Consider the following 72,089-nt stretch of genomic DNA (forward strand, 5'->3'; position numbering starts at 1 on the left):
GGAGATACAACATTTATTGAAAACCTTAAGGTACCATATGTTGAGAATTAATGTATTAATTACTTATTAAATATGTTTTATTTATATTTTTTTATATATTGTTAAACATTTATTTTTTATATATTCTTAATCATTTAATGGATACTTAATGAATTAGTATCCATTAAATGATATTTAGAATACAAACCAAGAAAAAAAAATTAAAAAAGTAAATAAAAGATAACTAGATAAGTGTTTAACATTGAAACCAATATATAAAACATATAAATAAAAATTCTTACAAGTTTGGGCTATCTCTCACTTTTGGGGTTGGGTTATAACAGCATCCAAGTCGTATTACGAGTGTATCCTAGATGTATTGGCACTTTAAAAAAAAAAATTTGGGTATGTAACTTAGAGGTATCTGGTATATACAAGTACGATACGTATCATATACGGATATGTGAGCAAAAACAAAGTATCCATGTATCATAGATTGTAACAAGCAACAACAATGTAGGAAACAGNGGGGGGGGGTGGTGGGTGGGGAGGGATGATTTTTATGTTTTGTTTTGTTGAGAGGGATTTCAGCTTTTGGGTATGAGGGAAAATTAAGAGTTCAAAGAGAAATAATCTCTTCTTTTATAAATATACACATGGACGAAGTTGTACTAATTTTAGCAATTTTGTTTAATAAAATTACATCCCCCTTAACAATTTCATCAATTCTTTTAAGAATAATATTATAACCACGAACTTTTCTATAGTAACATTTTTTCAAAATATCAAGGTAGCAAATTTTTATTGGTTTAAACACTTTCATCACTTTTTACTTATTAATAACCACTTACCACATTAGTAATTTGTAAAAATTTTGTAGTTTTAGCATTTTCCACCTTTTCAAGGCCACAAAAAATTAATAGATTAAATCTAAAACAAAATATACAAGCTCAAAAAAATTAGTCCAACAATAAAAATTACCAATAATAAAGCTAAAACAAATTGAGTCCAATCAACCTATTTTATCCAAAACAAACAACATGGCCCTTTAAAAAGTTTTAAACAAAAATACTTTGTGGTTAAGTGGTAGAATCAAAGGCCAGAGCCGCCGCATACAGTAAGTAGCAGAGCTTTCTCCCCTAATTCTAAGTCCTGGCTTTTTCTTTTTTTTTTTTCTTTTATCTTTGTTAATTTTTCTGGTGCAATTTATTACCAGCCCCTACATTGGGAGAAATTCTTCAGTGCACTTGGAGGACCATGTCAGCAAACTAATAAATCTTCAACCTTCATATTTTAACTTCTGTAAAAAGGGTTTGATCTTATTCTCATCTTTTCTTTTTCTTTTTTCTTTTTTTGAGAAAGAATAAGATCTTATTCCAACACCTAAAGTTTTTCTTCCAACCTTGCGTTACATAACTTCTCTTAATGGCTAAATGTATAATTCTTCAAAATAATTTTTTCTATATTATTTTTTCTGCCAATAATGTAGGACAATAATTAGTTGGAAAAAAAAAATCTGTTACAAGCATATTTGTCAATATCATATGATACGCTACGATACATATCATGTACAAAAGTTTCATATCATAAGTACTCATAAATCGTATGATATAGTAATGCATATTATATGAATCGTACTATACCATAAAATCATACGTATTATACGATACATAGACATGTGCTTTAAAATAAGTTATTAGACTTGCTTTTAACATAAAATTATTATGTTACTTAATTTAGCCCAATAAAAAAAAACATATCCATAAGTTTTTTTTTTCTATCTTTCTTTTACAAAATTTGGACTACACTGTTATACTTCACTTTCATATTTGCAAATTTATTTTCTATACTATGAATAAGGTGTTAATTGACAATATAATTAATTTTATTTTTGTCATTATTGTTAAAATCTAAGAAGCTATAATGACATGATGAAATATTTTTTTTTAAATTATTAAAATAAAAGAATAAGAAAAGATAGTAAATGTTGATGATAATAAAGAAAGCCCAACCTAGTCAAACTCTTCCAAATTGTATTCTTTTCCAACATGAAATTAACATTTTTACTAATTGTGTAAATTGTACCATCCTGCTTTGCCACAAACTAATTTATACTAAATACTAATCTACAAAAAAAAAAAAAAAAAAATATCTCAAGGGTTTGTCAGCGAAGTCCAGATGCATTTTCTGGAATAGGGCTATATACATTTCTCAAACTATCAATTTGTTAAGCTGATTTTTGGGAACAGGGAAAATAAATAAAAAAACCAAAAGACCGATAAACCTGGAAAAGGAATAAAGGATTAAAGAGATGGCTAACTAGGAGTTTAGGATTACAGTTGAATTGAGGGGATATTTGCAAATTAGCATGATTTTGCCACACAATTTTGTTAGTGGTCACGTTCCAAATAACCAAGAAAAATAGGATCTCGAGTCTTTTAGACTCAAGTTTACTGTAGCAACTCGAGCCTAAAATACTTGAGTTCTATGTGCTGCAGAGTTAGGATGGATTTAAAATCCATGTGAAACTCAAGTTTTAGATACTTGAGTTCCATTTCTTCCTTTCTTTTTTCCCTTCATTCTCCCTGTTCTCTTCGACCACCATGGCCAAATCTCCATGGCTCTCCTTCTCCAATCACCAACACTACCTTAGGCAGTAGTCTCCCATTTAATCAATCTCTCTAACTGTCAAAACCCCAAACTCAACCCAGAAAACAACAAGACCAAGCAACAATACCAATAGAAACATCAAACCCAAGCTACCCTAGTGCCAAGATCAACAAACCAAGCTAAGGGAGCCACTTCGATGCTAAGATCATATGTTTGGGTTTGGGTTTTTGATCTAGTGCCAAGATATTATGAATCCGTGTGGTTTGGGTTCTTGCTCTGGTCCGAGATATTATGAATAACGGAACTTGAGTGTCTAAAACTCGAGTTCCATGTGGATTTTAAATCCACCTCAACTTTGCCAGCACATAGAACTCAAGTCGTTAAGGTTCAAGTTGTTATAGTGACTCGAGTGAGAGACTTGAAATGCTATTTTTCTGGATTGTTTTCAAAACATGACACAAACGAAATTATTACAAATTTAAGGCTAAATGCAAATAATAATATAATAATAATAATAAATAATCTTGAATTGAGCCTATATAGTATATAGTGGTGAATGCCTTACAAAAGGGAAAAAGAAAAGTGTTAAAGATGGGTTGGAACCGTAAAACTGGAATGCAAAAAATTTAAATGTTGATAAGAATTTTTTTTTTTTTTTTTTTTTTTTTTTTTGAGAACATGTTGATAAGATATTTAAGTCAAGTACTCCAACAGATCGATTAATCATGCTAACAGAAATGAAATTGGGCTGGTAAAAACTTGTTTTTTTTTTTTTGAAAACTTGGGCTTAAAATAGTTTGTTTTCTTTTTTAAGAAAAAAAATTAATTAGACTAAAGTTCAGTAAACAATTTAGATCGCATAAAATGAAAAAAAAAAAAAAAAAAAAGAATGTTAAGAAGTATAGAATTTTTTTTTTTTATAAAAAGTGACAGTCGTAATTTAGCCGCAAATTTAAAATATCATTTTATAAGAGTTGTCATTTACTAATTAAAAATATTTAGCCATTCTAAGAACTATTTTTGTTTAAATTACAAAATTCGTCTCTATTATAACCATGGTGCAGTTTGGTCAACTGCGTCTGGAGTCTGCGTTTTCCTCCTCTTTTTTTTTTTTTTTTTTGGCCGCTTTGTTTGACTTTGGAGACAAAAAATTGGTGCATGAACAGTGCGTGCACTGTTCACGCACTGTTTATGCACTGTTCATGTAATAAAAAATATTAAAAATGGTCCCACGATACTATTTTACACATTAAAAATTATTTTGCTACAGTGTTCTCAGTTTTCAGTTTTCAGTTTCAACAACAATAAGTTCAATCCAAACGACCCATATTTCAATGTAACTCTAACATTTCAATTGTGTCAATTTGGTCTCTAACCTTTTTCAATGCGTATCAATTTAGTCTCTACCGTTATCTTTTAATGAANCTGTTTATGCACTGTTCATGTAATAAAAAATATTAAAAATGGGTCCCACGATACTATTTACACATTTAAAAATTATTTTGCTACAGTGTTCTCAGTTTTCAGTTTTCAGTTTCAACAACAATAAGTTCAATCCAAACGGACCCCATATTTCAATGTAATCTCTAACATTTCAATTGTGTCAATTTGGTCTCTAACCTTTTTCAATGCGTATCAATTTAGTCTCTACCGTTATCTTTTAAGTGAAAAAAGTTAATCTGTCAAATAGAATAATAAGAAAAATTATTTTTCATGTCACATCATCTATCAATTGTACCACTAAAACTATTAAAAATAAAAACCCAAATTAAATTGAGACATGTCACAACTAACATCCCTAAGAGCATCTCCAACAAAGCTAAACACAAAATCCTCTCTACTATAGAGAGTAAACTCACAAAATAAGTCTTCAATGGACTCTTTATACCTAGAATTTTTTTTGGCTCATGAACAGTAGCTTATCAAGTCTGATGGGCTACTATTCATTCTTCAAATGTTTTTTTTTTCTATTATAATAATCAAGTATTGAATAAAAAAATTGTTGGAAGATGTGTAGTTATTAATAAATAAATAAATAATGAATGAATGAAGAAATAATATTTAAACGAGATAGAGAATGAAATAGAAAATCTATTAAAAAGTGTATTTAAAAAAGTGAGTAGCTAAAAGGTAAAAGTCACTGTTCATTCTTCAAACAGTACAAAAATTTGTCTAATCTACTGGAGATGCTCTAACCCCTAGCTCATCTCCATCTCTTTTCCCTCTTTCAGTCTCATCAAGCATTAAGCCTTGGTCGCACCTTAATTTCAACACAAAGAAACAAACTCTCTTTTCTTTTTCTTTTTCTCTCTTAATCAAATATCATAAGGGTATTATGTATATTCAAACTCACCATATTGCAGTCCATGCATTCTTCTCATCCTTTCACAGACCCACAAAAATGCCCATTTGGCCCATTCAACTCATTCACTCAAAAGAGGATCAAAAAGCCAGTAATCTCCTTAGAACTTGCTTAGAGGACAAAATCAGAGACCCAAAGCCAAACAAACTAATAACCCACCTCAAAAAACTCAAAACCATACTAGTCCCTTCGTTTCACTACAACTCATGTCCAGGTGCAAAAACACCGTTGGACTTAAATGTCAACATAGGCAAACATTTATTAACAAATACCCACATAGTTTGAGATTGGTTTGGTTGGTGGTGACTTACAAGAGAGAGGTTGAGAGAGGGCAAAGAGATGGAGATGAGATTTTCAGATTTTGGTTGGCACAAGAATTTAATTTGGGTTTTTCTTTTAAAAAGAAAAAAGGTAAAAGTCACTGTTCATTCTTCAAACAGTACAAAAATTTGTCTAATCTACTGGAGATGCTCTAACCCCTAGCTCATCTCCATCTCTTTTCCCTCTTTCAGTCTCATCAAGCATTAAGCCTTGGTCGCACCTTAATTTCAACACAAAGAAACAAACTCTCTTTTCTTTTTCTTTTTCTCTCTTAATCAAATATCATAAGGGTATTATGTATATTCAAACTCACCATATTGCAGTCCATGCATTCTTCTCATCCTTTCACAGACCCACAAAAATGCCCATTTGGCCCATTCAACTCATTCACTCAAAAGAGGATCAAAAAGCCAGTAATCTCCTTAGAACTTGCTTAGAGGACAAAATCAGAGACCCAAAGCCAAACAAACTAATAACCCACCTCAAAAAACTCAAAACCATACTAGTCCCTTCGTTTCACTACAACTCATGTCCAGGTGCAAAAACACCGTTGGACTTAAATGTCAACATAGGCAAACATTTATTAACAAATACCCACATAGTTTGAGATTGGTTTGGTTGGTGGTGACTTACAAGAGAGAGGTTGAGAGAGGGCAAAGAGATGGAGATGAGATTTTCAGATTTTGGTTGGCACAAGAATTTAATTTGGGTTTTTCTTTTAAAAAGAAAAAAGAAAAAAGTCACTGTTCATTCTTCAAACAGTACAAAAATTTGTCTAATCTACTGGAGATGCTCTAACCCCTAGCTCATCTCCATCTCTTTTCCCTCTTTCAGTCTCATCAAGCATTAAGCCTTGGTCGCACCTTAATTTCAACACAAAGAAACAAACTCTCTTTTCTTTTTCTTTTTCTCTCTTAATCAAATATCATAAGGGTATTATGTATATTCAAACTCACCATATTGCAGTCCATGCATTCTTCTCATCCTTTCACAGACCCACAAAAATGCCCATTTGGCCCATTCAACTCATTCACTCAAAAGAGGATCAAAAAGCCAGTAATCTCCTTAGAACTTGCTTAGAGGACAAAATCAGAGACCCAAAGCCAAACAAACTAATAACCCACCTCAAAAAACTCAAAACCATACTAGTCCCTTCGTTTCACTACAACTCATGTCCAGGTGCAAAAACACCGTTGGACTTAAATGTCAACATAGGCAAACATTTATTAACAAATACCCACATAGTTTGAGATTGGTTTGGTTGGTGGTGACTTACAAGAGAGAGGTTGAGAGAGGGCAAAGAGATGGAGATGAGATTTTCAGATTTTGGTTGGCACAAGAATTTAATTTGGGTTTTTCTTTTAAAAAGAAAAAAAAAAATGTGGCACTACAGTACAGATGATGTGGTATGAAAAATATTTTTGATGTTTGTTTGACATATCAACTTTTTTCATCCAACATTCTCAAAAAAGCTTTTTTCATTCAAGTGATAATAGCAGGGACTAAATTGACCCGCACTGATAAAATTAGAAACCAAATTAACACAATTAAAACATTAAAGACCAAATTAAAATATGATATAAAGTATAAGACTTACCTTGTAATTTATCCACTATTTTTTTATTCCTTTCCGGATTTGGTGGGGGATTTTGAGTGCCTCTCAAAACAGAGGTCTTCTCTCTGGGTCTTCAGTGAAGCCCTAGAGGTCAGAAACAAGTCTTGCCACCAGGAAAAATCTTCTCTCCGCAAGATGGTAGAACTCCTTTTTTTCAGATTGTCCTTTTTGGTTTGGAGTGGTCTTCGAAGGCAGAAGTCTATGGATGAGCTTACTGAGAGGTGTAAAGTTCTGCGTTGTCCGAAAGAGAAGGGAGTGAGGTTGACCTGTCTTCGCCGGTGATGAAAACGGAATACGTTCTAGCGGGCAAATTCTACACAAAACGCCGGGTGAATTTGGAATCGATGGCCAGAGTACTTAAATCGGTTTGGCGAACATAGAAGAATTTTGAGGTTTGTTATTTGGGTAACAATAAGGTCTTGTTCCATTTTATGAGTAAAGACGATTCGGATAGAGTTTTGTTGTTGAGTCCTTGATCTTTTGACAAATATCTCTTAATCCTCCATAATCTCAAGGCAGGGGAGGCAGTGAACAAACTCCAGTTTGACAGAGTATCTTTCTGGGTCCAGATTCATGGTTTGCCTACATTGAGCCAAACAAAAGAGGCTGGTATACACATTGGGGAGACTCTAGGATTAGTGGAGAAGGTGGATGTTGAGGAGAAAGGTTTTTGCCGAGGTGGTTACCTTCGTATCCGAGTTTCATTGGATATAACACTACCTTTGTGCAGAGGCCGCATGGTTTGAATGGGAGGGGCAGAAAAGTTATGGGTGGATTTCAGATATCAAAATTTTTTTGGATGTTTATCGACATTTATGATTTTTTTTTTTTATTGACTTTTATATTTCCTATAATATAGGGACGGAGCTAAGATTTTAAGCAAGCAGTGGCCAAAATATTTATAAAAAAAAAAAAAAACTCAAAATAGGCATCCACATAGTATCAAAAAATTATAAATACTCAAAATCGTTATTTTTAAGTACATTAAGATACAATCATTTACCAACAAAGACAAACAAAACAAAATAATATATTTTTTTAATACTAAGCTTGCTACGATTTTTGTTGTTGTTGTTGTTGTTGTTGTTGAAGTTAAATCATTCACATTAGTGATGCTAAAAGTTTTAGTTTTTAGCATCTCAAAAAACTACTTCATCTATTTTACCACCTCATTTTATAATACACCCAATATCAAATGTTCTATTTTTTTATAACTTCATTTAAAATAATATAAACAATTCATTAAAATAATAAAGGATGCAGGAGAATTTGAGTTTTTTATTTTTTATTTTTGAGTTTTTTAATTGAAAGAAGAGATATAATCTTAATAAAATATTATGTTTATTTTTAACAACTTGCTACAGTCAACTAGTATTTATACCAGTTTACTGTATTTGCAAAAAATTTAGCTTTAACTTCTCCAATAATACATGATTTTCTGGTTCGTTTGTGGTAAAATATTTTTTTTTTGGCTAAAATACAATTACTATTGTTAATATATATATATATATATATATATATAACATTCTTAGTGTTTTTCTTCCTTTTGTCTTGGTTCTTAAACTGAGAAGAACTGGATTATTTGCGGTCTTTGTCGAAGTTCCTCCCATTGGTATTCTTCATAAACTTCTTAAATTGCCTTGTAATGTAGGACTTCATCTTAGAATCTTCGTCATCGGAAGACTCATCTGTATCACTGCTCTTTGCCTTCAAGGCCATGCTCTTGCCTTTACAGGTTTTGCCAATCCTAGATAGTCCTAGCTCGTAGCTCTGCAAGTTTCCAACCAGCTCAGTCAAAAGAATTTTGTCAATGTCCTTTGATTCTTCTATTGCTGTAATCTTGGCATGGAATCTCTTAGGTAGAGATCTGAGCACCTTCCTTACAACCTTGGGTTCAGGGATGGTTTCCCCAAGATTGAAGGCTGAGTTCACTATGTCCTTTAGCTTGGCATAGAACTCATCAAACGACTCATCCTCCTCCATCTTAATTTCTTCAAAACTTGTAGCGAGCCTCTGAAACTTTGAATCTTTGACAGCCTTTGTTCCTTCATAGGTTGTCTGGAGGATGATCCAAGCCTCCTTAGCAGTTTCAGTTGAGGATATCTTCTTGAATTCCTCATTGGTGATTGCGCTAAATAGGGCATTTAACGCTCTGCTGTTGAAGTTAGCCGCCTTGATCTTTGCGTCATCCCAATCGGCTGGTTCTTCTTTTGGCTTGGTCCAGCCAATCTCTACAGCCTGCTACACCTTTTCATCTAAAGACTGCAAGAAAGCTCTCATGCGTACTTTCCAGTATGCATAGTTAGTGCCATCAAATAAATGAGGTATAATTAATGACTGTCCTTTATCCATGACAAGCAGGGGTCAATGGATTAACACATCAAAGATTAAACCTAATCAGAGTGTGCCCGCTTTGATACCACTTGATAAGCCACAATCTGAATGACCCTTGTGATTAAACCAATTAATTAATTAGCCAAATTATTAATTAATCAATTTATCATGCAATTGCGTGGAAGCACAAACAAATCACCAAATAATTAAATATGCAGTGGAAAATAAATGATAAGGTGATTTGTTTACGAATGGGGAAAAACCTCATGGCAGAAACCCCACCGAGTGATTTTTAGGTCACCACTCCCGAAACTCCACTATTATCAAATCAAGTGGTTACAAGTAAAGAAATTCTAAGTACCTTACCAACCTACAGTTGAACCCTTACCCCAATACCCAATTGGACTTGATCTGTAGCGACAGTTCCCACCTTTGATGCACGGCTCCTAAGTACGTGACTAACCAATGCGCGGATCCCAGTATGCGACTTCAGAACACCAACTTAAGGAAGAAAGGTTGGCTACAAAGCTCTTCAGTTCATCCTACATGATGAAGATCAGGAAGATGCTTGGTCACAAAACCGTATGGTGCAAATACACAGCAACTTCTTCAGAGAAGATGAACTAGGTCAAGAACTTCGTCTTTTGATCACAATTTGCTTGAACAGAGATTGCTCAATGAGTTTGCAACTTGTGTCATACTTGATGGCTCTTAAAACAATCCTTTTATATGTTTAGGGTTTGGAGAAAAGAAGGCCCAAAAACATATTCACGGATCCCCAGAAAATCAGATTAGAAAATCTGAATTTTTAAATCTCGACAGATAGCAAGTGTCGAGGTAGCTATCGAGCAGGTGTCGAGCTTTAATGAATTTGCACTTCAGCTTGCTTTTTCTTGGACAGACTTGATGATTTCAACACTTGACCTTGAAACGTTATTTCTTGAAGTATTAAAAACATCTAGAACTACCCAATTACAAGTAGAGTGCGTTTTGTCAAAGGATTAGCCAATTTACATAAATAAGTGACATATGTTCTTAACAAGTGAAAACACATATGTCCTAATAATACGCATAATTTCGAATTTTCTTTAGCCACACGAGGAGGAAACCTATTATACGTATATAGGGTGGATATTATTCATCGACATCTATCCCAACCGGTGGTTTATCGAATCATTGCAATCGAGAGGATCCAATTCTATCATGTTTCCAATTTATAAGTAAAATCTTTGTGAATTGGTTGGACTATTTTAAACAAAAGTGTATCTCGCAAGAATCAAATCAATCGTAGTTATGATTCTACTATGGAAAGAAATCTAAAAAAGGGTAGGTTACTGATGTTTTTCGTAACTATTAAAAATCAACGAAGTAATGTCCAAACCCAATGATTCAATGAAACGATAAACAATTCTAAAACCAATTAGTTAACAATTAAAAATTTTAGTTAATGGTCTTATAATAGCTATGCCAAGTTATTGCAGGAAACCCCAAGATATTATCAAAATGGCAGATGAACAAACATATAGAACACTAGTTCGAAATCGTCAATCATAAATGCAAAAGCCCTTCGATTTATTCCAACGGAAAAAATAATAGTTATGATTGATACAAGTAGTATAAAGGCTCATATTCTTTTGTTATTATGTGGCACATTTTGGATTGTGGATTGTAAAAATTATCTTGTATTCTAAGTGTTTCACATAACATTAATTCTTTCTTAGGGATCTTGTAAGGGAGTGGCCCATGCACTGACTAGATTTTGTATTGGGTTGGGTCCTCCTGGTACATCGTGGTTAGTTCTTGCCCGAATATTTTGTAGATAATTGGTCGATGCAGAGATTGGATTATATATAGGATTGGGTCCTCCTAGTACTTTATGGTTAATTCTTGCTCGGTTATTTTGTAGAGGATTAATACATGCACTGACTGGATTATGTATTGGATTGGGTCCTCCCAGTACATCATGGTTGATTCTTGCTTGAATATTTTGTAGAGAATCAGTCCATGCAGAGATTGAATTATGTATAGGATTCAGTCCTCCTGGTACTTTCTAGTTGATTCTTGCTCGGTTATTTTGTAAAGGACCGTTCTATGCATTGACTTTATTATGTATTGGATTGGGTCCTCCTGGTACATTAAGGTTGATTCTTGCCCAAATATTTTTTTAGAGAACCAAACCATTCAGAAATTGGATTATGTATAGGATTGGGTCGTCCTTGTACCTTCTGGTTGATTCTTGCATGCTTATTTTGCAGAGGATCGGTCCATGCACTAACTGGATTATGTATTGGATTAGGTCTTCCCGGTACATCATGGTTGATTCTTGCTTGAATATTTTGTAGAGTATCAGTCCATGCGGAGATTGGATTATGTATAGGACTGGGTCCTCCAGGTACTTTTTGGTTCATTCTTGTTGGATAATTTTTTGGAGGATCAGTCCATTATGATATTCTAGCACTTGACCTCACGAAGAAAAGCGAGAGGAAGAGAAATAACATGACAATGAACATCTTTCTAATTATCAAGTCAAACATTTTGTCAGTTCTAATTTAACAAAGTGGTTGTTGGATTAAAGTTCACACTACTATTGACAAACCTTATATATAAGCCCAAGTATTTGATAATAAAGGTAATATATTTTTATAGTAACCAAACTATATTTGGTCAAAACGTCCTTGGTATTCTCAATCATAAGGTATTTCCCTTTCGAATGACTTCTTTTTGGTGTTTTTCATGTTGAAATTTAATTACAAATCCTACGAAGTAGTCGCTAAAAATCAATTGTGATTTATGTACTAGGAAAAAATTTATTTCCTAGTGCATTTAAAAAAGTAATAAATAATTCTTTAATACTCTTGTGAAGGTTAAGACTACAATGAATAACTTGGTAAAACCTTTTACAAGGCATAATTTCAATGAATAATGCCTATTTCTTGTTCAATGAAGATTGACACATGACATTCATTAAAAGATGGGGTGGAAGGCTAGATTAATGAGTTATCAAACAATTCACCAACTGGAAAAATCTTATGTTGTCGCATAATAATCATGATTATATTGTAGTTGAACATATTTATGCTCGTAACAACAAAGGTAATCTCAATCACAAAGTGTTTTCCTTTCTAATCATTGTTTCTAGTAACTCTTTTATTCTCCTTTAGAATAGTGTTTTGTTAGTGTAAACGAATTCCTCTAAATCGAATTTTACCTATATCTTTAAATAAGATGATGTATATTCAGCTTATCATAATTTTCCATATACTCTCGAATTCGCCATCCTCTATCAGAAAATGACTTTCACCTTCCTAGTTACACCAATGAGAAACATTTTGTAGACACCTCGTTTTGTAACCAAGGATCCTCACGAGGTAAAAATCCTAAGTTTCCTTTAGGAAAGAGTAAATGTCATTCAAGCCTTTTCTAAAATGAATTACAAAAACATCAAATTTCACAACAATCAAAGTGATGCATTGGATGCAAAGATCAAAGGACCCCATCACAAAGATCAAACTTGTACGGTCAAAGTAAACCCTTGTAATTTAATGCCTAAACGATGTGAGTATGATAAATTAATTTTAATTCAAATATCCCACTAGTATATGTTTTAAGACAATAATTTAATTTCAATTGGACTTAGTGGTCTAATGGCTCCCTCCTAGGTACTAAGTGACTAGGTGTGAGCAATGTTTCCGATTTCTAAAAATTGGGTGGGTGGGGGTATGGTAGATTTAGGAATTTCTAACTAAGATCCACACACACACACACACACACAAAACAAGAATTTAATTAAAAGAATGAATGAATGTTTAGCGATAATTATGATTTTTAATTTAAAAAAAAAAAATTGAAACCATGGGTTGATCTGCAATTTGGCCAAGAACAATCAAATTTGTTTTTGGTTTTTTGGCCTTTTTTTCAAGTTAAATTGTCAATTCCTTTCCCAAATATCAACCCCATTAATTGCAACATGGGACCAAGACCAGCTTATCGACACTAAACTTGTCCAATTAAATTTTAATATCAATGAAATTCATGGAAAATATCAAATGTTGGCTTTCCAAATTAAATTGTGTACATGCAATCACACGATTAATATCAAATTGATTATAAACTTAACTAATTCGAATTTATTGTGAGAGGCTTCGCTCAATCGAAAATCCAGAAGAGCATTTTAACTGAAAATTTAGACAAACAAAAACAAACACAACATCTTTTAACTATGTGGTGACCCGATCCTTCCTTGGAAGGTTACTTAGGCCTCCACCCTTTGGATCTCCACCATGGGGATCCTCCATGTAGGTATAATCCATTACCCTAACTTGTTTTTCATGTTGCTATAATGTTAATTTAAGATTAAAGCATGCTAATGATTATTTAAATTCCTTGAATATGTTTGAATGTTCCTGATATTCTTAAATGTTCATATTGTTCTCACATGTTCTTGGTTGTTCATCACATGTTCATGCATAACACTAGCTTCAATCTTATAACCACATCAAAAATATGAAAAAAAATGTTTGTTTTATAATTCTCTCAAATTCTTGAATCTAGGATATCACCACCCATACACATTCACTAGAATTTATTTGTTTAGTCAAAATACAATGATTAATAAATGGAATTAGGGTTCATCACATGCACACATTAAAATCAACATGCAAATTGATTGATAACATATTGGATGATTTGATATGAATGTTGGCCACCATAATCTAGAAGACCGGTTTCACCGGGCAAGGTGGGTGCCTAACACCTTCCCATCTTCTAACATAGTCTCTGAGCTTAGATTAAGGGTTGATAGATTAATGCTTATCCATGTAGTTTTCAGTCTGTAGATTGTAACTAATAGACAAAGCCATGTACTTTATCTTAGATTGTATATGGGACCAAGGTCAAGTAATTTTCTATGATCAATGTACATTCATTCTTAAATCAATAAAATGATGAATTTTTCAATTTTGGTTTTTTTATTTATTCAAATAATTATGTGGCGACTCCATTGTAAAACCATTTATCTAGAGGGAAAAATATAATCAGTCGAACCTCCATTTTGAAAGGCAATAACTAGACTCCACCCATTCATGTTGGTTTGGCCCAACACCAAAACGGTTGGGGGCATGGTCTCTCATAGAAGCACATAAAATTTTAACAAAATCCTCTCACGTTAAAAAGATTTTATATATTATATATTTTTAGCTACTCTCCTTTCTTAAATGGTCAATACATCATCTGTAATGTGGCACTTGTCAAAGGAACTCATACAATTAAATCAACTAAGTTTCCAGAGTAATGAGAAACGATATAGGTATGTCTCATAAGAATGGAGATATAAGAACAAAGAACATAATTTATTTTTCTCCATCATACATTCACCTTGTTTTGCATGAAAAATTATTTACGACTAGTAATGATGCACCAAAATTGTCAGTGAGCTGATTGTCCTCGATCGCTCCAATGGGTACCTAAAAAACAAGAACCAAACAGAGAGCACTGGTGGGGTGCCGGCCAAAGACCCTACGAAGGTTGGGTTAGTGTATGAGAAATCTCTAAGAAATCTATAGTGAGAGAACTAATGATTTTTTGCGTACTTGGGAGAAGAAGAGGTTTGATGCTTATATAGTGATGAACAGTGAACCAAGATCTCGTGACTGTAAGGATATTTCCTTGTAGGGAAGATCTGGAATTAGCGTTCCAAGAGTTTAGGGTGTTTTTCCATATGGGAAAGATATGGGTGTGTAGTAGGGTCATTGGATGTGGCGTGCGTGATATTTCCATATGAGGATATATGCATGAAAACTATGTAAAGGATTGTGGGGCCCATTATTTCTAGCCATTGGCATGGCCATCCATTTGGTGCATGCTCATTTGTTTGAACCTTTCTCATAAGGAACCCAAGTAGCACTTATCACGATGGACCCGAGGCCTTTATTACGATGGGTTTATGGTTGGTAGGCCATGCAGCTCATCCGTCAGAATGGTGCGGTTAGGACTGTCAATCCCTGTAAGCATCTGGCTAGACGGAAAAAAGGTACCTCGTGCTCGACGGGGTAATTGGGACGGATGATGAACGAAAACTCCTGCTGGACGAAAATACCGTCATCAGCTGCCCCATACTCCGTGATCCGTTGGGGTTGCTAAAGGGTCGCAGAATACATGGAATATTCTCAACATTTCATTTTCTTTGTCCCAGTAATCTATGTCATAAATGAAGGGCAAAAAGGTCTTTGCAGTTTGAGGAATGACACTTGGCATCTTCTGATTGGTGGATATGAAGCTTTGCGTCATTTCGTTTTTCGTGCTCCCTTATTCTATAAATATGCCCATGCCCCTCTAATGTTTATTTTACTAAATATTTCACTCAGAGCTCCAGCTTTAGTTTTACCTGTCTGTCACCTATTTCTTGTCCATCATTTTGCTGCTTCGTCGATGTCAATTATCCTATCATCGTCTTTTCAAGGTAACGTCTTAATCGTACTTATTTTATTTTCTTTTCTTTAATCATCCTCCCTTGATCATCGGTCTAGTATTTAGTTTGCGTGTGAGTGACTGCCTAGTTTTTTATTCGTCGCTTATAGGTGAGAGAATGTTAGGTGGTAGTAAAGCGACAAGCGATCACGTCCCATCATTTTGTCTGGATGACGAAGATGTTCATTTGTCGAGAAATGACCCTACGACAGAGGATTGGATAGGTTCCTTGGAGAGGGAGCTGTCAGTTTACCTTTCAGGAGAAGAGATAGAGGGAGAAGAAGAACGAAAGGGAGAGGGAGAGCTAGACGAAGAGGAGGAGAACGGGGAAGATAAGGATGGAGAAGAGGAAGATGAAGAAGAAGTTGACAAGGGAGGAGATGGGGAGGCTGTGGCCCCAGGTTCATCGGGCAACGACTATAGGCCATTCATCCTTCCTAGTATATGGTTGATAAATGACTTCCTTTCAAAGATGTCAAAAAAGGTGTTTGGTAATTTGCGACCCCATTTCCAAATTTCGGATGATGTACCTATTAGGATGGTGGGTAAAAGGGAAAAGTGTTACTCCGGTCGGACCGTAGACGTCGGCTTCTACTAGGCCGTCTTTATTGCAAGGTTGAGGTTACCCCCTATGGAACTGCACTGACAGTTGCGGATCATCTAGGCGTATCCATCTGACAAATTTACCTTAATGCCTAGAGGATTTTCCTTGGGGCTGAGGTGCTGTGGGGACAGATGAGTGCAGGTCACCATTGCCTTACTCTCGACGAATTCTTTCTCTATTATAAACCTCAGCAAATTGTCGATTCAAAGGGTTTTTAGAACTTTGCCGTTTGTAAATCGATGCTAAAATTGGTGACGGACGTCCCCCACTCCAACCATGATTGGAAGAGCCAGTATTTTTTTGTTCAAGGCTCGAATTGGGTATGTAGGCCCGACGAGTGGGATAGTATAGGAGAGGAGTATGACAATACATAGGGTGTTTTGGACAAGTCTGGTGAGTCGTTGGTTATAGCATGATCCATTTATGTTTTATTTCTTCTCACTAACCCATCTTGTTTTCTTTTTCAACCCAGGTACGTTCGTTGATTAGTGAGGAGTTTGATTTCTTATATCGCATCCTTGCTATACCCCTTGCACAGAGAAGTTGGAAGAAGTTGGTTACCCTTGATAGGCTGCACGCTTTTTGTGGCAGACTAGTTCTAACGAATGAGGCAAGGAGGCTAGATGCTTAATATCGACGACGTAAGTGTTTGTTTCCCCTCTTTTTAATGGTCTATCCCTCATTAACTGATTCATCGGTGTTAACCTGTTGATTGGCCTTTTATATATATATATATAAGAGATGGACTTGGAGACAAAGAAAGGCTTGGAGGTGAAAAAGGCTGCAGCCTTTCAACTTAAAGTTGGTAGTTTGTCTGCCCCTGCTGCCAAGACAAGCCAAAAGAGGAAGAACTAAGGTGACAGGGAGCACCCATTAAAAAAGATAGTTAGTCAATCTATCGCTTCAAGTCCGATGGGTCCTCAGGGCACTCCTAACCGGGGGGGGGGAGGGGGGGTCCAATATCACACCTATTCCCAGATTCGAGTTCGTTCCGAAGGTCCCTCTTTTGGTAAGGGAAAAGCAGCACGCTGTCTAGACGGCTTACTCCATCGTCAAGGATGAAGGATGTCGATATTAACGAATGTTCTGATCATGAGATAGAGGCTCTGGGGGACTTCGGCCTCTTTGACTTGATGAAGGTGAGTTACTTTAAGTCATAATTTTATCCCGTCATGTATTGTAATCGTACTAATTGTCCCTTTTTATCAGGTTTCTGTGAAGATGCCAGCACTTTAAATTAGGTGTGCCACTAAGGAAGCCGTCGTCAAATGCTTGAGGAGTCGAGGAGGCGAACCAGCTGAAGAAGTATAAAGAGGGGATATGCACCCTCAATGGAGAAGTTAAGGCCCTGTTGGAGCAATTGAAAAAGCTTGATGGTGCTTCCTGCCGAGCTGAGGAGATGACAGAGGCCAATGCCACCTTGACGGCTGAGGTGACTTCCCTCCGAGAGAGCATGGATAAAGCCAAAGTTGACATTATTGAGGAGTACAAGGACTTGTAGCCGTTCTTCAACCTGCTGGGGTCATAGTACGGCAAAGGTTTTGAGGGCTTTAGAAAGCAAGCAGTCGTCCTTTTTCTGACGTGGAATTCTCCTCCATTCAGATCGACACTACAATCCCTACGACTTCCTGAGCGAATTATGAGATTGTAGATGTTGAGGATGGAGACGAGGATGCACCTGAGAAGGTCGTTGCTTTGCAGGTGATCGAAGGCAACAATCCGCCTTAACATGAAGGGACAACGGAAGAGATAGCTGATCCTGCCCCCACTACTTAAAGCTTTATGTTTACTTTTCTTTCTTTGTAATCCTTTCTTCTATTTTAAGAACAATTTGGGTGCCCTGTTTTGGCACATGTGACCTTTTTTCTTAAAGTGTTATTTGGAACATTCATTGCTTTCTTCTTTAATACCATTGCATGAATGTTTTTACTGCCATTGTCGTTCTTGTGCAAGACTTTTCTCCTTTCATTATCATCCGTTAGGGGTATTTGAGATATACATATTTTTTTACCTTCTACCCTTAGGAGTTTTTTAGGAATAGAAACCCTTCGATGTTCCGATCCGTCCATCCAGTAGGAGGGCACTTTTTTGCACCCATCAATGTCCTAGGTGATCCATCCATAAGGTACCTGTCAGTATCCTTGGGGATCTGTCCACCTTGCAGGTAGGACTTAGTAATTTTCGAACCAAGACACCCATTGGTGTCCTTGGTAATCCATCCACCCCTTAGGTAAGACTAATAATTTTTTGAACTGGGTACCAGTCAATATCCTTAGATATCCGTCCACCTCGTAGGAAGGACTTAGTAATGTTTTTTGAACTAAGGTACTTGTAGGGATCCGTCCACCCCAAGGTAGGACTTAGTAATGTTTTTGAACTAAGGTACCCGTCGATATCATTGGGGATTCGTCCACCCTGTAGGTAGGACTTAGGGACTTTTTAGAGCAAGGCACCCGTTGGTATCCTTGACGACCCGTCCACCCTGTAGGTAGGACTTAGGATTTTTTGTGACCAGATATCCGTCGATATCCTTGGTCATCCGTCCACCCCGTAGGTAGTACTTGTGGATATTTCATTGTAGACAATTTCTTAAAAGGTAAATCCTTAACAAAAAGATATAAATAATGTAGATAATGTGCCTGATGGTCCTCAGGGGTCTTACTTCAACAATCGAAAAAACTTACTATCCTACTTTAACAATATTAAAAGAGAAAAGCAATAACATAGTTTGTAGGTATTCATTAATGGTAATATCTCTGCAGGTGCTCGGTGTTCCACGAGTGATGGAGTCTTTGCCCATCGAGGGTCTCTACGTGGTAGGTCCCTTTTCTATGGCAGTCAACGATCCTATAGGGTTATTCCCAGTTAGGGCCTAACTTGACTTGTGTGGTGTCTTTGGTAGCTGTGGTCACCTTCCTTAGGACTAGGTCCCCGACCTAAAAGTGCCGAGGTTTGACCTTGGTTTTGTTAGCTCAACTAGTTGGCACTTCCTAGTGTTTTTATTGAAGAACTTTAGGATTCCAATCCCTTTTCCCATGTTGTAACTATCAAATTGTCAACCAAAAAAAAAAAAGAAATTATCCAATTATAAAGAGCCTAGACATACCTCAATACAATTGGTATATTCTTTCCTTTTGCCATCCTCTCTTTAATAGAGGCTACCCAATACCTCTTGAGTCCACCATCCTAGATTGACAATGTTGGGAGCATAGGACCATCAGTCTAGCTACTGCTTAATGAAATCAACCTTAATGAGGAAGCAAGCATCTGTTTTTTTTTTTTTTCCTTTTTTATAACCATGGGACCAAAATTGTTGAGAGGGAATTGTCAAGATTTATTTATTTTGGTAGAATTAATGTTTATTTATTATTATTATTTTTTTTTTCTATTAAGGGTTATTCAGAGCTCTTCAAGCTCCTGACCTGAGACCAAAATTATTGGGGAAACTGTCAAGAATATATTTTTTTTGAGGTAGAATTAATGGGTTTTTTTTTTTTTTTTTTCCTCTTAAGAGGGTGTCCAGTGCTCTTTGAGCATATGATTTTATCTTGAATGTGTTTAATCCCCTCATCCCCACACACAAAGTAATTCAAATGAAGACTTCTTAAGGGTAATCCTAAGATGCTGGTTAAAGGTTTTGAATTCAAGATTTCATGAGGTATTAAGAACCCCTGAGAATTACTATTATACCAAGTTAGTCAAGTAAAAAGCGAGTGAGTGAATGCCATATAATTCAATTTTATACCCTTTTTTCAAAGTTGGTCCCACCAATCTCTCACATGGTACTCATTTATTAACATATCTCAAAACAAGAGATACTTGCTTCTTAGCTTGATCCCAAGGTGGATGATTAAGCACTGCTTTCGAGAAGCAAATCAATGTGCTGATAAGCTAGCAAGGAAAGGAGTTGGCCAACAACAGGATTTTATTGTTTGTTAGGACATATGTGTTTCACTTGTTAAGAACATATGTCACTCTTTAATGTAATAGGCTAATCCTTTGACAAAACGCATTTTACTTGTAATTGAGTAGATCTAGGATGTGTTTAATACTTCAAGGAACATGTTGTTCAAGTCTAGTATTAAAGCCATGAAGATTGGACTAAGAAACAAGTGAAGAAAAGCTGTTCATTAAAGCTAGACAGATAGCTCGACAGCTGCTCGACACCTCTCGACAGCTAGGCTATCTATCGAGCTGATTGTTATCGCAATCTTGACACCTCTCGATAGCTAGGTGGATCGAACAAGAAAGCGTCTGTCTCCTCGACACTTGCTCAACACCTCCTCGATAGCTGTATCTTTCGAAGTTCAAATCTCGACACCTTCTTAACACCTGCTCGACACTTGCTATCTGTCGAGGTTATGGGAATTCAGATTTTTAAATCTAATTTTCGGCCTATGGTTTTGTATTTGTGTAGGGTTTTTTTTTCTCACAACCCTAGACCTATATAAGGCTTATTTTAGAGGCCGTCACATAAAAGAATACAAAGAGAACATATGCAAAAGGTGACCGATGACTTATTCTCTTTGAAAAAAGCTACTATGTCTTTTGCGCCTTAGGGTTTTTTACCAAGTGCTTCTTGATCTTCATTGTTGATGAAGTGAAGAATTTTGCAGCCAACAATCTTCTTCTAGTTGGTGATTAAGTCGCGTACTGGGATTCGCGCAATTTATTAGTTACGTACTGAGATTCGTGCATCAAATGGGTGCGTTCACATATTGAAGAGTTCAGAGGTTCTAAAGCTACTACGTCTTTTGCACCTTAGGGTTTTGTTACCAAGTGTTCTTGATCTTCATTGTTGATGAAGTGAAGAACTTTACAGCCAACAATCTTCTTCTAGTTGGTGATTAAGTCGCGTACTGGGATCCGCGCAATTGATTAGTCACGTACTGAGATTCATGCATCAAAAGGGTGGCATTCACATATTGAAGAGTTCAGAGGTTCTAAAGCGGTAGGAGGTTTCTGCTGTGAGTTTATCTACGGGATTGTAGAGTCTAGGGACAAAAGTTTTGTACTAGATCTGAAACTTCTTTTATTATAGTGGATTGCTTTTTGGGAAGGTTTCCCCCCAGGTTTTTTACTGTGAAACTAGTTTGTTTCATTGGTTTTCCTGGGTCATCATATCTTGTCTTATTTATTTTTTTCCGCTACATGATTTTCACATGATATTGATGTTTGTTTGTTTTGACAAGTTTTATTCATAATAAATCTAATTAACAACTTGGGCTTAAAACTTATTAATTCTATCAACCGGGGTCGAAATTTCCCAACATTGTTTTTGATGATCCCCTGAGGATCTAGCTATGCTTTTGTATTATGACGCCATTGGCATGTATTTTGAAAGGCTTTGGCTTGAACCTATTTAGTTTTCGTTAACACAATCCAGTATTTACCCCTCCCCCCCCCCCCCCCCCATATTCAAGTTACTACAATTTTACTAAAAAAAAAAAAAAAAAAACTTACAAATTAATTTGGTAATAAATATAAATGTGCCACTTGAATAAAATAATAAATGAGTATTTAAATTACTTTTTATAATTGATGATATATCAATTTATAAGACTTACGTAGTGAAATTTGTAGTGTGCAAACCAATGTCAATGCCCTTTTCCCACCCAATCAGTAGTCATCTTCAGGTTGCTACTAGCTATAGTAGCTACATATATTCAATATTTTTAAGCTAGTGAAAAAAAATCCAAAACGATGTCATTTCAAGGAAAAAAACAAAAGGTGTAAATCACAAGTAAAGGCAGAGCAACCGGCAGGTTAATTTGTCTCTATGATTGATTATAATATAATTCAAAATTATTACTACGCTGACACATCACCAGCCCTCAAATATGACCGTTACAGTCCTCAACGTTCCAAAATTCTAAAATTCAAAAAGTTAGCTCCTTTTTGGGTCCCTTTACTAAAACCAAAGCTTACCGTTGCCAACGTCCACTCACTACTACATGAAAACTCCGTGAATCTTGATCTCACCACCAAAACATTCAATGCTTCTTCTTCAGCTCTGCTTTGATCAATACAAAATCAATTCTTTCACACCCAAAATCAATTCTTTTTTACTCCTCTTCCTTTTTTAGTTCCTAATTCAATTCTTCTTTGTTTACTATTCTTGAATTTCTTGGTTCTTTGTTGGGTTTCTTTCTTTGATTTCAAGTTTTAATCTTTTTCTTCTTTCTTTTCTCAAATCTCAATCTCTCCTTGAGTTTGACAATTGGGCTTTTGAAAAAGGGCTGCCATGGCAACACTGGCACCAGGAATACTGATGAAGCTTTTGGATGGCATGAACACAGGGATGAAACCCACGAGTGAGCACAGAAACTCGCTTTTGCAGGTCACAGATATCGTTCCGGCTGATCTTGATGAGAAGAATCTTTGGCCAAGCCATGGATTTTACATTAAAGTCTCTGATTCTTCTCACTCAATCTATGTCAGTCTTCCTTCAGAACAAGATGATTTTGTTCTCAGCAATAAAATGCAGCTTGGGCAGTTCATCTATGTCGATAGATTGGAGCCTGGGTCTCCTGTTCCGGTCATAAAAGGCGCTAAACCAATCCCAGGCCGACACCCATTTGTGGGGACACCAGAACCGTTAATGGGTCTTAGAGAGAAAGGTGAACCAAGGTCCAGTTCAAAGCTCTCGGCTCAAACTCACAGAAGGGGTTCTTGGGGGACAGGAGGGACAGAGGGTGTCTCTGTTTCGTCTCCCATTGTTTTCAAGCCGGTTAATTTGGATTTCGATCAGTGTAGTACACCGGTGAAAGAGCGTGGTAGTAATAATTTTCCAATGTCTCCGATGATAAGAAGAGGGAGGGTTGGCAAGGATGGAAATTGTAGTGCCGGTGGGGGTATTAGGTGTTCATTTGGTGGTGGGCTATTGGCAAAGATGGTGGATAATAATAATAAGGGAGAAAGCCCTGCTGCTATGCTTAGGAAAAGCTGTGTAGCCCCTTCTTCTGCTTCGAAATTCCCAAGGAGTAGGAGCGTTTGTGAAAGAGAGCCTAAGATCCCAATAAGTCCCTTCAACTTAGCTGTAGGTACATTGTTCTCTTTGTTGTTTTGAATTTGAATTCTTCATAAAGCAAACATTATAACAGGATCAATTATGAATGTTTTTCTGTTATGTTTGTGTTATAGACACCTTTCGAGTGCCCAATTCTGTTGAAAAAATTGTTGTAGATTTTTACTTCCTGATTCAAATTATGTATTAGTTTTGTTATAAATTTGACATAAATGTATTTTTCTAGGAAAAGAAAAGTGCCACTCCTCCGCCGAGTACACGGAGTGCAAGAGTGGCAACTTCCCTCAATATGGGTGGAGATGCCCAGAACTCCAACTCAAACTCAAAGGTCACACCTCAATTACAATCTCAGTCTGATAATCCAGCTTCTGATATCAGCACCAGCACCAGTCTCCCCATGAATTTACCTGGAAAACTCGGCATATTGGGCAAGGTAAATTTCCTTCCTGAGTCATCCGTACCTACCTTAGAGCTTTTTTTGACTAAATTTTGTAGCTCCATATGCTTATTATTCAATGCTTTACAGGAAGCAGTGCAGCAGCGAGAAACAGCACAGAAAATTGCCCTTCAAGCACTAAGAGATGCTTCGGCTACTGAAACACTAGTTCGGTCTCTCAAGTAAGTATAAAAATCCTTCTGTTAACTTATTTCTGTAGTGAACTTCCTAGCTGAATTAGATTCTATTAATCTAACATACTGATGTGGTTTGCTGTAGGATGTTTTCCAACTTAAGCAAATCAGCTAAACCTGATGCTCCTGCGGCTTGTTTTGATCGGTTTCTGGAATTTCATCACCAAATTGTGCAAGCAGTGACTGATATGGTGTCCATTCAAGCAGCTACTTCGGCTTCTGAAATGGCTCAAAATCCAAATGCCAAAAAATCTGAAGAAGAGTCCCCTGTATTACACGAAAACATGCACAACTCAATGGACCAGAGCCGAAATTCAGAACTAAATTTATCCAAAAGGCGAACAGCATTATACAAATCCATTGCAGCCTTTCCTGAAAGAGGTGAGCAGAAGACAAGTATAGGAAAGGTCCTGAGATCAAATTTCAACCACAAGTCATCTTTGGATAGAAAACCGTCTAGCCCACTTGGAAAACTGCCACTTGAAGCTGCTGCTATAGGCGAAAACGATGAAAACAAGAAACCAGCCTCTTCCTACAGCAGCCTAAGCAATACAATCAAATTGGGGAAACAGGTTGAAACAGAAGCTGGAAACTGGTTTATGGACTTTTTGGAGAAGGCACTGGAAAAGGGCATGAAGAAAACAAAAGGAGCAGCAGATGGGGATATTAAGAAAGTTCCTCAGTCTCTCATACTGAAAGTTATTAATTGGGTGGAGGTAGAGCAATCTGATGGTAGTAAGCGTCCGGTTCATCCCAAAGCAGCACAGGTGGCCCGGAAGTTGAGGATCAAGATGAAGAATCCATGAATACAGAACATAAGCAGAGTCTATCAAATTTTTTCTTTTTATTGGCATTGTTTATGTCCCAACTATATGGAGATTCTGTTGCAGTTGTTGAATCTTTTGTGCATGCATGTACACGTATCGATCGAAGCATTTATTCATATATTCATTCATTTTCCTTTAACTAATATATCTTGCGTTGCCTAATTTCTGTTGTCATTGACCAAATTGTTAAGATAATCTTAAATAGTTGCTGCTGGTTATCAAAAAAAATTTTGAGCATTTGCAGCACTACAAAGACACTGTATATTAGCAACGCATAGACAAAAGAGCGAATCCATTGGTGTCAGATATTTATTTATAGTAGATTGCAAAGTTTCTGCAATTTAAGGGTGAAATACTGAAATGAGGGTAAATTCTGCTTTTGGGATGGGAAGACATGCCGAGTTTTCAGAACTCTCAAGTATGCAACTTGTGTGGGACCAAAGCAAGGTAGCAACTTGTGGCTGGGATAGATTGATTTATTGGTTAATTCTCACTCTGATATTATTGTGGACTCATACATGCATATTTTTTGGTACGTCTCAGTTATTTTATGTTCTACATGCTGACTTATGCAATGTATATTTATAAACTTGATTGATGGTCATCTTTCTAAACTTACGAATGTATATTTCCACTCTTTTCATTGTAAATATCTAATACAGATGAGTGTGGTATTGTTGTAGTAAAGAAAAGTTCTGAGGATTTTGAATGATGACTCAAATAACAGAACATCCTTGGAGTAGATGTCCATGTAGATACTGGGTTTGTCTTTGTAGCATCCCACATTTATCATTAATTTGTGTTCATGGATTGATTTAGTGAACCAAAATTTGTTGCTTTTTCAACATCTAATTTCTTTCTTTCTTTCATTTGAAGATATCTGCTTCCTCCTCATGCAATAATATAACGATTATTTTAAGCCTTAATGCATTTAAGGATGTGTTCACCTTGAAGGTTGAAGACCTAATGAGAGATTAGGGGGCCTGACTGACCACAGATCCCATGTAACAAATTGCTTCAACATTCTGTATACTCAGCTGCCTGCAACATCTCAATATTTTATAGTCATTCTGAGCCATCCTGAGCCCAGGGTTCTATACTTATATAACTTTGTAACTGAAGACATAGGAATTTAAACTATTAGTTGCCATTATCTACATTGCAAAAGTAGTGGTCTTATAGAGCATTTGAGAGCACCAGGAGCAGATGATATCATGATAGAAGCACTTCACATTCTACCAAACATTGAGAGCATCAAGAGCAGATGATACAAGATCTTACATTCTACCAAACATAATTCAGACATCTATGTCAGAAATTTTTTTTCCAAGATGATAACAGGTTTTTTTAACATTTAACATTTAACTTGGCAATACTTATGAGGACCTACTCCAAAGTCATTTAGACACTTACTAGCTATGCATGTGAAATGCTCTCTCTCCATAACAAAAATATATATAGGACCTGCATAACCTGTGCTTGCACGTTGAATTGATTGTTTCCTATGTGCTTCTATCCCTTCTAGCCTAGTTATTAACGTTGAGTTCCATTGCAACCAACCCCCAAGTCATTGATTGGAGTCTCATAACAAAGATAGCCAAAAAATTGCTCTTAAAATCAAGATGAAGATCAAATCTTGCCCCCACTGTCTTGCATCTGTTCTCATTATCGTTTTTTCTCTGACAGAGTAGCAGTCTTTTTTCCAGTTTAGGTATTTTTTTTTATAGCAAAAATTACCTTGCCCATGTAAAATGCCAGAACCATGATAAGTTGTTGAATGAATGCTGTTGCTGCAAATATTACTGCTGAGTACCATAAGTACGTGCTTGTTACTCATCGAGGGTGCTGTAGCCATGCAATAGAGCAACTCTGTTCATGCTCCTCTTGTAGTGCCTTTGAGTTAGTCATTTTTTCTTAAGTTATAGTGGGTGGCTGAGAGTAAAGTTAATTGAAGGGGCGACATAAATATTGTACATGTAATGTTTTTAGAATTAGTAAGATAACTCATCTTTAACTCATCATTCTATTTGTAGTCAGATCCTCTGTTTTTTAGTTCTTTAGCATCTTCCTGAAGTTGTTAAAGATGTGTTCAATATTTATGTGGTGTCTAAGATGAGTTTCAAATTATCACATTAAAGCACACACGTGAATAATTTACTTTGTCTTTCACATTTTTTGACTTGCATGGTGAATCTGTTTAGCAATTTGGAAGCTAACTTCTTTAAATCTGGCACTCATCAATCAAGCTGGTGGTGATGGTTCTCAACCTTCTAGCTGTTAAACAACGACTTGGAATGCATCTGACTAAAAGACATCTGACTAAAATAAATATAACTTAGAAGTTAGAAGTTTGGTTGGGATAACTTGGACATTAGAAGTTAGAACACATCTGGCTAAAAGACAATATTTACAAAAGAAAGTGCAAGATAATACTGCCAGAGTGTTGGTTGGGATAACAGGGAAGTTGTACCAAAACATATTGAAGGATGTTAGGCAGATACCAGAACTTCTGCAGCCCCTGGAAAAGAGGCATTCCAAGTAATATACATAATCAAAGGCAAATGTAAGGTTAAAATAATGTGGGTCTCACTTAATAACAAAAATTGGATAAATGAAAAAAACAAAAAAGGGCACAGTATAAAGTTGATCCCACAGCTTATAAGATTAGCAAAAATACTGTCATAAAGTTAGATGACACAACCCATTATATACAAAAAAAAAAAAAAAAAAAAAAAAAAAATCTGTTTAGCAATTTGGAAGCTAACTTCTTTAAATCTGGCACTCATCAATCAAGCTGGTGGTGATGGTTCTCAACCTTCTAGCTGTTAAACAACGACTTGGAATGCATCTGACTAAAATAAATATAACTTAGAAGTTAGAAGTTAGAACACATCTGGCTAAAAGACAATCTTTACAAAAGAAAGTGCAAGATAATACTGCCAGAGTGTTGGTTGGGATAACAGGGAAGTTGTACCAAAACATATAGAAGGATGTTAGGCAGATACCAGAACTTCTGCAGCCCCTGGAAAAGAGGCATTCCAAGTAATATACATAATCAAAGGCAAATGTAAGGTTAAAATAACGTGGGTCCCATTTAATAACAAAAATTGGATAAATGAAAAAAAAAGAAAAAAAAAAGAAAAAGGACACAGTATAAAGTTGATCCCACGGCCTATAAGACTAGCAAAGATATTGCCATAAAGTTAGGTGACACAACCCATTATATACCAAAAAAGAAAAAGAAAAAAGAGGGCATTCTAATCCTGGATTCATCTCAAGATGACACGTACAAACCATCGCCAAGTCAATTTTTACAGAAATAATCTCTCTCTCTCTTTTCTTTTTATTTATTATTATTATTATTATTATTTTTTTTTTTTTTTTTTAATCTTAGCATTATAAGAAAATGAGGTACCATTTGAGCTACAACCCATTGGTCCATTTAACAAAAACATAAACACACAAAGTGCATATTAATGATTACAACATAAAAATCGAAAGGATCCATACAAGCAGAGAGACGAGATAGCAATTCACCCACAACCCTGAACTGTTTCGGATCCACGGAATACAATTGAGTATTAAACAAGCACTTATGGTTAACATACATGCATTTGGTAGAACAAGACAACTTTATCATCAGCACATAAACATTTATAAGAATGAAGAATGAGTCGATTTCTTTATTTATTTTCTTCCTTCTTTTGTAGATGAACATTATCATATCACTTCTTGAGCTTGAGAAAAACCATTAATTTCAAACTTTGCCACCCTCCCGCGCCACCAAAAAAAAGAAAAGAAAAGAAAGAAGAAATGGTAATTGCATGGAAATTTGTTTGCCTATGATATCTACGAAGCATTTTGCCTTTTCATAGTGTACCGAATAAAGAATTTCTAAGGAATCTGAAATTTTACCCCAAAAAAAGTATGATGCATGATATCAGCATGTAACCAAGATAGCACCCAATTAGCTACAAAATGTCATCAAACTATCTAAGGATATAAATTGAAAACAAGACTCGAGCTGCGCTCGGAAAATCAACTCTTTAGTTCACAAGACCAGAAAGTCATTCAGGTTTTCATATTTTGACCTGATTCATTTCATTTTGTATGCCTTTTGCATTGCAGGTCAAAGATTTGGGTTAGTGGGTACATCTATGACCTAGCCAGGCTTCCAGACACCAGGCAGACAAAATAAATGGAGCAACTCAAATCATCCACAACATAAACAACTGGAAATCCCAGATATACCTCAGATTGTTATCAACTGACAAAGCACCCAAAAACACAATTGAGTTTACATGTTGAGTAAAGAGAATTTAATTATCACTTCCTTGACTTATATTGTCCATGTTATTATCAATTGTTCAAGCTTTTTTTTTTTTTTTTTTAAATGTGTCCATATTTTCAAGCTCTTTTATGATTGAAGATATGAAATCTGAAACAGATGAGTTTCAGGAAGTATCAATGGTATGGCATTAGGAGAATAAGAAGCAGGTATTCAAAGAAAAAATTTACAGTTTTCACTTAAAATGTGAACTTTTTTGCAATCTCCTTTTTGCAAAGTCACCTCAAATTGCATAGTCTGTGCATCTCAAAATTAAAACTATAATAACAATAACGAACAAGATTTAGATGTACAGGACCAAAAATAACTTACNCCCCACCCCAAAAAAAAAAAAAAAAAATTGAACTTTACAATCATGGGATTTCTATGATCAAGTTTTCAAGTCATGAACCCCAAAACCAGAACCATACATATGCATGAACAAAAGCACAAGAAAACGAAAATATAAAAGGAATTCTCCTTTCAGTCAAAGTTGCATATCAATATTTCCATCCAAATACTATTTATTATTTCCAGAATAATTTGCATATCTTCGTAATTAATTTATGAACTCCGAACTTGATAGTTGAATTACCAAGGTTAGAATAGGTGACAACTGAGTTGGAAAGTTGTTAGGAAATGTGGCAATCACTCAAGCTACATCTACAAACAACCTTTTGTACATATATCATATCTTATGAAATGCATAATTGTAATTTACTCAGCCCCTAAATCTTGCATCTTTTAACAAAAGTCTACTATACTCTTAGATTGCCTAAAATACACAGAATTCTGATCTTCCTCCAGTACAGTTTATCAGTTAGTTAAACGTGACATATAGCTCAATATTTCATTGAAATACAACACTTTAGATAAACTCCTTTCAGTCCTCCTCTTCATTTTCACATTGGTCATCTACACCTAAGGCAGTAAACGGTAAACCTGGGTCAATACCACCATAGCATTCGATCTGTTATATGATGACTGAAGTCTTAGAACCTGTCTCTCCTAATGGGTAGATAGCTTAAATTCATGGAATCACAAGACTGACGGTAGCTTCTTGTGATTGTTTCCTAGTAAGATACAGTGTGTAGTTTGTAATAGCATTGTCTTCTTCCCCCGCCCCTCCCCTCCCTCTTCTTCTATAATGGATATCGTAGTTTGCATTTGCATTGCCCTGCTGAGAAAAAATAAACAGTCACGGTAGGCTGAACACTAGTATTCCTTCTCTTGTGACGATAAAAAGCATCTCCACCCTATTTGAATTTTCTACATTTTACAATGTAATCATCATTTTATTTTACATGCATATCAAGTATAAGAATGCAACACTTTCTGAATTAAACATCAAATCTCAAAACCATTAAGAGACGTTATAACATGGACATATACAAGAAACCTATTACAAAACACTCCCAAGTGATATACCTTCCTCTGCCACAAGCATATCAACAAGGGCTTGGATTTGTGAGGTGGCAAATGGGTGGGTTTGAGGTGGGCATAATTAGGTTGGGCATATAAAACTCATTTATCCATTTAAAACTCATTTAACTAATTACTTTGAACTTAAATTCAACTCAACCCAATTATTATGGGTAAACCCCAACCCACCCAATTACCCAATTATCAAAATTACCAAAATGCCACAAAAGTGAAAATGACCAAAGTACTCTAAAATATTCAAAAATGACCAAAATACCCCAAAACATGAAAATTACCAAAACACCCCCCAAAACCCAAAAATTGACCAAAATAGCCCCGAAACCCAAAAAATGACCAAAATACCCCTAAATCCCAAAAAATGACCAAAATACCCCCGAATCCAAAAAATTACCAAAATACCTCCGAAACCCAAAAAAATTACCAAAATATCCCCGAAACTCAAAAAATGACCAAAATATCCCCGAAACCCAAAAAATTACCAAAATACCCCCGAAACCTAAAAAATTACCAAAATTCTCCCGAATCAAAAAAATGACCAAAATACAACAAAAAATGACCAAAATATCCCCAAATCCAAAAAATGACCAAAATACCCCCGCAACCAAAAAAATTACCAAAATATTCATCCCACACTACTAAAAATTCGATATGTTACCTTTATTTTATTAAAAGATAAATATTCATCCCACTACTAAAAAAAGTAGTTAGAAAGAAACATAGTGCAATAGCATTTTCTACTAGTTATTAGTATATTCCTTTTCTTTAGTATTAATATTACATACAATGTGGCTTACATAACATGCATGTGTATCTACAAATGTTGAGAACTGTATAATGACATGTATATTAGTTATAATGACAAGTATATATATATATTTACTTACTTATTATTTATCTTTTCATAAATACGTATTTATGACAATATATGATATGGGGCTCCATGCCTCTATCTATGAATCTTATCGAATGTACTGTACGGATTTCCATATCCTTTTGAAGCAAATAGATGCATGGTCACAAAATTATAATTGTTTGTAATAGTGCAATGTTTGGAATAATTCAAAGTTTCAAACCCTCTTTGACAATAGGAACATTTTATTTTTTTTTTTTTAAGAAACAAGACCATGATTCTTATAGATCAACAGAAACTTCTATCGGTGACTACAAGATTTTGGACATCACAGGGAATGCCATCAGACCAATAGCAAGGACAATGGGAATATTTGGCTAATTTTGCCAATCTATCAGCAACTGCATTCCCCTGTCTTTTAACATGTGAAAAACAAAAAGAGACAAAATTCAAACTAGAGCTCTAATGTCTTCTATAATGTGACCGAAAGGGCTGACACAGTTTGAATCTGTGTTAAGAGCCTGTATAATTGTTTCAGAGTCACCTTCAAGTACCACTTTCTCTACGCCAAGCTCCAAAGCAAAGGAAATTGCTTTTCTGCAAGCTAAAGCCTCAACGTTATCCACTGTTGCAGGGAGGTTAATTCTGTCTGAAAGGAGCTGGCCTTGGCTGAAGTGATATAAGTTAGAACAATATTTATAACACAAAAAATTCTCTAATTTGGCAATATTAAGCCAAAAGACACTACTTCTTGAGCAACAAGTGAAAATGTCATATCATATAAGTACAATTCAATTAACTAAAAAAATAAAGAAAAAAAGCTTAAGTTTTAAATTTCAAAAACACTGATGGCTGTCATTCACATTGAAAAAGGCAAAACCCAAAGCTTTTTCCAAACTCTTAACACCCTCCCATCAACCACGTGTCCTAGAAACTCGCTTTTAATATATCTTTTTTTAACTTTTGCATTGAGAAGAGCATTGGTCAGCGGACAAAACAAGAAGGAAATAAACTTGGCATGCCTTCCAGCCAGAACTTCAGTACACTCACAAGAGAAACATGTAAAACAGAGGAGAAGTAGTAGGGCGGGAAGAAGGCTGTAAAACTAAAACAGTGCTAGAAGAAGAAACAGAGAGGGTTGCAAGGCTGAAAGCGGTGGCGATAACATTTTCTTGGCTTTTTTCATTTTTAGTGGTATGTTTTTCTGGTTTTTTCTTTACCGGTCCGAATTAGATTTACCGGCCGAAACATCCGATTTTCTCCGGTAAGGTCGGTACAGTCCAGTATTGGCTGAAATTTGAAGCGGAACGAAACTTAAGTGTTTCTGTATCGGTTCACCAACCGGTAAGATAAATATCAGCCGTACCGGCTGGTACGGTATTGTATTGACTTCTTCGGTCTGACATCACATTAGGGGTGGCAAATGGGTGGGTTTGGGTGAGTTTGGGGTGGACATAATTGGATTGGGTATATAAAACTCATTTATCCATTTAAAACCCATTTAACTAATTACTTTGAACCCAAATCCAACCCAACCCAATTATTATGGGTAAACCTCAACCCACCAAATTACCCAATTATCAAAATTACCAAAATGCCACTAAAATGAAAATGACCAAAGTACTCTAAAATATTCAAAAATGACTAAAATATCCCAAAATATGAAAATTACCAAAATACCCCCCAAACCCCAAAAAATGACCAAAATAGCCCCGAAACCAAAAAAATGACCAAAATACCCCTACAACCCAAAAAAATGACCAAAATACCCCCGAACCCAAAAAATTACCAAAATACCTCCGAAACCCAAAAAAATGACCAAAATATCCCCAAAACCCAAAAAATGACCAAAATATCCCCCAAACCCAGAAAATTACCAAAATACCTCCGAAACCCAAAAAAATGACCAAAATATCCCCAAAACCCAAAAAATGACCAAAATATCCCCCAAACCCAGAAAATTACCAAAATACCCCTGAAACTTAAAAAATAACCAAAATTCTCCCGAATAAAAAAAATGACCAAAATACAACAGAAAATTACCAAAATACCCCTGAACCCAAAAATGATCAAAATACCCCCGAATCCAAAAAATGACCAAAATACCCCTGCAATCCAAAAAATGACCAAAATACCCCCGAATTCAGAAAATGACCAAAATACCCTAGCAACCCAAAAAATTACCAAAATATTCATCCCACACTACTAAAAATTCAATATGTTACCTTTATTTTATTAAAAGATAAATATTCATCCCACTACTAAAAAAAAATAGTTAGAAAGAAACAAGTGCAATAGCATTTTCTACTAGTTATTAGTATATTCCTTTTCTTTAGTATTAATATTACATACAATGTGGCTTACATAACATGCATGTGTATCTACAAATGTTGAGAACTGTATAATGACATGTATATTAGTTATAATGACAAGTATATATATATATATATATATATATTTACTTACTTATTATTTATCTTTTCATAAATACGTATTTATGATAGTTATAATGACAAGTATATATATATATATATATATATATTTACTTACTTATTATTTATCTTTTCATAAATACGTATTTATGACAATATATGATATGGGGCTCCATGCCTCTATCTATGAATCTTATCGAATGTACTGTACGGATTTCCATATCCTTTTGAAGCAAACAGATGCATGGTCACGAAATTATAATTGTTTGTAATAGTGCAATGTTTGGAATAATTCAAAGTTTCAAACCCTCTTTGACAATAGGAACATTTTTTTTTTTTTGAGAAACAAGACCATGATTCTTATAGATCAACAGAAACTTCTATCAGTGCCTACAAGATTTTGGACATCACAGGGAATGCCATCAGACCAATAGCAAGGACAATGGGAATATTTGGCTAATTTTGCCAATCTATCAGCAACTGCATTCCCCTGTCTTTTAACATGTGAAAAACAAAAAGAGACAAAATTCAAAGCTAGAGCTCTAATGTCTTCTATAATGTGACTGAAAGGGCTAACACAGTTTGAATCTGCGTTGAGAGCCTGTATAATTGTTTCAGAGTCACCTTCAAGTACCACTTTCTCTATGCCAAGCTCCAAAGCAAAGGAAATTGCTTTTCTGCAAGCTAAAGCCTCAACGTCATCCACTGTTGCAGGAAGGTTAATTCTGTCTGAAAGGAGCTGGCCTTGGCTGAAGTGATAAGTATTGGTAGTTAGTTGCAGTGGCAGTTAGCCTTGGTTGCTGAGTTGGCATTGTATTCAGTTGACTGTTAGGATTAGATAGTTAGTTAATACCTGTTGTAACAGATTGGGGACTTGTAATTGGGAAGGGAATTGTACTATAAGAAGCTATAGCTAATTGTAAAGAATCATATCAGAAATGTTAAGCAAATTTCTCTGTTTCTCAATCTCATAGTTCCTATTTCTCTATTTTTACTTCTTACCTCCAAGGAGGCCTAGTTCCCTCAAAGATCTACTTCAATTCCATAAGAACCATTGGATTCTTATCAGACAAAGACATAGGTCCCTAATAACTTTCGTATTAGAAGGAAGTACAATATCTTGTTTTACATATGGAGGTATCAAGCTCATCTGCAAAACATCAATTGAGGAAACAGTTGCTTAATTAAGAGCACAGCACACTATCTCACAGAACATGTTTACAAATATTATTTACCACCTTGAACAACAAAGAAAACAAGAAAGCCCATAAGCTTCATGTTTTATATCAATTACCAGTCCATCAAGTTATTTATTTTAGCAAGGGAAATATATCATGTGCTTGTTACCTGATAATAGGCAGAAGCACAATTACCAAGCTGTGGCACGCAATTCCATACCTTGCAGTCTAATTGTGAAATATTTTTTATGCTTGAATCCAGTTCTTGCATATATTTGAATTTAGTTGTAATTGGATATTGATTCATTTTCTTGGGATGGATATACTGTGCCGCACTACACAGTCACAGCAATATTGGACTCCTCCATTAGAGCATAAATCTCTCCTTGGCATTCTATCAAACACTAACTGTGTACTTTGAACATCACCACATTTCACACACATAGTAATCAATGCATTCACCACATCCACATCTGACTCAAACCCAACTCTGCTTTTGCTTACCCACCCACCAACACATTCCAAGAAAACACATCCCTCTCCTCCATCTTCCCAAACACATACCAAGCATTACCCAGATCACCAAACCTCACAAACATACTCAACAAAGCATTACCGATGCTTACCAAAAAGATAAAATTAGAAAATGTAAACTGTTTGGTAACAGAGAAAACGAAGGAAAGCAAAAGAAGACTTTTGAGTAACTAAAGAGAGGAACCAAATCCGAGATTCGAAGCTTACCGATGAGTGCTGGAGTGACTGGAAAGAGATAACGTGAATATTCCGGCGAACAACTCAGAAATCCGCTGAAGCTTTGAAGTTGCTGAAGCCGTGATTGGAGGGCGAGAAAATGAGGGAAAATGAGAGAAAACGAAAATCTAACCCAGAAACGTCTGAGACTCTGAGGTGAGGGCTGGGTCTTTTTTTTTTTTTTTTTTTTTTTTTAAAAAAAAAAAAAAAAAAAAAAAAAAAAAAAAAAAAAAAAAAAAAAAAAAAACAAAACAAACAAACAAACAAACAAACAAACAACAAAACAAAAAGAAGAAGAATAGAATCAGAGCCAAGGCAGTAACAAAACAGGGAAGCAAAACACTAGAAAATAAACATACCTTGAGGAAGCAATTAGAAGAAGAAGCACCACCAAAAGAGGAGGAACCACCACACCTGTTGCTAGTTCGCAAAAAGAAGGCAGAAAGAGTTCGTCGGAGAAGAAGCTCAGAGCAAATGATTAGAAAACTTTTTGAAAAAAGAGAGAATGTGAGCAAAGGAAGATTTTAAACTAAGGCCTTGGAAAACTGAAAAACCAGCGGGAAGCCCAATAGTCCCACCAAATCAGAGCATTAACTGCACCTACCAGCACGTGCCACTGTGCCACGATTTGCGAAGCGCCGCCACTTTGCATTTACTGCGGATCGAAATCCCAAACGACACCCAGACTCTTCGCATTCTATGATCGTCATTTCAATGACGAACACAGAATCGGGGGGCAACTGACGGGACTGACGAAGTTCATGGACGCACTGACGATTCCATCAACACGGACGATTCCATGCTCAGGCTAGGTGAGTCGATCATACTTTTTATTGACGAACATATCCGGACCATTCAATGCAGGCAAAACGGTTCGAGAGACAACTATACAGTCCGTTGAAAGGTAATAATGGCACACTAAAGGGCCTCAGGCGTTACGAAAAGGAGCATTAAAAACCTCCATAACTACCCAACGGCTAGAAGCCAGGAAAGGGTATATAAGCCTCCCACATTGCTGAAGAACAGGTACATACACACAGAAAACTCACTGAGACATTTTCTTGAATTCTTTCCAATTGCATTGTTGAAATATTCTTTTACTAACTTTGGCATCGGAGGCGTTGTGGCAGGCACCACACCGGTGTTCATCTCTAAGGGCTGGAAGATCGTCTCCGTCCATCGAACAAGTGCTGAGGAGTTCACACTCATCAAGTTTTATACACTCAAATTGATTCAAGCAGAGATGCTTAAGTGCTTAACAACAAAGAGATTTCTTGAGAATTCCTTAATTAATCAGGGAAGTGGAGGAAATACTACATGGGATAGAGCGATGACTTCTAGCATAAGCAAGTCCTCAAAGTCACTAGGGATTATTATTGAGTGTGTGTGAAAACTATCAATATTTGAAAATTTGATTCCCCAATTTTATTAATCATAAAATTTCATCATTTTTTAATTTTTTTAATAACCTGTCCGGTTAGAAAGAAAAATTGCTATCTAATGCTGGTAAGGAGATATTAATCAAAATTGTTGCTCAGGTTGTTCCGACTTATACTATAAGCGTCTTCAAGCTTCCCAATGCCCTGTGTGATGAGATGACAAGTATGGTTCGTAACTTCTAGTGGGGTCAAGCTAATGAAAAAAAAAAATAGCTTGGCTAAGTTGGGAAAAAATGTGTTTATCTAAAGATGAAGGAGGATTGGGTTTTCATGATCTAAAGGCATTCAATCTTGCTCTTTTGGCTAAGCAAGGTTGGTGGTTGCAAATGAATACCAATTCTTTAGTTCACAAGGTCTTCAAGGCACGATATTTTCCTAATAGGGACTATCTTTCAGCTCAATTGGGTAACCACCCTTCGTATGCTTGGAGGAGTATTTTAGCAACTCTATTCATTTTTAGACCCCTTAAACACAAACAGTTTAACCTAGTTATTTAGCCAAGTGATTAATTTAGATAAATAATTCAAATCTAGGTTAACACAAGTAAATCATATCATTGAAACAGTGCGGAAAATATATAACACAACGATATGATAACCCAGGAAAACCAAACCGGTAACCTGGGGAGGATTTAACCTAGCTATCCTCAAGGTAAAACAGATCCACTATGAAAGAATTGAAGTTTACACAATAGCGACTTAGACCACTAACATCCTATTGCTACCTCGAGTAGGAAACATACTACCACGACCACGTGATAGCACTGAGTCCACGGACTACTTCTTTCTTGGATTCACAGCAACCACAAGTACTCCCACTTGTGTTTCTTTAAGCTCTTTATGTAGCAATTGAATCAATCATCAAGCTCTTGACATAATCTTGATTCTTGATAAACCCTAAGTATGCATGAAGGCAAACACCTCTAGATCTCACAAGAGATTCACACACACAGCATAAACAACAACCTCAAAAAAAAAAATGTGGCTAGAGTTTTTTCTTTTGTACTTAAGGAAAAACATAAAACCCTACACATCAAACGGGCTTGGGCTGAGTTGGAAAATTCTGCAGAAAAACATTCTGCACGAGTTTCGATCGATCGAGTCTAATTTTTGATCGATTGAGCCTTGCAGAAAGACAATAGTAATTTTCTGCAATTACTCAATTCCAACTTTACAAACAAATACTTTGAGCAAGTCTAAAACAAGACTAAACGTTTTTATCATAGTTTGCCAACATTACAAATTAAAGTTCTAATACATTTAAACCTAAAGTCTTACAACCCAACAGCAAGGAAAACTTTTGGTGACGAAATAGTTTCATTGCCAAAAGTTTTTTTTTCAACTACTCAGACCTTTTGGCAATAAATTTTTTGTCACTAGGACTTTTAGCAACATGGTATTAGCGACAAAACCAATCTCGTCGCCAAAAAAAACTTTCAGCGATGAAAAAATGGACTTTTAGAGACAGAAATTTTGTCACTGAAAATATGTTTTGTTGTAGTTATGCACAACCAGAGAAGCCAAAAGCCTACAATAAGCAAAAAAAGAATCATGTCTCTCTCTCTCTCCCATCTAGGAATATGCAGCTACCCTGTGAGGGAATCTTAGGAAGGGGAGTGTCAATTACACACCTTTCAAAACCATGACAGTTTCCTTTGTTTTTGAAGAGTATGTGTACTATGTGTGCACTAGACATTTTTCATGAGATAGTTCAAAATATGGATAAATTACAATTTACAAGACACAGATCGCAATAGTTTTGAATACCATACAGTTCCTACTGGAACAGACAGAAAATCTTGTACTAGTATGCATGCAAATCAAAAAATAAAAAATAAAAAATAACCCCCATATTCCACGTCGGATGAAATTTTGTCCCATTTTTGGATCATTCCGGGCATTTTGGCAAGTTTTAGTCAATACCATATGAAATTATATATTCAGCTGGAATGCAGAAGAAGTATTAAAAAAGAAAAGAAAAAAGATGAAGCAGACAAGTACAATTTGACACCCATTGATATAGCATATTGTTAATGGTGGTAAGTAAAAAAAAATAATGTTAGTAGTGAGCCTAAATAATAATTAGTGAAAACTTGCCATTTCAACATGTTTGTTTTTTTTTTTTTTTTTAAAAAACTTTACAATCATGGGATTTCTATGATCAAGTTTTCAAGTCATGAACCCCAAAACCAGCACCACACATATGCATGAACAAAAGCACAAGAAAACGAAAATATAAAAGGAATTCTCCTTTCAGTCAAAGTTGCATATCAATATTTCCATCCAAAAACTATTTATCATTTCCAGAATAATTTGCATATCTTCGTAATTTATTTATGAACTCCGAACTTGATAGTCGAATTACCAAGGTTAGAATAGGTGACGACTGAGTTGGAAAGTTGTTAGGAAATGTGGCAATCACTCAAGCTACATCTATAAACAACCTTTTATACATATATCATATCTTATGAAATGCATAATTGTAATTTACTCAGCCCCTAAATCTTGCATCTTTTAACAAAAGTCTCCTATACTCTTAGATTGCCTAAAATACACAGAATTCTGATCTTCCTCAAGTACAGTTTATCAGTTAGTTAAACGTGACATATAGCTCAATATTCCATTGAAATACAACACTTTAGATAAACTCCTTTCAGCCTCTTCATTTTCACATTGGTCATCTACGCCTAAGGCAGTAAACGGTAAACCTGGGTCAATACCACCATAGCATTCGATCTGTTATATGATGACTGAAGTCTTAGAACCTGTCTCTCCTAATGGGTAGATAGCTTAAATTCATGGAATCACAAGACTGATGGTAGCTTCTTGTAATAGCATTGTCTTCTTCCCCCGCCCCCTCCCCTCCCTCTTCTTCTATAATGGATATCGTAGCTTGCATTTGCATTGCCCTGCTGAGAAAAAATAAACAGTCACGGTAGGCTGAACACTAATATTCCTTCTCTTGTGACGATAAAAAGCATCTCCACCCTATTTGAATTTTCTACATTTTACAATGTAATCATCATTTTATTTTACATGCATATCAAGTATAAGAATGCAACACTTTCTGAACTAAACATCAAATCTCAAAACCATTAAGAGACGTTATAACATGGACATGTACAAGAAACCTATTACAAAACACTCCCAAGTGATATACCTTCCTCTGCCACAAGCATATCAACAAGGGCTTGGATTTGTCCATTCAAATGTGACCCACTTGAGTCCTTTGCTTTCTGAAATTTCAAGAATTCATCATATATATCATCCAAATCTGAATATAACAACTCTCTCCCCCCAATTTTTTATTTTTTATTTTTATGCCCAAGATAACAATCAGTTCACACCCTCATATCATTACCATTCACTCTGCATCCATTACCTAACACCACTTCACTCTTATAACCTGAATTGAATTACTACCCATTAGTACCACCTCCAAAAAAAAGAAATACAATGAGGCGTTCTCACCAAAAGCCAAGTGATCCACAAACTACACCATGGCACAAATAATTGAATCTAACCAAGAAAAAGAAAATACAAAATACCCAATTAGACAAAAATAATAAATTGATACGATTCCCAAATAATCAGCAAACTACAAAATCCAAGTCATTACTGACCTGACCTAACCTGACATTGTTGCAAAAACTAATGGGTCCACTGTGAATTACCCAGCAAGGCTTTTCTACAACACATGGGTTGGTGTGTGGTGTGGAGCATTTGAATTGATAGAAGAAGCATTTGGTATGGCAAGGTATTGTCTTTGAACAATTTGATTTTGGAAGGTGCTTGAGCTTGAAGCAGTTGTTTCTGCACCAAAATGCTATCTTTTTGTTTCTTTTAGTTCAAAGTCTGCATTTTTAAGGTGTGGAATTACACAGACCAATAGAGAATAGTGAATGAAAACCCCCTAGCAAGGGTTTTGGGGAATTTTTCGTTTTAAAATTGGACTGTGGTATACTGCGCAATAGATGTTTGTGGAAATGAATGCTAATGCAGTAATGCTTAGGTGGGGATTAAAAATTAATATGGCTTATAGCAAAAAATAAAAATAAAAAAATAAGGGAGAAGAAAAACAAAAGGGCTGTGAAATAACTCCATCCTTCTTGTAATTTTTCTATCAAAAAAAAAAAAATTTCTAGAAGGTTTTTCTTCTGATGAAAATTTTCATGAACCATCCTTAATTTTCCATGGTCAAATTTCATTAGGGAATGTTAATTTGTAAACATCTTCACTTTCTTCTTGGAATGAGATTTTTCCTTCTAGTCAAAACATATGAAAGCTGAATTTTGATTAGAATTTTTCAACAAAGCCTTTCTTTTTCGTAAGAACTGAGTCTCAGAGATTTCAAATCAAAGGAATGTGTTGTGTTACTTTGTAAGAGGCTGTGCATTGAAAGTGGGCCAACTCTCATAGAAATAAAGTTTAACAAGGACAAACTTTTCCTCCAAACCCGTCCAAAGGATAATTTCTGCCCATCTAACAATTAAGTTGAAATTGTCAATCAACTCCAACCCAATCGCTCTCATTGCACTCCATTTTCTTCGTCAATACTTTTGTTTTCCAGCTAGCACTTGCCTTTGTAACTATCAGTATATCACCATCCATAACTACAGGAGGTGGTAGCATCAATGTAAATATATTTAAAGAGTATATATCTTTCTTTTTCTTTTTCTTTTTTTAGAAAAACAAAGAGTATATATCTTGTAACGAATATTACGTGGTCCTGGTGAAAACAGTGGCAGTTGTAAAATAGAGTTATTTTTTTTTTTTTTTTTTTGTGAGATGGGCCGGGTTGAGTTTGTTGGGTATATTATTTTTAGATTAAACGGGTTCAATAGATTTTTAATTAAAATCCAATTATTTTTTGATCTAGTTGGGTTGATGCCCATTTAACTCAATTAATAATTTTAATAATTGGGTAAATTTGGGTTTAATTAGAGTGGGCGGGTTTAAGTAGGCAAATGGGTTTGGGCTTATTTTGCCACCCCTAGATCATTTGTCCATTCAAATGTGACCCACTTGAGTCCTTCTTTGCTTTCTGAAATTTCAAGAATTCATCATATATATCATCCAAATCTGAATATAACAACTCTCTCCCCCCAATTTTTTATTTTTTATTTTTATGCCCAAGATAACTATCAGTTCACACCCTCATATCATTACCATTCACTCTGCATCCATTACCTAACTTCACTTCACTCTTATAACCTGAATTGAATTACTACCCATTAGTACCACCTCCAAAAAAGGAAATACAATGAGGCGTTCTCACCAAAAGCCAAGTGATCCACAAACTACACCATAGCACAAATAATTGAATCTAACCAAGAAAAAGAAAATACAAAATACCCAATTAGACAAAAATAATAAATTGATACAATTCCCAAATAATCAGCAAACTACAAAATCCAAGTCATTACTGACCTGACCTAACCTGACATTGTTGCAAAAACTAATGGGTCCACTGTGAATTACCCAACAAGGCTTTTCTACAACAGATGGGTTGGTGTGTGGTGTGGAGCATTTGAATTGATAGAAGAAGCATTTGGTATGGCAAGGAATTGTCTTTGAACAATTTGATTTTGGAAGGTGCTTGAGCTTGAAGCAGTTGTTTCTGCACCAAAATGCTATCTTTTTGTTTCTTTTAGTCCAAAGTTTGCATTTTTAAGGTGTGGAATTACACAGACCAATAGAGAATAGTGAATGAAAACCCCCTAGCAAGGGTTTTGGGGAATTTTTCGTTTTAAAATTGGACTGTGGTATACTGCGCAATAGATGTTTGTGGAAATGAATGCTAATGCAGTAATGCTTAGGTGGGGATTAAAAATTAATATGGCTTATAGCAAAAAATAAAAATAAAAAAATAAGGGAGAAGAAAAACAAAAGGGCTGTGAAATAACTCCATCCTTCTTGTAATTTTTCTATCAAAAAAAAAAAAATTTCTAGAAGGTTTTTCTTCTGATGAAAATTTTCATGAACCATCCTTAATTTTCCATGGTCAAATTTCATTAGGGAATGTTAATTTGTAAACATCTTCACTTTCTTCTTGGAATGAGATTTTTCCTTCTAGTCAAAACATATGAAAGCTGAATTTTGATTAGAATTTTTCAACAAAGCCTTTCTTTTTCGTAAGAACTGAGTCTCAGAGATTTCAAATCAAAGGAATGTGTTGTGTTACTTTGTAAGAGGCTGTGCATTGAAAGTGGGCCAACTCTCATAGAAATAAAGTTTAACAAGGACAAACTTTTCCTCCAAACCCGTCCAAAGGATAATTTCTGCCCATCTAACAATTAAGTTGAAATTGTCAATCAACTCCAACCCAATCGCTCTCATTGCACTCCATTTTCTTCGTCAATACTTTTGTTTTCCAGCTAGCACTTGCCTTTGTAACTATCAGTATATCACCATCCATAACTACAGGAGGTGGTAGCATCAATGTAAATATATTTAAAGAGTATATATCTTTCTTTTTCTTTTTCTTTTTTTAGAAAAACAAAGAGTATATATCTTGTAACGAATATTACGTGGTCCTGGTGAAAACAGTGGCAGTTGTAAAATAGAGTTCTGAGTTTTTAAAAAAAAAAATTAGGGGGTGTTTGATAAAGATCATTAAATAACAGTTTTCGTTGTTTAAGTAACACTTATTTTCATACAATTTTTTTATCCACACATATTTTTTAAAAAATTAAATAATATTACTAGAACAACATTATCAAATAGGTCATTAATACTCCAAAACGTCTAAAAATATTTTTTTTAATCTTCTAAAACATCTTTTTCTTTTTTCTTTTTTTTAAGAACTCGTTTAAAAAGCCTAACCAAATAGATCTATAGACTGTATAATGAATTTCTTTAAAAAATTATATTGTAAGTTAATGTTTATAAATTTAATAGAGTTTTAATTTATGGATTTGCTTTATAATGATTGCTTTTTGCCAAGTCCAAACACATTCATTTTTTATGTAAACCGAATTCAAACCCTTATCTTTTATTCAATTACAAATGACTTAGAACTAATTAAACCCATATTGTAAACCAACATTTAAAGTAAATGATAAATTCAAAAAATTATTAACATTATCTCTATACATTAACTTCTTTTCTTTTCTTTTCTTTTCTTTATCTCCACTCACATAGGAAATTGTAATTTCTCTTTCCAAACCACTACCGTTGGACCACTGACTCCAGAACTAATTAAACCTATATTGTAAACCAACATTTAAAGTAAATGGTAAATTCAAAAAATTATTAACATTATCTCTGTATATTTACTTCTTTTCTTTTCTTTTCTTTATCTCCACTCACATAGGAAATTGTAATTTCCTTCTTTCCAAACCACTTCTGTTGGACCACTGACTCCACTATCTGCATGTATAACTGTTTCTCTTTCTCATGAATATAATAAGAATAAACTCCCAGTTATTAAGAAAATAAAATTCAAGTTAACTGAACAATTCACATTAAACTCTAAAAAAATTCTAAAACTAAATTTTAGGACTAACTAATCAAACATTAAACATTAATTTCTCATTCTATGGAAAAAAAATAAAATAAAATAAAAAATTCTCAAAACACTCAAAACTAGAATGGTGAAAAATTTATCCCTGTGAAAATTTATCCCATGAAATGACGTAATCCACCGTGAAAACGGTATAATTTCTCCACCAAAACTACAGTACCTTGTTGAATTTCGAATCCTATGCTTATATTGCCCATTTATTTAAAAAGAAATGTTAAACTTTATAATGTGATTCACTGAACTGTAAAGCTCCATTTGCTAACACATATATAATATTTACTCGAAAATTGGGTGGTGGTACAATTTACAAATTTTCTCTACATTGCCACGTCACCGTGACAGAAACAAAAATTCCCCCAATAAAAAAAGAAAAAAAAAAAAAAAAGAAGGAAAAATTTTTCTTTTTCTTTTTTGGTTTAAAAAAAAAAAAACAGAAGAAAATATCTATGAGGACCTACGCGGTTCCTAGTTCAGGCTACCAGCACTGATCGGTTTCCCATCTTCGGGTCGGGTAAAATCCGGTCCGATTCGGAGCTGAGAATCCGAATCCAACGCCGAACCCAAACGGTCCCCTCTGGTTGCTGAACTGGGAAGTGGTGTTCCCCAAGGAGAGATCGTAGAGCGCACGCGCCGCCGGATCGGAGAGCGTCGCGTACGCGTTGTGAATCTCTATGAAATCTCTGCCGTCCGACTCGGAGTCCGACTCGATTTCTGGCTTGTCTTCGTCTTCTAGGTGGTGGTGTTGTTGGATCATGGCGTCCGGATGGTACATCTTGGCCAGGCTCCGGTACGCCATCTTGATCTCCGTCAACGAAGCCGTTCGCTCCACTCTAAGCACCTCATACAGACTCGCCGGATGCACCGCCGCCGACGAGGAATACGGCCTCGCCTCGGTAGCCGTGGCAGCGTACGCCTTGACTGACCGTTTGGAAGAGGAGAATCTGGTTTCCGGCGGGGAATAGAGAGGTGCGGCTGTGGGGAGGTTCAGAGTTCTAAACATTGAGAAAGGAAATTTGAGGGTTTTAGGGGTAAAATGGGAAAAGAGTTTAGAGAATTTTAGAGAAAAGAGAGAATGAGAGCCTGTGTGAATGTATGAAATGAGAAAGAGAGGAAGATGGTTTAATTATATAAAGAGTCAATATGTGGGGTTTGGGTTTGGGTTTGTGTTGTGTGGGTTTAAAGAAAGGAAAGGCAGTTGTTTTTGCATTTCAGTGGTCCATGTGGGTTCTCACGTCTTCTAGAAGATTTCTCCCTTTCTCTCTTTCTTTCTTTTTTTTATCTATCTTTGCCTAGGAGTTTTTTACATGGCTCATGAGCCATGGCTGTGAAATTTCTTTACAATTTCTTTTAAAGCGTTTTGCTACAGACCCAAAGCCACGTACTTTTTTTTTTTTTTTTTGTCAAAAGGAAACTTTCATTAAACTAAAACGCCGCTCTAAAACAATGTTTGATCCGAACCAAAGGGATTTTTTTGAGGCCCTCTTTGTAGTCAGTCACTATAACATCAGTGTAATTTAACTTGCTGCTGTTACTAGAAACCAGATCAGCCATGACTTTTGCATCCAACTCTATTTCCACAGCAGGTAGCTTAAGAGCAATACACAAGCGAATTCCATCCCTTAAGGCCCATAATTCAGCTGCCACACTCGTAGTGACCCCAATAGTCCGAGCATATCCTTTCACCCAGTTTCCAGCACTGTCTCTAATGATTCCTCCTCCCCCAGCCAGCCCCGGGTTACCTAATGAAGACCCATCGGAGTTCGGCTTGAACCAATGGAGAGGAGGGGGAGTCCATTTTACCTGAATTTTGACTTGTTCTGATCCTTGCTTCCCATTAAGGCTCAGATAGGCCACCTCTGCGGCTTTCATTAAGGTCTGACTAAGTAAATCTCTATGATTGCCTAACCTTTCATAAGCCATGTTGTTTCGGCGAAGCCAAATAGACCACACAACCATAAGGAAGATAATACCCTAATCAATCTCAGAAACACCACATTTACGTGAGCTTTGACAATTCAGACGAAGCCAATCAATAATGTTAATTCCATAGAAAAGAGAAGGGTGTATTGGAGGAGAAAAGGAGTTCCAAAAACTCTGAACCGCTGGGCAGTCCCTCAAAGCATGCTTAATGGACTCAGTATCGGCCTTACACACAGGGCAGACCGGATCTAGTTGCATGCCTCTATCACAAAGGGTGGCTCAAACAGGGATGCTTAAATGGTAGCACTTCCAAAGAAAACATAGCACCTTTGGAATAGATCAAACTTTCCAAACCCAACCTCCTTTAAACAGAGGAGATCTCCTGCCATGCTCCTCCTCTAACACAAGATTATAAGCATCTTTAAAATAAAAGTCACCACTAGGGGAGGACTGCCAACAGATACGGTCAACTCCACGATTAAGGAGGGGGAATGGAGTTGCCTTCATTTCCAACATAATTTGCTTAGGGAAGGAGAAAGAGATACGCTCCAAATTCCAACCAAAAAAACTTCCAACATCCACAAGCTTAATATTTTCCTCACCTTTGTTAAGAGGGCCAGATATGAGACTTCTAAGGGATCCCCTGTTCAGCCACTTATCTTCCCAAAAGGATAAACCACTGGTGTTACCCGCTATCCATTTTGTGCCCTTATAAAAAGTGGCTTTTCCCTTTCGTAAAGCTGCCCAACAAGGAAAGCATGAGACGTTCTTAAGAGGAAAGCGAGCACACCTTCTCTGGGGGCGATACTTATAAGACAGTACACGAGCCCAAAGGGAGGCTTTCTCCGTATTAAATCTCCAATTGAGTTTCGCAAGAAGTACGGTGTTTTTGGGCTTAGCTGCATGAATGCCTAGACCACCCTCTTCTCTTGGTTTAGCTATCTTATCCCAACTAATAAGGTGCACTTTTTTCTTATTTTCAGACGAACCCCAAAGGAAATTACGACTAAGTCTATCAACCCTTTGAAGAATTTTCGCAGGGAGAACATTACACTGCATTACATAATTGGGGATGGTGGATGTCACTGATTGGGTAAGAATAACTCTTCCTGCAAAAGACAAAAGGCCACATACTCTTTCATATACTCGTCTCACTTTAATTTACCCTAGGGGTGTCAACTAGACCCGGCCTCCTGCCAAACCCGCCTAAAACCAAGCCAACCATCGCCTGAACTAATGCATGGGACGGTCAGTGGCAGGTGACCTCTTTCAAAACCAAACTGGAGTGGGTTGAGTAGTAGGTCTTCCCTCCGAAACCCTATATAAATAGACTCGATCAACCCTCCACCAAAATATCTCATAATTCTCATTAGTGACCTCCATCTCTACTAAGAATTTAACCTAAAATCACATCGTTGTCCAAGCTTCTGCCTAAATTTGGTGAAAATACAGTGATTTTTTGCAAGATATGGTGGAGATCTCGCAATGTAGTTGGAGATCTAGAGGAAATCTGAAGTCTCCGATGAGATCCTCCTAGCGCCACCACCTTCTCGATTTCAATTGAATCTGACTCCACTACTGCAAAGCTCAATTCGAACCAATCTAATCACCGATTCGGTTGACGAAAGGTCCTCCAATTTGCCACTTGACGGAGTCGGGTCAATTCTAGGTTGTGTACAAACTTAAACTTGACCTAGACCAACCTATGGACAACGCTACTCTACCCACCATTTTCATAAAAAATAAAATAAAATAAAAAAGTTTGTGATAATTTCAGTGTCACTAGACTTTTCATTCTTTTAATAAGTGTGTGTTTGGCATTCATTACCAATCACAATAAAATAATTCAAATATTTATTTATAACCAATCACATTCATTTTAGGTTATATTAGATTTTAGGAATTTATAATGGTTTAAGGCTTGGGATCTAATGGACCTCCCTTACTGCATGGCAAATAGAGGGTGGTAAGCCAGCATGAACTTAAATCATAAAGACATATTTAATGTGAAATGGGTCTAATAAAGGTTGATAGACGGGCCACCTAGTCATGGTTTGTTCACACTTTGGTAAGTTTTTAACATCCTTTGGATTGCTCATCCCTACTCACCATGAGCTATAGATTTGTATCCATCACTAATTGCCTGTTTTTGGAAGGAAGAACAATTGAGTAGAAAGGAATGAAATATAAATAATATTTTAGAATATTATTGATTATAATTGACCATTGAAACTTACAACAATATTATATATATATATATATATTGAAAATTTTACTCAAAATTTTGTGCAATAGGCTTCACAAACAGTCAAATTTTGATCCCTCAAAATTTTAATATATTATTTGATTGTTTGAATTAAGATTTTCATATTTAATGTGGGGAAATTATTAAAGTAGGGAAAATTATTGAACTAGTAGCAGCTCATAAGATTATTTACATATACTTTTAACAACATAATTTATTTAATAGTCATATGATTTATTTAAATGATATAATGACTTCAATAATTTAATAAACGTGAATAGTTTTATAAAATCTCACGTAATCTCCTTTAATCTAATTTCAAGGAAAACTTTACGCAATGATTAAATTTAGTATATTAGTTGTATATAATACTGTTAAATATCACCAATTAAGTTAATTCACATACTCTTCTCAAGGGAAAAAAAAAAGTTAATTCACATACATTGCATGAATAAGTTTAGTATATTTAGTTTGGTTAGATATGACATTATTAAGGGAATTTTATGAATTTCATTTTCTTTTTAAAGTTTAGATAAAAGAGAATAAAATTTGATTTGTCCAACTCATATTATCATCAAGATGAGGTGTTCCAAAAAGAGAAAAAGAAAACTTGATTGTCCAACTCATATGTAGTGTTTGTGTTACACGTTGAGCGTGTTAAAAAAGTAGGAGAACGCAAATTGGCAAATACAACGTGCGCAGCGTGGAATTGCCCATTGGTAATGTGTATAATGGCTATTTCAATCATTGATTGCGTTTTGTGAGATTGGCTTTGGCTCACATCAAGAGCGGCTCATAATCATATAACTTGTAGCCGACACAAAGTGCTAACCACGTATGTACACACACTTCACTTTACAACTAGAAAGAAGTTTTCAAAAGTCTCCCACATGCCAGAGTTTCTAGAAGATAGATAAAGAAGCCAACATTCATGGAGCTATTGGGTCCGTCCTTCTCAGTTCTCAGAATTCATCTTCTGTTTCTGTGCCGTGTACAAATTATCTATCTTTGCAATACATGCAGCGCCGGAGCTACATGTTTGGGTGGGGCCTCGTGTTCCAGACTTCCAGTACGTCTGAAGCACGAAAAATTGAACTTATTTTTCTCTCATTTATAAAAGGACTTATACATTAAATTTATAGTAAGGTTTATCATAATATTTTAAAAAAATTGAGGGGTGCCACAGCCCCTTTCAGCCTCAACATGATTCCGTCCCTGTATAACATTTTAATAATTTAGCATACGAAAACAGGACTTGGTCCCCCCAAATCTTTAAGTTAAATCCAATTATGCTTTTGAAAAAAGAATTGTTTAATTAGTTTAGTAGTTATAGATAAGGGTTTTTTTTTTTTTTTTTTTAAATTCACTTTTCATTGTAAAATGTGTTATTGTATATATTAAAGTTTTGGATCATTTATATTTTTAAATACTTTATTAATTCAATTGAAAAAAAAAAAATTACTCACTTTGGAAGACTATTTGGTAATTTATATTGAAAATTAAAATTTTAAAGATTTTAATATAGAAGATAGTAAAAGATGAATTTAATTTTATGAAAGATCGCCAGCAAACATGATCTTTATGTGTATGTGCATAGATGTATGTGTTTTTGCGTGCGTATGAGAGTTTGTATTGAGTATTGACTAATAAATTAGTACCACAAGTCACCCCCAAATGAAAATTTCTGACTCTACCCCTAAATACATGACACAATAACAATAAAATGAAGCCCTTAGGCAAAGATAAGACGAGACAAGTGGCATCACATTACTATAAACCAAGTAAAGATAGTTACTTTAAGTCAGTGAGAGAAACCTGCGCATTTGTGATTAGAGTAGATTGTGCAAGATTCACATGCGTAAGGAGTTTCATACATTCCGCGACACCAATTTAGCAAAAGAAGCACGTAACAAGCATAAGGATAAGAGCAAGTACTTCAAGACAGTTATTGGAGGATTCTCAACCAACGTTTTATGGAATGAGAGCAACTGTAACACAACGCATAGGAAAGAAAATTAACATAATTGTCAAAGTCTCAGGTATAAATAGGGAGCCATACTTCCACACATGACACGCACAATCATTCAGGAATATTGTTCTCTCTTGTACTCAATATCTGGAGATTATTATTTCTTACTTGTAAGTGCGTTGGATTCTGTTGAAAAATTTAGATCCCGATTGATAGAATTAATAAGTTTTAAACCCAATTTGTTAATTAGATTAATTATGAATAAACCTTGTTAAAACATACAAACATCAATATCATGTCAAAATTATACAACGGAAAAATAAATAAGACAAGATATGATGACCCAGGAAAACCAGTGAAACAAACTAATTTCACAATAAAAAAACCTGGTGGGAAACCTTCCCAAAAAGCAATCCACTATAGTAAAGAGAAGTTTCAGATCTAGTACAAAACTTTTATCCCCTAGACTCTACAATCCCCGTAGATAAACTCACAGTAGAAACCTTCTATCGCTTTAGAATCTCTGAACTCTTCAACATATGAACCTCACCCTTTGATGCATGAATCCTAGTACATGACTAACCAATTGCGTGGATCCTAGTTTGCGACTTCAATCACCAACTAGAAGACGATTGTTGGCTACAAAGTTCTTCATCAAAAATGAAAATCAAGAAGCACTTGGTTACAAAACCCTTAGGCGCAAAGACGCAGTAGCTTCTTTCAGAGAGAATAAGGCATTGGTCACTTTTTGCATATATTCTCCTTGTATTTTCTTATGTGACAGCCTCTAAAATAAACCTTATATAGGTCTAGGGTTGTGAGAAAAGAAACCCTATACAAATGCAAAAGCCTGACCCAAAAATCAGATTTGAAAATTCTGATTTCCGTAACCTCAATAGATAGCAGGTGTCAAGCTTTAAACTTCGATAGATACAGTTATCGAGGAGGAGTCGAGGAGGTGTTGAGGGGAGAGAAGTTTTCTCGATCGATCCACCAGCTATCGAGAAGGTGTCAAGATTGCGATAACAATCAACTGAAGAGCTCGATAGATAGTCTAGCTGTTGAGAGGTGTCAAGTAGCTGTCAAGCTATTTGTTCGCAGGTGTCGAGCTATCTGTCTAGCTTTAATGAACAACTTTTCTTCACTTGTTTCTTAGTCTAATCTTCTTGGCTTTAATACTAAACTTGAACAACATGTTTCTTGAAGTATTAAACACATCCTAAATTTACCAAAATACAAGTAAAATGTGTTTTGTCAAAAGATTAGCCAATCACATGAAAAAATGATATATGTTCTTACAAAGTGAACCACATATGTTCTAATAGATTCATCTCACATGAATTAGACTTTGTAATTTAGGCCCTTTGTAACTTAGGTGTTGTAATTTTATTACTATTATCGATAAAGTATATTTTAATTTCATTGTTCTCATATTTAACTTGTGTATTTCATAAAAATTTCCTGTTAAGTTAGGTTGTGTCAAATCCATTTCTCTTTGTGCGAAGTGAATTAATTTCTTATTTTGAGCGGTGTTTAATCACTTCGAGCCGATGTAAAATTAGTTTGTACTCAAATTGTAGCAATGTTTCCAATTGGAAACTCCTAACCCTCTAAGAATAATCAAACATAGTCAATTAGGAATAATATAACTAATTTAATTTTTTTCAACTTTGATAACATATTTTGTTTGAAAAAACAGGTTCGAAATTGGAATATTCGGTAGAAAAGTATTGGCAGTTGTTTGACGGACTACAAAATTGGAGTACAATTATTGTATGCAAGCTGAGTAATAAAATAAAACTCAATTTAAAATTGAACAAGTAAAGTGAACATCTCCCACGTGAGAGAGTTTCTAGAAGAGAAGAAAAGGCCCAAGGTTTCGATGGCGAAGTACGGGTAGCCACTGGTTTGGCTTTGCCAATTGCCAAACTGACCCATCAAAACACATAAAAACCAGCGCTGGGGATTCTTGAAAATGAGCTTTCACCGTAGGATGATGCATGGGACCTGACCTAATTTTATGGCCCTTATCCTAAAATTCATGCGGATAAGATAATCTACCAAGTGAATTGGGTCTATTCCTTTCCTTCTATTAATTCTATCAATCACTATTGACTATTGTGTGTGGCTCTCATTGGTTTGGCACGTGTGAAGGCCTTCTAGATCCTGTCCTTTTTGTTTTTGTTTTTTGTGCTGAGACTCTCTAGTCTAGAAATAATTTGTACCGCCAAAATTAAAATAGCAACACACAACAAAAAATTTTCACAACATTTAATGTTAATAAGTTTTTATTTGAAGTGATTTTTTATATTATTTTTTTAACTTATAACTAAAAATCTTACATATTTATATGGTGTGAAATTTTTTATAAATTTTTTTTTTTTTTTTTTGTGATTATAAGCTTTCTCAAATTAAAATGGGTCTTTTGTCTTTTAATAAAGCCATAGGCACAATCATTTTAATTTCAAAATAAAGTTTAAGTGAAAAACTGATAATAATAGATAAATAAAATGATGTTAACAATTGACCTAAATAAAAACTAATAAAAACTTAATACTTAAGTTTTACTGTGAAAATATTATAGTATAGCACTGAGATTTTGTGCTTTGGATACTCTTTGTAACTGTGATTGGTTTGGCACGTGTGAGACATTCTAGAAGCTGTAGCTATTTTCCTCTCTGAAATATACTTTGTAGTTTGTACTTGCGAAAAAAGCGAAAATAAATTGAGTCTTTCCCTTCTAGTCACTGGTGTGTGTGTGGAGAATATACAAAGTGATTTGAATGTTTGTGGGGACTATTTTGATGCGAGTGTGAAATTGCATGCATCTAAACCGCTTAATACCACAAAGTGTGGGGTTGTGAGTGGTTTGGCACGTGTGAGGCATTCTAGAAGACTAGAAGCCGTGGCTGTTTTCCTCTCTGAAATGTATACTTTTTTTGTACTGCAAAAGCCAAAATTAAATTGGTCTTTTCCTTCTAGACACTGTGTGGCTGTGCTTAGTCTGGCACGTGTGAGGTCTTCTAGAAGCCGTCTTGTTTTTGTCTCTGTCCTAAAACATTAAATGTAGTCCCTGCTCGTATAGATATTTCAAACGAAAACTAAAACAAACTTTTTTTTTTTTTTTTAGTCTGGCACGTGTGAGGTCTTCTAGAAGCCGTCTTGTTTTTGTCTCTGTCCTAAAACATTAAATGTAGTCCCTGCTCGTATAGATATTTCAAACGAAAACTAAAACAAACTTTTTTTTTTTTTTTTTGGATAATTAAAACTAATAAAAACTTATACCTAAGTTTTGCTGTGAAAATATTATAATGAAATACTAGACTTTGTGTTTTGGACGCTCTTTGCGGCTGTGATTGGTTTGGCACGTGTGAGGCATTCTAGAAGCTGTGGCTGTTTTCCTATCTGAAATATACTTTGCAGTTTGTACTTGCAAAAAAGCCAAAATAAATTGGGTCTTTCCCTTCTAGTCACTGGTGTGTGTGGAGAAAATACAAAATATGAAAATACAAACATCTGAAACACCTAATACCATTTTGTGTGTGTAGGACTGTAAGTAGTTTGGCACGTGTGAGGCATTCTAGAAGGTTAGAAGCTGTAGCTGTTTTCCTCTTTGAAATGTTTACTTTTTTGTCCTGCAAAGGCCAAAAATTAAATTGGTCTTTTCCTTCTAGACACTGTGTGGGTGTGATTAGTCTGGCACGTGTGGGACCTTCTAGAAGCTGTCTTGTTTTTGTCCCTGTCCTAAAACATTAAAATATACTCCCTGCTGGTACAGATAATTCAAATGTCTATATATTTTGATATGTCATGAGAGAGAAAGGAATCCAGAGTTTCTCAAACTGATAGTGATTGGCACGTGCGAATACATCTAGAAGGCTTTCCTTTTAAATGGGATTTTAAGGACTTTTTGGTTTTTGTTTTTTTGTTTAGATATTATATACTACTTGAATCTACTTTTGCCTGTTCTTTAATTATTAATGATTTTTTTAATTACCATGATCAAGAAATCAATAAGCTGTTTTAATTGAAAGCAAGATTTAATTCTGAATTGTAAATTTCACATTCAAGATTAAAAAAATATATTAAATTAATTAAAACTCACATAGATTTTTAACTTATTTATTTAAAAAATACTATTTTTATTACTCTTTTTATGGAGAAAATGTGAGTAAAAAAAGAAGAAGAAAGAAACAAAAAGCTAAGAAAAGAAGAAGAAGTAGACGGCAGCAGAAATAGTCAAATACAAAACCATTTATTATCATATACAAGGCCCACAATATACAAACAAAAAGGACAAACAATTTTCGCGGCAATCAAGCTTGATAGGTATAAGGGTAATGCGTGTGTAAACAAGTTATGGCCTACCACTGTCAGTTCATCTTTTTTAAAGTGGTAGTTTGGTTCACTTTTTGAATAAACCTTTTTCTTTGCTGTAGGATAATAGGATCCAAAAAGTACAATTTGTAAATTTTTTACCAAATGCATTAAATCAAGATTTGAAATTGCAATGGTGATTTTTGGTCCAAATCTTGGTAACCAAATGGCCACTAAGCTACCACATATTCCCCATTTCACTCTCTTTATTTGAAAAAAAAAATTAAAAATAAAAAAATTATTGTGTGAAAAAAGAAATACAAATAATATGATATTTTCCTTTTCTGTCATTATATAGGGAAATTTACTATTAGAAAAACTCTAATTTAATTCAAATGTTTCCTTTTAACTTTTATTTTTTTAATTTTTGGTGGCAAAAGCATATTTACTTTTGAAGGGTCAATCATTTGTGGGATTGTGAATTTTTCCCCATTCAATGATGTCTTGCAAGTCTGAGTACTCTATTTTTTTTTTTTTTAATTTTTATTCAAAGCCTAAATGCTCTTTCGAAAATCCAAACATTAGTTCAATTAGGATTGGTATATTTCAGGCATCAATGGGATCTTATATTCCACATTAACACATGTTTTCAATAGGAGACCTGTTATAAATTAACTCACAATTATTGGTCAATTTTACTTGATTAATAATTATAAGTCAGGTTATTCTCTCTTTTCTTTGTCTCACCTCTTTCTCTTGCTTTTTCTTTACATTTTTTTTTGGGATAATTAGAGAAAAAAGATTTGAATCTAAACATTTATGTTGGAAACACAATACTTATATATTGATGTATATCAAATACTTGTAATCAAATAGCTTGAAATTGCATCCCATTGAATTCATAGAAACATCGAATCTTAGAGGAGGTGATCTAGAGTCTATTAGAGATTTTGAACATAAACACATGAGTGTTGTTTGTAAAGGAGTCCAAGTACGATAAGTTCAAACATTCCAAAGCGACTGTGAGTCACAACAAAGAGTTCATCTACTAAAGTTGTAGAGCCTTTAGGCAATAAAGATTTTGTTCTAGATTGTAAACTCCTTTTATAATGTATTGCCTTATTTAAAGTGTGTCACACTTATAAAGGTTTTTCATTTATAGACATTTCCCTAGATTTGCACTTTTGTCACCAATTAAATGTGTGTTTTTATTGTTTTTTGCTTTATTTATTGATTTGGTGGTTGTTGTTTTTGTGGTTTATAAGATTATTTTTTTGTATATGACCATAGAAATTCAGGGCTTGTTTGGTAATGTTGTTTTAATAACGTTGTTTAAGTTTTTTGAAAATATGTGTGAGTGAAAAAGTGTTATAAAAATATGTGTTATGTTATTTAAATAACAAAAACTGTTGTTTAAATATCCCTACCAAACACCCCTCATTTTCTTACATCAACATTTATCTCACTCACTGAGTCGCACGCTTACTCATTCTAGCAACGTGTAGTAAGGGCTCCACTTTCTTTTGCTAATAATTTTGTCTTAGAAAGGATTGGACAAGCATTTCCAGGAAAAAATTTAACTTTAATCCTTCCATAAGAAACTGCTTTCGTGTCGGGTTTATACTAAACATGCTTACTTTCACTATGTGATTCAATAATTAACGTAGCTAGCTAATACAATGAGTGAACCCACCCTATTTAAAACTAACAAAACTTCCATTACATCTTCAAGTTATAATGTATTGCCTTATTTAAAGTGTGTCACACTTATAAAGGTTTTTCATTTATAGACATTTCCCTAGATTTGCACTTTTGTCACCAATTAAATGTGTGTTTTTATTGTTTTTTGCTTTATTTATTGATTTGGTGGTTGTTGTTTTTGTGGTTTATAAGATTATTTTTTTGTATATGACCATAGAAATTCAGGGCTTGTTTGGTAATGTTGTTTTAATAACGTTGTTTAAGTTTTTTGAAAATATGTGTGAGTGAAAAAGTGTTATAAAAATATGTGTTATGTTATTTAAATAACAAAAACTGTTGTTTAAATATCCCTACCAAACACCCCTCATTTTCTTACATCAACATTTATCTCACTCACTGAGTCGCACGCTTACTCATTCTAGCAACGTGTAGTAAGGGCTCCACTTTCTTTTGCTAATAATTTTGTCTTAGAAAGGATTGGACAAGCATTTCCAGGAAAAAATTTAACTTTAATCCTTCCATAAGAAACTGCTTTCGTGTCGGGTTTATACTAAACATGCTTACTTTCACTATGTGATTCAATAATTAACGTAGCTAGCTAATACAATGAGTGAACCCACCCTATTTAAAACTAACAAAACTTCCATTACATCTTCAAGTTATAGTGGAATTCCTTCTCACCCTACAACCATATGCCTTCTACAATAATACTGTCTCTCTTAATTCGCAAATATAAGGGGTGTTTGGTAGAGTAGTTTGAAAATTGTTGTTTGTAGTTTTTTGAAATATGTGTGGGTGAAAAAGTGTATTGAAATACGTGAAATGCTGTTTAAAAACTAAAAAATGTTGTTTGAAAACACAAACTAAACGGGCCCTTAAGGACCACCATTACACCACAAAGTCTATTACAACCATAAATTTTATTATATTTTTAATTTTTCCTATAAAGTCCTATTTACACAAGTTTATGGTCATTTTTATATGGGTCTATTGACTATTAAACTTGCAGTTTACACTCTCGAATATTATAACAATGTTAATATTGCTCATTCTGTCTCTATCCAAAAATGACATCATTTTTAACCAAAAAAAAGATCTTTTAGATGGGTTAATGGGATAAATGTGACAAACCACAACAAAGAAAAAAAGGACACGATTTGTGTCCAGTGTAGTAATGCATTGAACACATTGAGATTCAAAAAATGTCTGAATTTCAATGTATCCAATGTATTGATGCATTGCACACAAACTCCACCCAGAAAAAATAGCACACTTACATAGTTATAATAATAAATGGTTCAAAAATGAATAATAATGGTTCAAAAATAATAAGTTTTAAATGTCAAGAAATGATTAAAGGATATAAGTACATTCTAACATAATTTTTATTATAATGGGTCTTTGCTTTCTATTTCTATTTTTTTTTTTAATGGGAATAATGGGTCTTTGCTGGGACTTCAAGTGAGCCAGAAAATACCTAAACAGGTAATAAATAAAGTTATTTCTAAGTTAAGGTAGGACATTGACATAAATGAAAAGGGATGACCAGACCCACATGAGGATGTGGGTCAATTGGGTTCCAAGTATGATGGCATATAGGTGTGGTTTTTTTTTGTGTGAGGTGCAATTCACGTTTGGCTACATGGCCTAAATCCTTACCGGAATTTAGTCAATTTCAATGTTTCAACCTTCTCCCTCAAGCAAAGCCCACCGCAAAAATTCACAAAACTGGAAAGCAAATTTGAATCCCACTGCGTAAGATTCAAAGGCACATAGATTTAGAAATCTCCGTCCTGAGAAATTGAGAATAAGACAGGTTTGGTTGCGAAAGTTTTCAAGTGGTTGATGATTATTTGATTGATACTTTTTTCATACTTTATGCTTTACGTTTTATTGTGTATTGTCTTTTTTTGATAAACTAGTGGATTGTGTTTATTACCTATAATCTCTTCTCCTTCTTCTTTTTGCTGAATTTATTACCATAGTCTCTTTCTCAATAGGAGAGATAAGTCTTATCTTTGGACTTTTAACGCTCAAAGTTAGTTACTTATTATTAAGCTCATAATATTGGATATATTCTTTAGCCATGACACTGACACTTTCATTTGCATTGTACAGGGTGCAAAAAAGAAAACTGGAATTCTATGCAAATTATAGATGTTAGAAGATATTACGGGCCAAAAGGTACTCATAACATAACCATTATCTATATGTTTGCAGAGCAAACAATATAATCCTCATCTTATTTGTTGAGCAAGTATTGTAATCTTAGAGTTAATTTAGGATTAGTTAAGGGAAAGCTACTATATTGCACTAAACAATAAAAAACTACAAAGAAACCTAAAAATTATGATTTTCAAAACATTAAAAAAAAAAAAAAAATTAGAATGTCTTTTTTTTTTTTTTTTTTTTTTTAGTTCTAAAGCAAAATATAGCTATAACNCTGAACCTTATGATTTTCTGTTTACCTCAACCATTGTAACAACTTATTATGCTCTTGTTAGTTGAATGACTATACTTGCTGCGTATTTGACTTGTGCGAACCATGTGAATTTATGCGTGTTTGTTTGACAGTGTCTTTTTTGATTTTTCATATTAGTTTTGATTAATAAAAACTTATATCAAAACTTTCCTAAAATAATTTGTTAATAATTATTCTAAAGGGCACTCCAACCCAAAAAGATAATGCTAAGTTGCAATTTGTATTTTGATCATATTTTTAACATTTTTTTATCTTCACTAGCACCCGGATGCGCCAATTGGCATGAGGGCAATCACTATGGAGAGAAATCTTATCCTTCTTCATTGTGCCATTGTGGTGGACCTTATTTACTGGTTAAAGGCTCATATTATATTTTCGTACCTTTGGTATGTCATTTAAAAACCTACTTACCTCACTCTTCAGCTTCTTCTTTGATGATTCTCATCTCTTGCAATAGATTTTTCATTTTTTTTCCTTTTATTCATTGGATCTTTTTGTAAGGTTGGAAAGGGTTTGAACTATAAGTGGTACTCAGCTTTTTAAAGGTGCACCCACTTTCTCAAATATCATTGAAAATGTGGAAAAAAAACATTCTCAAAAGCATGTCGGCCATTATAGCGAATTTTTTAATGTCGTTACTTGCTATTGCTATTGCTATTGCTGATGTCCTAGTAGCCTGTTGCTTACTGCCATAAAACAATTCAACAATAAATTAGGCCTAAATAAACGAAGCACTAAAGAAAAGAAAATACTACTTATTTTGACTCTCAAAGAAGATAATATATATGTGTGTTTTTTTTTTGGGGTGGGGATTTGTTTGACTTTACATAGAGATATAAGAAAAGTTGAAACAGATCTTATGAATTTAATTAAATATTATCACACAAAATCAGAAAAGATGACCAAAATATATTATTCACCAAAAAGAAAAAAAAAAGATGGCCAATGATATTAGTTTGGGAAAAGAGAAAAGTAGAAAAAAAAATTAACGTCGCGAATACCTAATCATTCATCTCCACACTAAAAATATAGTGACTAGTTGACATATCATTTTTGAAAAGGCGAACCATATATATTCTTAGGTTTTTTACCATATAAAAATATAAATTCTACCATATGCGTGCTCTCTTTGAAAAGATAATTGAATAATCTTTAAAGCACAAGATTAAAAAAAATAATAATAAAGACTTTTAGTTTCTTTATTCTGCTTCAAGACTTTTTATTAACTAATAATTCTTTGTAAGACTCTTTGTTTTCTTTGATTTAATGTTTCGAGCTAAATACTCCTGCACTTCTACTGTTTATATAAATATAAATATAAATATATATATATATGTTTGGTGTCTGTGTGTGTGTGTGTGTGTGTCCACAACCCTCTAGAACATCTCATCTCAAATACATCACCAAGAATGATGTCATATATTTTAATATTTCAATAACACCTACCTAGCTCCAACTTCATCTTCTCATTTAATATTAAACCATATGAGTTGGCTATAACAAGAAAGATGACTTGCTTTTTTTATCGAGCAACGACAATGACTTACTATTTTGATGTTGAGGTTAGATGTTGTGAGTTGTGTAAAAGAGCTAGATGTGATTGGCTTCAAATATTTAGGTGTTTGTTGTGAGAAAGTTATAGCTATATTTTGTCTTTAGAACTTAAAATTTTGTATTAAATATATATATATATATATATATATCAAAACATTAATTTTTTTCCTCATAAAAACTTTCTTAAAATAGTTGACTAACAAGATATCGGTTAACATTTCCTTTTTTTTTTCTTTTCCTTTTTTTAACAATTTAATCTAAACAACTCCAAGCGGCAAATATTGTTTGCGTGGATGTGTGTTCCCAACACTTTTATTCTTATTTATTTTGTAACTGTTGGACAATTATGAGAAAAATAGTTGTTGAGCAATTATGAGAAAAATATTTGTTAAATAATAATTGATAATATAGCTGTTGGGTTTTTAAGAGTTATTAGTAACCAATTACTATAGACTATTATATTCATAAGTAGCCTATATAATTCTCGTCATAACTCATTTTCTAAAAGGGTCTTTTTGCTACTCTATATTTTAGATATACACAACTCTACTATCTTTCTCTCCCACATATTTTTTTACAATTTATATTTGTTCTAAGAAAAGGCAATAGAGGGTTGTTCTTGAACCTTCGTGAGTGGAAGTGCGTCCATCATGAAGGTTGACGCTATAGTCTAATCCTGTGACATTGTTTGGTTAAGAAAAGCACCGAGTTTTACTCCGGATGGCAAGAATCAAACTCTAAGGACAATACTTTCGTAGCGTGATTCTATAATATTGTGAAATTGTATCAAAACTTGTTTATTCACTAAAATATTTCCAACAGATATTGGTTTTTGGCCGGCCATGGCTGGGTTCATTATCCTATGGAAAACTTGGCATGAATACAATAGTAAAAGATACTGCAGGACTCATGATTATTTTGTGATTAACAATACATATAGCTGGCCAATTATATTGATCAGCTTAAGAATTTTTGGAAGTATTTTTTATTTTTATTTTTTTTTATAGTAACTCAAAAAAATGAGTCATGCAGTACCTAAACTATCTATTCATTTTAAAATAACTGAGTTTGATATTATCAAATCATCTACATATATATATATATATATATAAAGCTTACTATCATCAATTTGGTATCTATATACATCATTTGATGAGGTGAAAATACTGAATTCACTCATTTTTAAATTAATAGAATTTTGAAAATTTAAGAGTGAAGTTACACTTAAAACTTTAGAAGATATCAATCCAAAATATTCTATCCTTATATTATCTTTCATGCTTAGACTAAGGGCCATGTAAGGTGTTGAAATAAATAAATCGAGTAACATATGACATTTTTTTACACATATTAACATAGTCTTTTGTAATCAATATTCATGTAAAAAAATGTTATTCTAATCAAAATTTGTCACCTTAACAAATTGTAAAAAAAATTATTAAAAAATTTGTGTCTCCAGCATTATATATATAAAGCTTACTATCATCAATTTGGTATCTATATACATCATTTGATGAGGTGAAAATACCTAATTCACCCATTTTTAAATTAATAGNCCCCCCCCCCCCCCCCCCCCCCCAAAAAAAAAAAAAAAAAAGCTATAATAGTTATTATTATTATTATTATTATTATTATTATGTATATGTAACTATATTTTGTTCCTTTCTAGATTATTTGATTGTTTTAAACTTGGCATATCAGGTAGGATGACGAGGCAAGAACATGACAAATTGACTATATATACGTCTAGAAACACGCAGGCAATCAGGCCTTCATAGTCCATTCTAGGGAACTGAATTTTTTTTTTTTTAATATTTCTTTGTTTCTTCTGGATGATTTTAATAATTGATGTTGTCAATGTCCTTCCTTTTCAAGAAAAAAAAAAATCAAAATAATTAAACGAGCAGTTGAATTTTATGAAAATTTATGTATGTTTTCAAGGGGCGTGGTAGGGTTAAAGTGTAAATGAGCCGAGCCGAACCAAGTATTAAACGTTTAAGCTTAATTCATTTAATTTTTTTTTTGAACATGAGCCAAGCTCGAGCATATTATCAAACAAGATTTTATGTTCAAGTTTGGCTCATTTTCTTGTCGAGCAAGCTCAAGCTTGTTCATGAGTTACTTGATAACTTTTTTTTTTTTTTTCTTTTTTCTTTTCTATATAGTGTGAAACTATGATTATTGTTTTACGGTTTTACCTCTTCAAAATTTTATGAATTTTAAATATGAATCTATTGTTTATATCATTAATAAGCTACAAATAATAATTTAATATCATATAAACCTATTGATAAACTTATTCAATCTAATTTCAAATCTATATAAATATAACTTTAAACAAGTATACGTATAAAAATTTAATATTATATAGAGTTCTTGTTCACAAACACATTATTTTGTTTGAAATTGGTTTGTTTAATAACCAAGTGTAAACTTAAGACTTGAGCTTGGCTTGTTTTCTAAACAAATGAATATTAATAATCCTTTTTTTGAGCCGAGCTCGAACTGTTCATAAACAATTTGATTCATTTGCAACAATGCGTGGTGTGGGGCTGTCTTGTTCCTCTTTTAAGTCTTAAACTTGCACTAATGATATACATCAATATATGACCCTCCCCTGCTTTTTATTTTTATTTTTATTTTTGTATAGACAAATTCGATAGTAATAAACTTTATTAGTTGAGTTAATTGAAAAGCACCCATTATAATTTTAAATTGATATTAATGAACATTAACCCAGTCAAAACATAATCCTCTCCATTTCAAATCTTGTTCATTTTGTTAATTTCATAATTTTCATTGCTTAGATTTTATTTTCTAGATCTCTTAATGTATAGAGTGCCATATCATTTAAAATTATAGTGATGTTGCAGACTTTATACATTCAGATTTTTGAAACATTTAATTTGGACCATGAAATGGAGAACATCTTTTTCCAAACAAGCTTTTCTCTTACTCATCAGAAAACCTATATTTCTGTTTCTTGCATGTTCGTTATGGGCAGTAGGCTCATGGGCCTTTTTTTTGGGAGAGAAAGGTAAGCTCCTCATGGGCCCTTCAATTAATAAGAATGGAAATAGTAGCAAAATAGTTGTGTACACTATGAAGGCCCAAGTGGCATGCTCACCAACACGATCAAATACGGTTCCTTGAACCGTATCTCAATTGGCCCAAAAGAAAGAGAATGAAAATGCCAAAATGAACACAAACATTTTTGTGCTCCCAAAATTTGACTTGCTAAAAATGATAGGAGCGTGAGCTCGAGTCATTTTATTTCAAGCTTTAAAATTTTATATTTGAGATGGTTCTAATTATTTCAACTAGTAAATTCTTTTGTTATAAAAAAGTAAATTAGGTTCAAATCTACCTATACTAACAGGAAACTTATTGATATTTTGACTTAATGGTCTGTTTATGTTGAATACCCTAGAGCATATATATCAAAAGTTATAAAAAATTTAGCTTTTAATTACTCATTTTACTTTTTATTTTATTTTTACCCATTTAGATTGAAGATAAAGCTTGTGCATGCATGCAACAATGACCAATCCTTCCAGCCAAAACCCCAGTGATTATTAATATTTAATACACATGCACCCTTGAGTAAAAGAAAAGAAAAGAAAAGAAAAGAAAAAAAGTAAATTCCTAATCTGACAAATTAATTACTTGTTGAGAGAAAAAGGTAATGAAAAGAAAAAAAGAAAATTCCTAATTTAACAAATTAATTACTTGCTGAGAGAAAAAGCAACCACGAAAGAGAGATAATTCATCACCTTTTTACCACTCACAACTTGCAACGTGAGCGAATTGTGGCAAAAGTTGTGCTACTTTTCGTGGCACTAGCACAACTCATGAAAGAGTGATGAAACTGGAAGAGCCTAGCTTGCTAGCCATATGCCTATATATCGGTCTCCCTCCTCCCCCAAACAGCCAAAACTAAGATAGTGTTGTGGATGTGGTGTTGCAAATCCAAAGCTAGCATTGGAAGCAACTAATTAATAAGAACACAAAAAAAGAAAAAAGAAAAGAGTAGTTACTAATTCAAACATCAAGATTCAAGACGCAAAACAAAAGACAAGCAGCATTACAGCCTGGATTGCTGAGCTACAGCAAGTTGTTACTTTTAGACATTGCTATTCTGTTCAAGTTAAGAAGAATATTCAGGTGGTTATCTTACGTCAATTATAGTAAGAATCATCTTAACCTTGGCAGCTCAATGTCATTGGCGTCTACATCAATTAGACATCAGCAATGCTTTCCTACACGGTTATCTTAAAGTTTGTGTGCTATAATTGACGTTTCTAGAGAGTATTAATGTACTTAGTTTGGAAAAGTTAATTTATTTTTCTTGCCTACCATTGGGTAAGGAAGAGGGCTGGTGGGAAGGTCATTTAGTAATAAATTTCCATGATTTTTTGTTTGAACTTCCTTAATCATGCAAACCTGGCTCAATTTTATGAGAGAATGAATTAAAGTGTCATTTGAGGGTAAATAAAATGTGAGATATGAAGTTATATATAATAATTTTTTTTTCAATCTTTTTATTTTACTTTTTATATTTTATTCAAAATTAGTATATTTTAACTATCTAAATATATATATATATATATAACTAGCTAACTATTTAATGCATATTGGCATGGTGTAAAAAAGGAATAGTCATGTAAAGTTGGCCTCCTTTTCGACTTTGAATTCTAATTTTGTGAGATATTTATCAGTTGCGGAATAAATTTAAATGAACTAATAGACAAGGGTTTCCAAGTCCACATGTGTGACTGGTAAATGCGAACAAATTTAACCATCAAGAATCAAGATTCAAGACACAAAACAAAAGACAAGCATTACAGCCTGGATTGCTGAGCTACAACAAGTTGTTACTTTTAGACATTGCTGTTCTGTTCAAGTTAAGAAGAATATTCAAGTGGTTATCTTACGTCAATTACAGTAAGAATCATCTTAACCTTGGCAGCTCAATATCATTGGTGTCTACATCAATTAGATATCAGCAATGCTTTCCTACACGGTTATCTTAAAGTTTGTGTGCTGTAATTGACATTTCTAGAGAGTATTAATGTACTTAGTTTGGAAAAGTTAATTTATTTTTCTTGCATATCAGTGAGTAAGGAAGAGGGCTGCTGTGAAGGTCATTTAGTAATAAATTTCCATGATTTTTTGTTTGAACTTCCTTAATCATGCAAACCTGGCTCAATTTTATGAGAGAATGAATTTAAGTGTCATTTGAGTGTAAATAAAATGTGAGATATGCAGTTATATATAATAATTTTTTTTTTTCAATCTGCTTATTTTACTTTTTATATTTTATTCAAAATTAGTATATTTTAACTATCTAAATGAATATATACATATATAAATATATATATATATATATATGAAAATAAATAAATAAAAACTAACACTATTAAGTAAATGTATCATCAATCAAAATTTTAAAAACAAAACGAATATTACTGTTCTTAAAAGAAAAAGAGATTCAAACTTACCTAAATCAGCTGAGAGGATGACAACTTGAGATCCAAATCAGAAGAGAGGAGGACATTTTAGAGCAGAAAACAAAGAGGGAAGGACGAATCAAATAGAAATCATGAGTATAAATCGGAAAACCGAGCTGAAATACATTTATTATAAGAGCAAAATTATTATTCTTAATTAATTCATCCGCTTCATGCATTGTTTATGTTTGTTAGTTTGCACAGAAGCTAGCTTTTCAAAAAAAACATATATATTACCTCTGAGTCTCTGACTCCACTATACTAATCTCTTTCTCTAGGAAAGGAAGCAATTCCCTGTAATTAGAGACAAATATCTGTGTACATGTATTTGTGGGCACATAAAAAACCTAGAGAATAACATCCTTTTATTTAAAACAAACTTTGCTCAGTTTTTTTATTTATATATATATATATATATATTAAAGATCTGATTCATGATTGATGACATATGATCTCAGCTTTACGTACAAAAATGTTAACACCATTTATTGTCCAAATTATTTATATTACATTTCATATATACTTCATTCACTCTATTTACATAACTATTTCTTGAATTCCATTATAATAATATTTATAAAAAGGGATTTGTTTAAAATAGATCCTCTGATTGCAGAAGCCAAAGCAGACCGCATTGAGAGTATTAAATTTGTGATCATTGACCAAAAATTAATAATTTATTTATTCATGAAGAAATTAATCGTAAATTACAAATACAAATACAACTGATTAATCATAAATTTGTGGCCACAGAACTTTTTTTTTGTAGTGACCCACAAAAAAAAAAAAAAATTGTACACAATCTCAAAGGTTTTGGGTAAGTGAAAGCCCTCTACTACTACAAAGCTAAAGTGAGATTAAGCATGCATACTTGTGCTTAATGAATATTCTCCTCAAATTACCAATTTAGAGTCTACTGCTCGATCTTGATAAAGTGTATAATACTTCAAGCTTCTTGCAACTTCAAAAAAATGTGCAACAGCTTCTTCAGGCGTCCCGACAAGAACACCATGACCTAAATTAAGAATGTGTCCCCTTCGACCTGCACACTTCACAACTCTGAAAACAACAACAACAAAAGGCTATCAGATAAATACTATTGTGAAAGTTCCAAAGTCAATTTAATTTAAACGAGAACCAAAAGTGCAAGATTCACTTTTATGTCATGACAGACACCTTGTCCATGTCAATTGCCACGGATGCCATATGAATTGATAGATACATGGTCTTTATGGTTGTATATGTGCGCGTTGTACACCCTTCCACTATATATGTAGCTATCGTCCAAGGTGCTCCTACAAAACCTAAAACAGCAGTGTTCCCACCAACCTACACAAAAGAATAAATAATTAAATAACTTAGAGAAGCAAGACTAAAGAGAGATACTACACTTCTATCATAATTTACATGTAAAACAAATGCCAAACGGCACAATTGTTATTCTTTCTAGGCATGAATGACTATAGAAAGTACCTCCCGGCGCAATATCCTAAGGGATTCCCCCTCAAAATGAAGTTTTTCTAAGTCAATGGGATGCAGAGACTTCAGTCCTTCTTCAGAATAAATTGGTGACTGGATAACAGGACCCCTTACTTCTTCTGTGTCAAATGGGACACCAACGGCAGGTTGAGGGTAAGTATGTCAGAGAAAATAATAACTCCATCAGGATGGAAAGCTTCCCAAGGCTGCAAAGAGATTTCTACAATGAGATCAGTTGTCTCTGACCTCTCTCTAAATGAGGACCTCTGCATATCTCAAATCATGGAGTCCAAACATCAAGTAATATTCAATGGTACAATAGAATACTTGATTCTCAAAGGGAAAAAATTTANTAACCTAGCAGAAGCAAGACTAAAGAGAGATACTACCTTCTATCATAATTTACATGTAAAACAAATGCCAAACGGCACAATTGTTATTCTTTCTAGGCATGAATGACTATAGAAAGTACCTCCCGGCGCAATATCCTAAGGGATTCCCCCTCAAAATGAAGTTTTTCTAAGTCAATGGGATGCAGAGACTTCAGTCCTTCTTCAGAATAAATTGGTGACTGGATAACAGGACCCCTTACTTCTTCTGTGTCAAATGGGACACCAACGGCAGTTGAGGGTAAGTATGTCAGAGAAAATAATAACTCCATCAGGATGGAAAGCTTCCCAAGGCTGCAAAGAGATTTCTACAATGAGATCAGTTGTCTCTGACCTCTCTCTAAATGAGGACCTCTGCATATCTCAAATCATGGAGTCCAAACATCAAGTAATATTCAATGGTACAATAGAATACTTGATTCTCAAAGGGAAAAAATTTACACCTCCCCAAAACATCAAGGTTAAGAAACAGATGAAAAAAGATGATCTATTTATCTTCAAAAATGGAGTCCAAACATTGGGAAATATCATACTAATCAGCAGATATATGTACTTTTGAAATGAGTGAGAATAAAGGAAAAGAAGGTTAAATTAACAGATGGCAAATCCTTTGTCATGGGCTCCATAGTAGAGGATGTACCAAGAATTCCATAAGACTACAAGAGCAGGGTTGACAACATAAAAATATTTACAGGTACAAGTAAAACCAGCAAATGTCATATTAAAACAGGAACCAAGGCAACTTTATGAATGATCTTGACAAAAACTTATGGTTTAAAAAACACTGATTTGGTACATCTAATTCCACCAAATTCATATGAAGTATTTTATCTTGAGCAGTCAGCCTAAGCATAAAATACATGTGAACCTAAGTAATCTTATTGAGGATCCATAGCCAACCCCAAAAATGTTGGGACTAAGGCTTTGTTGTTGTTGTTGCAATCACCCAAAGCATGTGTAGCAAAATTATAAAATCCTTAGTTAAATCTTATAAGATCTGAATCCTTAAAACATATAAGGGTATTTATAGAAAGGGCATATTGTGCAATATGCTCGATGCTAAGACATGATAATGCATTCATTAAGGATTCCTTGATAGCATGACAAATATTGGCATCTAGATGTGGAGAGAAGCTAAGCTTCTAAGTAAAGTAATTTGTTTAAGTGAGCAGGATTCACATGGCAACCCTTAAGTTAGTAATGTAAGCAGACATGGTTATAGGTATCAATGTTGCTGTAGAGAGGGAAAATTCCCGACCTATCACAAGCTGACATGTCACACTACTAAGTCCACAAAATACAGCCAATTACAAAGCGCCGCGTATTGCTGCTAGGTTTTGCTATCATTACTCAGAAACCAACAGAAATTTGCCAAGTGTCATACAAAAACCAACACACATCATCGCACGTGTAAGCAATGACATAATCAACTTCGCACGTGTAAGCGATGACACAATCAGTCCAGCATGTGCAGGCGATGACATAAGCGGACCAATCAAGCTCTGCCATGTGTCACCAATCAAGCGCTGCCACGTGTCACCAATCAAGCTCCGCCACGTGTCACTTACCTACCCCTAAACTCCTATAAATAGAAGCCTTCCTAAGGCATTTGAGGAGATCTGAGGATCAGATCTGAGGAGGAGATCAAGAGATTAGGGGAGGACCAGGCCATTGGAAGCACTCAGAAGTCCAGAAGCTCTGCCGGAACCAAGCTCTAAAGCCTCCAAGAACTTCAAGAACTTCAACTTCGAATACGAAGAACATTCGAAGGAAAATCATCCAAATCATCCGCCTAGATCCAAAAGTCTGCGGGAATCAAGCCTAAAGTGTCCGAAAACATGAACAAATCATAAATTAGTGAAGCTCTACGGATCAAGCCTCTAAAGCCCCGAAGAACTTCCACCACAAACCTTCGAATACAAAGAACATTCGAAGAGGAATCATCCAAATCATATTCCTAAATCTCAAAGTTCACTGGAATCAAGCTCAAAAGCCTCCAGAAACATCACAAACCACAAATCAACGAAGCTCTACAGATTCAAGCCTCTAAAGCCCCGAAGAACTTCCACCACAAACCTTCGAAGACGAAGAACACATCAAGAACACAAAGAACACACGAAGAACACGAAGAACATGAAGAACAAGGGAGTTCTAACAAGCTCATAGCCAGAGATTCATTGTAATTCTGTTTCAACAATCTTCGATCTATCCCTCAACCAAATTGAAGGATATCTTGTGTTCAAATCAAAATCACATTACCACAATTCCAATCAACAAATCTTTTAAGGAGATCGAATCAGAGGATCACTCTTTTGTAATTACAGAGAATTGTACCACACATATATTCAATACAAATTCGCATTTGTGACACTATTTTACTTGTTTGACCTTATTTCGAACCAAGAAATTTAGTCGTCCACATCCAAGCACCATCCCAACCTTATTCTATGACACATATCTTAAGAGATTTACATTGATGCAACTAATACATTTTAATTATTTGCTAAGTTTCAAAGATTCAGTAAGGCACTAACAGTTTGTCCCTTTGTTGTCCACAATTTAGTAAGACAATAATATTTAATTGTCACAAAACAACATAAATAACTTTCAATTACTTCAATTTCTTCTCTCATTTTAATATGAAAAACCCACATTAAACTTCTAGAGACACAAGTTTCACAACTTTATGAGAAATGAAGCCCTTTTTCTGTCCCCTCTCCTATTTTTCCTTTTGATTTAAATTTCTAGGACATAAAACCGTTCTCTTTTTTTTCCTAGTGTTTCTTAAAATCTAATAAGCCTCATCAAGGAAATTTGTATCTCTTGCCTGTACCAAGCACTACTGATGTCACTTTGTTGAAAATCCATTTAGAACTTGTGCATGCTTACGCCCCCTCCCACCTTTTTTCCTCCCTTTGGATGATGCAGGAGCCATTAATAGCACTGAAGAGGCATTTTGCAGTTCACCGGGACTTCTCAGCAGCACTGAGTCCAAGCAGAAGCCTAGACGACTTTAAGAAAACCAATTTTCCTATGATTTGTTATTATAAAATTTGTGATGTAGTTGAAGACGAGTTGGGGTGCGGGTGTTTGACAAGAAAAGGGACCAAGATGATCCGAGGACCAGTGGAGACTGTAGCTGAAGAGGACTCAGTCACTACTGTTTTGCATGAGAAGGAAAATGGCAAACTGGATCAAGAGCCAGGGCTTGGGGAGACCATTAAATTTGGTTCACTTGGAGATGAACCAATTGAAGTAGAAGGAAATGATGTTTCAGATGACAACTTCCCTAAGGATGCAGTTGACGAGTGTGCAGCACCTAAGCAAATCCATTTATTTGATTTTTGTCTCAGGCTGATAAAGAGAACCAAAGGAAAAATCAAGTCTGATTTCAGATCATTGAAGCATTGAAGGCAAAAAGGTCTGATTGAACAGGGTTACTTTCTTAAATTAGAGCTCTGAAAAATGACAACAGGAAATTAAGATGATCTTGGATGAGAAAAGAAAGGAGATGGAACCTTGGCAACAGGCTCTTGCGAAGTTGCGAAATTCAAGCAATGCTGGTCGAGGTAGTGGTTTATGTTTATCTGAGGAATAGCTTAAACATTTTATCCATATTTTTCATTACTACATACAACATTAGAGCATTCCATTGTCAGAGGAAAAGAAACTCCTTAAAGAAATCAAACAGCTAGAGGGAACAAGGGGGACACCAATGATGTCTTAGCTGGATATTCTAATGCAGACTTGATGTAGAACAGACAGCACATGCCTTCCTTGAACAGCAAGGGCGCAGGAAGTCACAA

General features: G+C 34.5%; 3 protein-coding genes and 2 long non-coding RNA genes across 6 annotated transcripts; 1 reads left to right on the forward strand and 4 right to left on the reverse strand.

The window, feature by feature from the left end:
- The first annotated feature begins 22,193 nt into the window (after window positions 1-22,193).
- On the forward strand, window positions 22,194-24,917 carry LOC112009299 (uncharacterized). Its single transcript, XM_024041635.2, has 4 exons — window positions 22,194-23,329; window positions 23,544-23,750; window positions 23,844-23,935; window positions 24,033-24,917. Exons 1-4 carry the CDS (start codon window positions 22,535-22,537, stop codon window positions 24,751-24,753), a joined length of 1,815 nt encoding a protein of 604 aa, XP_023897403.2. The 5' UTR covers window positions 22,194-22,534; the 3' UTR covers window positions 24,754-24,917.
- A 9,134-nt stretch (window positions 24,918-34,051) lies between these two features.
- LOC136062652 (uncharacterized) lies at window positions 34,052-36,004 on the reverse strand. The gene is made up of 2 exons (XR_010624381.1): window positions 35,746-36,004; window positions 34,052-34,651 (listed from the first exon to the last, which is right to left on the reverse strand). It is a non-coding gene; the product is annotated as an uncharacterized LOC136062652 (long non-coding RNA).
- A 3,778-nt stretch (window positions 36,005-39,782) lies between these two features.
- On the reverse strand, window positions 39,783-41,573 carry LOC136062849 (uncharacterized). 2 transcript variants are annotated; one of them, XR_010624592.1, is made up of 2 exons: window positions 40,353-41,573; window positions 39,783-40,101 (listed from the first exon to the last, which is right to left on the reverse strand). It is a non-coding gene; the product is annotated as an uncharacterized LOC136062849 (long non-coding RNA). The 2 variants fall into 2 exon arrangements; XR_010624593.1 differs by having other exon boundaries at window positions 39,783-40,104.
- A 3,381-nt stretch (window positions 41,574-44,954) lies between these two features.
- On the reverse strand, window positions 44,955-45,875 carry LOC112023944 (chaperone protein dnaJ 11, chloroplastic). Its single transcript, XM_024056571.2, has one exon. The coding sequence runs from the start codon at window positions 45,715-45,717 to the stop codon at window positions 45,193-45,195; it is 525 nt and encodes a 174-aa protein (XP_023912339.1). The 5' UTR covers window positions 45,718-45,875; the 3' UTR covers window positions 44,955-45,192.
- A 21,349-nt stretch (window positions 45,876-67,224) lies between these two features.
- LOC112009296 (uroporphyrinogen decarboxylase 1, chloroplastic) lies at window positions 67,225-68,655 on the reverse strand. The gene is made up of 4 exons (XM_065762364.1): window positions 68,525-68,655; window positions 67,889-68,048; window positions 67,590-67,744; window positions 67,225-67,474 (listed from the first exon to the last, which is right to left on the reverse strand). Exons 1-4 carry the CDS (start codon window positions 68,641-68,643, stop codon window positions 67,309-67,311), a joined length of 600 nt encoding a protein of 199 aa, XP_065618436.1. The 5' UTR covers window positions 68,644-68,655; the 3' UTR covers window positions 67,225-67,308.
- Between the last annotated feature and the right edge of the window lie 3,434 nt (window positions 68,656-72,089).

Source organism: Quercus suber, unplaced genomic scaffold, assembly GCF_002906115.3.
Source record: "Quercus suber isolate HL8 unplaced genomic scaffold, Cork oak 2.0 scaffold_19, whole genome shotgun sequence".
Taxonomy (NCBI): Eukaryota; Viridiplantae; Streptophyta; class Magnoliopsida; order Fagales; family Fagaceae; genus Quercus; species Quercus suber.

Excerpts from the sequence above, each read along its gene's own strand:
- LOC112009299 (XM_024041635.2), top strand. The coding sequence starts at position 22,535 with ATGGCAACACTGGCACCAGGAATACTGATGAAGCTTTTGGATGGCATG. Across the intron at positions 23,330-23,543 it reads TAAGTCCCTTCAACTTAGCT|GAAAAGAAAAGTGCCACTCC; the intron begins GTAGGTACATTG and ends GTATTTTTCTAG. Across the intron at positions 23,751-23,843 it reads AACTCGGCATATTGGGCAAG|GAAGCAGTGCAGCAGCGAGA; the intron begins GTAAATTTCCTT and ends AATGCTTTACAG.
- LOC112023944 (XM_024056571.2), bottom strand. The coding sequence starts at position 45,717 with ATGTTTAGAACTCTGAACCTCCCCACAGCCGCACCTCTCTATTCCCCG.
- LOC112009296 (XM_065762364.1), bottom strand. The coding sequence starts at position 68,643 with ATGCAGAGGTCCTCATTTAGAGAGAGGTCAGAGACAACTGATCTCATT. Across the intron at positions 68,049-68,524 it reads ATTTTCTCTGACATACTTAC|CCCTCAACCTGCCGTTGGTG; the intron begins CCTCAACTGCCG and ends CTGACATACTTA. Across the intron at positions 67,475-67,589 it reads GCAATTGACATGGACAAGGT|AGTTGTGAAGTGTGCAGGTC; the intron begins GTCTGTCATGAC and ends TGTTGTTTTCAG.